The 72,089-nt window shown below is 34.3% G+C and overlaps 2 protein-coding genes across 2 annotated transcripts; both read right to left on the reverse strand.

The window, feature by feature from the left end:
* Nucleotides 1-2,533: 2,533 nt before the first annotated feature.
* On the reverse strand, nucleotides 2,534-13,609 carry LOC129800808 (ionotropic receptor 93a). Its single transcript, XM_055845476.1, has 9 exons — nucleotides 13,093-13,609; nucleotides 12,740-13,029; nucleotides 10,678-11,340; nucleotides 10,498-10,609; nucleotides 9,482-9,648; nucleotides 9,243-9,416; nucleotides 6,274-6,501; nucleotides 6,045-6,210; nucleotides 2,534-3,322 (listed from the first exon to the last, which is right to left on the reverse strand). Exons 1-9 carry the CDS (start codon nucleotides 13,199-13,201, stop codon nucleotides 2,586-2,588), a joined length of 2,646 nt encoding a protein of 881 aa, XP_055701451.1. The 5' UTR covers nucleotides 13,202-13,609; the 3' UTR covers nucleotides 2,534-2,585.
* An 18,505-nt stretch (nucleotides 13,610-32,114) lies between these two features.
* On the reverse strand, nucleotides 32,115-33,715 carry LOC129800810 (uncharacterized). Its single transcript, XM_055845478.1, has 3 exons — nucleotides 32,996-33,715; nucleotides 32,251-32,932; nucleotides 32,115-32,187 (listed from the first exon to the last, which is right to left on the reverse strand). The coding sequence occupies exons 1-3, from the start codon at nucleotides 33,397-33,399 to the stop codon at nucleotides 32,134-32,136; spliced, it is 1,140 nt and encodes a 379-aa protein (XP_055701453.1). The 5' UTR covers nucleotides 33,400-33,715; the 3' UTR covers nucleotides 32,115-32,133.
* Nucleotides 33,716-72,089: the final 38,374 nt, after the last annotated feature.

Consider the following 72,089-nt stretch of genomic DNA (forward strand, 5'->3'; position numbering starts at 1 on the left):
GAATAAGAAATTTAGGAAAGCAAAAGATGTTGCCGGAATAGGCAACACTACCTCATCGGAGAGACGCTCACAAAGTATATACTTTTTACGCGAAATACAGGATCCAGCTGGGAAATTTTAACCGAAATTTAAAGATTGATTCATTATTAACATAAACAGAAACAATCTTTAATGAAAACTAATCAATTTTCATGAAAAACACCGAAGGAAAACCTTCTGCACTTCACCAGAAATCACAAGACTGCTAGAAACACAATCGATCTTTCACATTTTTTGTAAGACTCTTTCCACACTGAGTTTTTATAACACAATTTAAATTCAAATTATACTCAAAATTTAACGGTCTTTGTGTTAATACATCCTAAAATGAATAAATATTTAAAAGCAAAATGAATTTATTGACTATTCGAAGATTACATAATTTTAATTAATTTATTTGCATGGCCGAAATTACACTCAAAGTGGCCGAAATTAGAAGCTGGCCGAAATTTGGCACACTTCCCCTAATGGCCTCTACACATTGGGAGCAATTTTTGTCAAAAATTGCTTTTTTGAAGGGAATTCCCTGCAGCGTTGTAGGGGGAAACGTCAAATTTCTGTCAAAAACGCAATTTTTGACAAAAATTGCTCCCAATGTGTAGACGCCTTAAAAGGACTTTCTTCACAACTTTTCTTAATGTGTCCAACAATTTTTTTTTAACATCTGGAGTAACCCAATATTTTCAATATTTACGCATTATGTACTTTAAAATTGAGATTCATGACACCGCATCGGAGTAATGCTATTTAATTTAAAGTTTTCAGCTATAACAAAAACCATTACATTGTATGTTTATCCCTTATCGCAACAGTGCATTTAAATTGAATTTGAATCAATTTAAAGTGAATAATTAGTTGCAAATTTTGCAATTATGTGCAACAAATATTCTGAAGTATGATAGCTTTTCACATTTGCAATTTTTTTTTGCAATTTTCAGCATTACTCTGTGGAATTATCCAGAAAAACGTTTGTCGTGCTCAATGAACAATGTTTTCAGGTTCTAAGAGCACTTCCATGGTTCAGAGATTTTGTGGAATCCTGCGAGTATCATTGGGAGGACATTAAATTTAGTTAATTGAGTGCTTGAAATTTCCTTTGGTAAGAAAGGGAAACATCCGGTAGACAAGCACGAATTTTGCAAACATTTTTCTGAAGATTCTTTCGGTGTTAACATCATTGGGTCACAACACTGAAAAATTTTTTTGAGACAGTGACAATTTATTTAAAGAGTGATAAATGTAATGTATCATGTACTGGAAGTAAATTAACAAAAAAAAATCTTTTCAATGTTAAATCGATAATATTTTCAATGAAATATCTTTAAAATTGTGTTACAAGTATGTTTATTCGATAAATAAATTATTTGTTTAAAGTGCAAGTCACTTAAATTTGCTTGGTCCCTACTATTATTTCTGTAAAAAAGAATTTCGGAGAAATAATTCTTCAGTGTTCAGAAAATATTAGTTGATTTAACTAAGAAGGTTCGTAAAATAGAACTTCCTAAAAAATCTTTTAGGAATCTAAAAAGACACACTTTTTATTAAAAAAATATGTATCTTATATTAATTAACTTAATTTTACAAATTTTTATTTGATTTAAATTTGAAAGAAATGGACACAAAATTAGCACTGTAAGAAATGGTCTGATGTAATTCTAAAATGGGTTGACTGGATTTAAAAGAAAAGTTGATTTTACTAAGACGACTAATAAGTTTAAAAAGATTTTTGTATTGTAAAATAGACAACTATGCATTTTTTTTATTCAAGATTCAAGAAGACAATAAAATACTTACTTTTTCTTCATTTTTGAATTTATTTTCTTTTATCATTATTTATTTATTTTTTCATTAATCGAATATTTTCATTACTTAATTTTTACAAATAAATGTAGGTGGCTTCCACTATTTTTTCCAATAATTTGTATTTACGTAGCATTTTTCACGAATTTTGGAAAAAACATTGAAAAAAATTGTTAAAATTCAGGAAAATAGTAAATTTTACAAAGATATTTGTAAAATTGTAATTTTAATATTATTTTATTAAACCCAATCACTTCCAATATTACTTCTTGGTAGATGATATAAATAGTAATTATGAATTCGTTAAATTTACTAAAGAAAATCAGTAAAATTTACTAATTTTTAGCAAAACATAAAGATAAAAAATTATAAAAGAAATATTAAAAAATTTATAAAAAAACTAAGGATTGAAGTGCCATGTGTAGAAAAATACCTTAACTATTCATTTGTTGTTCCTACAAATTTCATTTCCGGTTACCTTTTCGATCAGTGTTTGAGAAAAATTGCAGTTCCTGCTGCTTTTGAGGACAGACCATGAGACTCCAGTTTTTTTTCGCCCTGGGCTACAAAGGAAGTTATGCTGTATTTTCCGAGTGACTTGCATGAAAACTTTTTCTTGTTTTCCCAACCACCCTCGTAAGGAAGGAAAACACACGGGGGCTCTTTGAAAAGGAACGTGGGTGCGAGAAAAGTGTTTTTCGACATTTCCTTGTATTTAGCAACTAAGAGGGAATTTCCATTCTTTCTCACTTTACAAATGGCTTAATGATGACCTGCTCTTTGAGCTCACGCCTCTTGAACCACATGCACTCAAGGATGATGACACAGGCACCCAGAACACACCCTATGAATAGTACCAGGAACGATCCTTGCATGTCATCCAGATTCACCGTGTGATTGTTCACCTCAATGGCTTTGCCTACATTCCAGCAGCGATCCTTCTTGGGGAGATATTCCTTGAGCCAGCGTTGGATGAAACCCATCTGATGCAATCTGGTGATCTCTGAATTAATGAGATTGAGGTATGCACTATCCCTTGGCATAATAATAGCTATCTGTTCATCCAGGAAGTCCTCAACTCCCAAGGCGAAGTCACAGCGATCATTGACCAGAAACTCTTTCTTCATGATGTACTGCAAATTACTCTTCCAATCGATGTAGACATGCTTCCCCTGACGGACATTCTCAATGGTATCTGAGGAAGTTTCAGTGTTGAAAGCCATCCCATCCAGGAGCTTTTTGTACTTAGGCTCATCAGTTTCTGCCAGAAATTCCTCCAGAAACGTCCCTGACTTTGTACTCCACGACACAGCGCCACTTTTTCCCACCAACTGTCCCACCGTCGTGATGGGAATTTCGATTTTTGGGAAGGTCAGAAAAGCCACAAGATTACCACAGTATGTAGTAACTAGGACTATTACAACTAGCCACCACGTTCCAATAATTATTCTGCCACTGTCAGCTTGAGGTAAATACATTCCACCTGAAAAGAAATTCATCCGATAGAAGTCTAAGTAATGAACTAGCTGCCACTAGCTGCACTTAATAGAAATTCTCTAAAGGTCTTATAAGAGGCAGGGTACTTAAAGCGAAGGAGATATCTCTAATAAGTGTAAACATTTTGTGGAATGCCGGTATTTTAACTCAGTTAATGTGATGATCAGATAGATGGTGTTATCACAGGATAAGAAAAGACGTGGGGTAAGGCTTGGTAAGACTGGAGACAGAAGTTCTAGCTAAGACCATCAAAGGGTTGTAGTGACAATTAAATAAGATGGTATGGGAATTTAAAAAATAAACCACTATAATTCCCTTTTACACACTTGCAACTTGAGCCGTTTCTTGACTTAACCCATTCATTACCATGGTATTACACATTATACGCAAATTGAGTACGTAACATCCCGTCGAATTTGTTAAAATTGGCCTTTTCCTCTTTCCTAATTTGAATTCTTGTTGTCAATTGTTTTCTAGCATAGTTACTCTATCTAACTGCGTTATCACACTTGCACATTAAAATTTTAATATGATTCACATTAATTGTCGCTGGTGAGAGTCCAAATGTGTAATTTGTGTGTTTGAATCATTTTATATTCAAAATTTGATCTATTTGTTAATAAAAAGGTAGATTTGGCCCTCAAAATTTGATATAAATTGATTTATAGCATTAATGCGAAAAATTAATGCGATTTTCTCTTTAATTTTTTAATGTGAAAAATATTTATGCTTTAGGTAAATTTAAACTTATTTTTGCAGGCCAAGTCCACTTCTTTATCAATAAATAGAAAAAACCCCGAATATTAAGTGACTTAAAGACACAAACAACATATTTGGATGCTCACAAGCGACAATTAATGTGAATCACATTAAAATTTTAATGTGCAAGTGTGATAACGCCGTAAAGCAAGAGTTTGTAATGAATTAATGCACAGAATTTAAATTCAGTAACCGTTAAGACGAGTGTTTGATAGCGGCTCCCCGCACCCCATAATAGATAAAAATTCTTTCTTTTTAAAAAATCATCTATTAATCTGTTTGAAACTAATTCCATAATATGAGCAAACATTCCATCTCAAGTATTTCTAGTACCTAAATTGACTGAATGTGTTAGTCGTAAGTGTATCTAGGGCATAAGACCTTACATAAACCGCTAGAAGACCTTTTATATACACATTATTGATTCAAATGGCACTATGTTCGGTTTGAAGCTTGTGTCCTGGGTTTTTTTTTTATATTATCGTAGATGCGGGTTACTTTCCACTCTGAGAATGATTTTGCACCTCTGCTCTTCGTAGGCTTTGCTTTAGTTCTGGTCTGGTACTTAAGGATGATCTTTCCTGATAGGATATAATAGATAATGCCCTAGACACACTTACGACTTAAGCCGAGAGACGACTTAGTGGAAAATTATGGAAATGAAGTTTAACCATTATTTCATATATAATTATGCTAAGCCGTCTCTCGGCTAATCCTCAGGTCTGTCGAAGCCCTAATATAAGATCGACGAAGACCATCTTTCAGTACTAGAATTAAAGAAACCCTTACAAAAGCATTATTGCAAAGCCATTCACATCTACGGCAACAGAAATGTGGTGGGATTAACACTAAACCTACCTAGATCCGGTCAAATTGACCGGTTTAAAATTAACACATATTTAAGCGGTAAAATGTCACTATCAAACTTAATGAATTTCTTAAAATATGCATGTAATATAGGGGAAAGTGCTCTCCCTTTGAACGTTCATGCCTTTGAATAATGTGATTTTTTTTTTTATTTTTCCTAAGTGGCATACACATTTCTATTAAATATTAGTTAGCTTATTATCAATTATTGATAATTATTTAATAATTATGTGTAAGTTTCTTAGGAAAATAAAAGAAAATTCACATTATTCGAAGGCATGAACGTTCGAAGGGAGAGTACTTTCCCCTATTTTTCAGTGTTTAAATTTTAATTTTTTGCTCTTTTCCAAGACAAATTGGTTGAGTATACTACCCAGGGGCATGACATTTCCTATGTTTCCCATATGTTTCTAGCGCGCCGAAAAAACTTTTGATTTTATTAGCTATTTTCTGTCATTGTAAAATGAATTAGCAAAAAATATTAATACAAAATAAAAGCCAATTTAATAACGAAGAGGCAACCGAAAACCTCAAATTGGCAACCTACGTAGTTTTGGAGATATCTCGTAAAATGTGTACAAAAACAGGAAAAAATTTACACTAAAACTGGTCGCATTTTTCAAAGGTAATGTCACCCCCCTAATACTACCCTACCACGGTTTTGTTATTTGACCGAAAAACGACCAAAAACGGCCGGTAGGTTTAGTGTTAAAGGTGCTCGTACGTATACCATAAACCCCTATGCTTACCGTATTTGATTACAACCCGGCCTATCTCAGCATAACCTAAATTTCGTTTTCATTAAGGCTTTCATAAGACACTGTTCCACACTATAGTAATTATAAGACCTTTTGGAGATTTACTCCCTTCTTGGAAAGAGTACTCCTCCCTGAAAATCCTCTTGTACATAAAAACAAAACTGCACAGACATCTCATAAGCACCTTTTTGGCATCCTGAAGTCACATCCAACGTAGAAATTCATAAATTTGGGTGAAATTTGCAAATTACAAAGCAATTAAGTTTCGGGTGATATCTACGTTTTCACATCCACTATATGACTTCTTTATAACCCAAAAATTACCTTGTTGCAAAAGTGCTCCGTAGATGTACCAGAAACAGTTGTTGATGCGATTCAGGCCCAGCCTGGCGATGTCAAAACCTTTCTGTTCGTAGAATGGGCTGAATCTGTTGACTAAGTACAGGAGAGGACCCATAACAACTATGCAAGCAGCTAAACAGAGCCAAGTCTAGGGGCGAAATTTGAATATCTAAAAGATAACGGAAATTTAAGAGAATTGCATCATAAATACTTCTTTGGTGAAAGGTGCCATGAAGAGATACAATCTACTAAGTTCTCGGGGTCGTGAGACAATAAAATTATAGGGTTGAATGCTGATGGGGATGGTGTAGTTTATGAATCTCTTGTACTTTTCGTTGACAGTAGCACCAACAGCTGCCAGGAACACCTTGTCCTGACTCACGAGATTGAGAATTTCCATGGGGATTGTCGTTGTGGGTAGTTGTCCTTCCTCTGTTGACTAAAAGTAGCACAAGAGAAGAAAGAGTATTAATACTGCAGGATTTCCCAAACTCAAACTCTCAAAAGCATGTTTCTCATGTTTCTCCATCTTTGGCTATTACAGCCACTTTCTTTAGACCTTCTCAAGTGATGTCTATTAGTGGGAGTTTTTAAAAAGTGCCATTTGTTTTTCTTAATTACTTGACTGTCTAATCCTCTTTCAAAAGTTTGCAAAAAAAAAAACAGGGACAGGGTAGAAGTTTAATGCTTGTGAAATAGGAAACATCCTCTTGAACATTCTCAGACAAACTCATAACAATTTCAAGCATCAGAATAACTTTAATAGGAAAATATTGTTAAAGTTAAATATTCATGAACAGTTGAACAAACAGAATGAGTGAAGTGAAAACTCCCAAAAATAATAAAAGCTCACCACAGTATTTATATTAAAAGTTTTTTTGGATTTTAATTCAGCAATATTATGAATTTTCACTGGATGCAAAATAATTGAAGCACTCAGTCTGTATTGTTAATATTTTGTTTGTTCAGTTCCCCTGTTGTACAAAACATTCTAATTTAACTTTATTTTGCTGTTTTAAATTAAAATAGGAATAAAGTTTTTTATTGGAATTTTGCTCTGCAAAACAATGAAATAATGAAATTTCGAGCCGGGGTAATTGATATACTGGAAGTTTATTGTATTTTTTTGTGGTAGGGTTATATTTAAAAAGTTATAATTAATCCTATTAACCCTTCGGTGCTCCTATTAATACTCCAGCTATTTTTTAAATGTTTTGTTTAGGAGAAATCTTTTTAGTCTTTTACGAAAGGCAGAAAAGGATAACTGGAGACAGTCGGTCGAGTACTTTAGGACAAATTTTTGTCAAATTTTGTGCTGGTGTCTGATCAATGCGATCAAGCGATTATAAAGACTGACTGAAGCGTTCTGTCGATCATGTAGCCTGATAAACACCATCAACCGATTTTAAAGACTGATCGACGTGTTCATCTGATCATGGAGATTTATCAAAACGACCAGTTGATTATGAAAATTGACTGACGTATTCGGCCGATCATGGAGACTGATCGACACGTTCATCTGATCATGGAGTCTGATCAACACATTTTGGCGATAATGGAGACTGATCGACACGTTCATCTGATCATGGAGACGGATCGACACGTTCATATGATCATGGGGTGTGATCAACGCATTCTGGCGATAATGGAGACTGATCGACGCGTTCATCTGATCATGGAGTCTGATCAACGCGTTTTGCCGATCATGGAGACTGATCGACACGTTCATCTGATCATGGAGTCTGATCAACGCGTTTTGCCGATCATGGAGACTGATCGACACGTTCATCTGATCATGGAGTGTGATCAACGCATTCTGGCGATAATGGAGACTAATCGACGCGTTCATCTGATCATGGAGTCTGATCAACGCGGTTTGCCGATCATGGAGACTGATCGACACGTTCATCTGATCATGGAGTGTGATCAACGCATTCTGGCGATAATGGAGACTAATCGACGCGTTCATCTGATCATGGAGTCTGATCAACGCGGTTTGCCGGTCATGGAGACTGTTCGACACGTTCATCTGATCATGGAGTCTGATCAACGTATTTTGCCGGTCATGGAGACTGATCGACACGTTCATCTGATCATGGAGTCTGATCAACGTATTTTGCCGATCATGGAGACTGATCGACACGTTCGTCTGATAATGGATTCTGATCAACGCATTCTGGCGATAATGGAGACTGATCGACACGTTCGTCTGATCATGGAGTGTGATCAACGCATTCTGGAGATAATGGAGACTGATCGACACGTTCGTCTGATAATGGAATCTGATCAACGTATTTTGCCGATCATGGAGATTGAATGACACAATCAACCGATAATTATGGAGACTGATCGAAGCGGTCAGCCGATCATGGAAATTCATCAACGCGGTCAGCTGGTCATGAGAGATTGGCCAACGCGTTTAACTGATCATGGAGATTAATCGAAATGAGCAGCCGATCATGGAGACTGATAGTCGTCGCGTTCAACTAATAATGGAGACTGATCAAGACAATCAGCCGATCATGGCGATTGATCAATATGATCAACAGATTATAGAGATGAATTCAACCACCCATAGAGATTCATTGACGCGAATAGCTGATTATAGACCTTAATCAGCGACGATCTACCACTCACAGTTTAGCTGACAATACTTGTGCATCCCCTGAATGACTGTGAGGTCAATAATTTCGCTAGTTTAGACCCCTTGCTTACTTTATTTTCCAAAATAAATGAAAAAGATTTAAAAAAAAAATATCGTAGAAGCATTCTATGTATAAAGCCGGAACTTTTTCCCTCATTCGTAGGTTAATAAATTTGACCAAAGATTTTCATGCTGTCAATTAATTTTTGTAGCAGTGTTGTGCTCGTGAATTGTAGATGATAAAATCAAATATGATACCAGTGCATAATTAAGAGTAAACCCTGAAGTTTTCCTCAAGAATTTCCTCTCATGTTCTGAAAATGGAGTATCCGCACGGATGTGTGCATAACTAGAAGATCTTGTGTGAGTTTGTCAGCTAATAAAGCAACTCTTAATTAGCTGGAAGAGAGAGAGTCAGGAAGTGGATGGGACATAAAATTCAAACTATGCATGATACCATGAGTGTGGGTAAGCTATAAAGAGGTTGCACTTTCACCAATTACTTTGGGCGTGGATGCTGTAAACGAACCACTTACATTGTAACTCAATTCCTCAGTTTCATTAGCCTTGGGTATGGCCACCGGGATGACGTGCATGGTATAAGTGAAGTTCAATTTTTTGGCCATCTCATTGAGAATATCCATCACAACCCCTCGCATTACGCCCGGTACTCCTGATTCGTTGTACGCTATAATTTGCCATGGTGGATTCTGGGAATGAGGGATGTTTATGTGAAGGGGGGATATGTCGCAAAATCCAAAAACATGTAACTCACGTGATATGTGACTATGTGGAGATTTTTGCCCCGAAAACCATTCGACACGTGCGGAAAGAGAACATCGTTCAGTTGAACCCCATCGTTTGGCTTCCATGTGCCAACGTCGAGGAATTTTGAAGATCTTCGAGGAGTATTTACGATACTCCACTCCTCCTCAACATAATCTAGTCCGGAGAAAAAGACATTAATAAGCTTGACTGAGTTTATAGGAGCTGTGATTCTTTCAGTACAAGTTGAATATTTATTAAAAAAAATTAAAAGTTTTGGTAATTTTTAATTTTTATTTTTTTTTTTAATTTTTCAATTTTATATTTTTACTAATTCAAAAATATAAATTTGAATGGGTCCTTAGAAAATTAAAATTACTTGAAATTTCTGATATTTTAGTTTAATAGGGGAGACTGGGGTCAAATTAGCTACGCATAGAGTTACTGTTTTATCACACTTGCACATTAAAATTTTAATATGATTTACATTTTACATTAATTGTCACTGGTGAGAGTCCAAATGTGTAATTTGTGTGTTTGAATCATTTTATATTCAAAATTTGATCTATTTGTTGATAAAAAGGTAGACTTGGCCCGCAAAATTTAATATAAATTGATTTATAGCATTAATGCGAAAAATTAATGCGATTTTCTCTTTAATTTTTTAATGTGAAAAATATTTAGGCTTTAGGTAAATTTAAACTTATTTTTGCATGCCAAGTCCACATCTTTATCAATAAATAGAAAAACCCAAGCGAAAATAGAAGCGACAATTAATGTGAATCACATTAAAATTTTAATGTGCAAGTGTGATAACGCCGTTAGACAATGAGATGCAAGATGAAATTTTGTAGGGTGCCTTAGAAGGAATATTAAGGAAAACATCTGCCTTACAATTATAAGACCGATCAGAGGTACTTGACCAAATCACAGCATTACGAGCATTACAATAGCCGTGATTGTGAAAGAATCACAGCTGAAAGATAAGGAATCTTCCATGAGAATTTGGAATGGGATTTTGCTTACTCTGTGGAACTTTATTGTCGACATTCGTCTGATACTCCGTGCCCCAGTATTCACCTGCCTGAACTTTCCATGTTGTGCAATTGGAGCAGACTGAGGTACTTTTCAGATGAGTCTGCAAAGAAGCCATTCATCACAATCAATGGCACCTTCCGCTCGTCCTGCCACAATCTCAAGACTTACCACCATCGTCTCCAAGAGCATATCTCTCCGTTCCTTCTTCGTCGGTCTTATGGTTTCCCATTCCTCATCGGAAATCTGCCCATAAACTGCCTTCTCTTCACGAATCATCCTAGACAGTGCCAGGACGAAACTCCTCAGGAGCTCTGCACAGTGGCAGGTAATCCCAACCTTGCAAGCTGGATCCTTACTGGTCACATTATATGCAAAGGCCACATTTTCACCTTCCCCAATCAGCGGAAGCACTGAAGAGATATTATTCCTTTCGGAATTCGTGTCTGAGATCACATACATCCACTGACTAAAAGGTTCCACCATTCCCAGATCTTTGGCCACTTCCATGATATTCTCCATAATCACCGTTGTCACAATGGCCAGAAAATTTCTCCCTATATAGTTGGTTGGGAGGCTCAAAAGGGTTCTTCGGATGGATTTCCTGCGTTCCCATTCCTGAATGTGAGCCCGAATCTTGAACAGGGACACAGACATTGGCTTTACATAGCCATCGGGGGATTCTGAAGTCACAGCAATGGCTACACGGCTGATCATGTCGCGGGCAAAAGTATCATCATGGAGAACAATCGCTGACTTCCATTTCAGGGCTTGGGAGGATTTTAGGTCCAGAAGAACTTGAGGGAGTTCCTCACCACCGCTCGTTAGGGGTATCTAGGACCAAGAAAAAATGGTTATTGTTCTCCTTTTAAATAGAGAAAATGTAATGTCCTTGTAAATTAAAAAATATATTAATTAGGGTAAGTGTACCAAATTTCGGCCAGCTTGCAATTCCTGACAGTTTTTTTGTTCCTCGAATTTGCCATTAATTTTTAGTTTTTGCATACTCTAGAGATTATATAATGCAAAAAAAAATATTTTAAAAAATATCGCTTAGCTTAGACGAACAAGATGATCCGAAAAAAGGCATTAGAAGAATTTCGGAAGGGCACGGAACTATGAGAATGAGGGTAGCCTGAATAGGCCACCAAAGCTATGTCTACATTTTTATTCATTTTAAAATGTATTGAGAATAATTTTAGAGCAAATACAGACGATAAGTTGTTAACAAGGTTCTAAGCAAACACTCCTGAAGAAGAATTATTAAAAAAAATCAATTTATATTAAAAAATATTACATTTCAAACTTCAGACTTTGACGCTTGCATGAGTGGCCTTCAAAGTTGAAGTCAATTTCTTACTTTCACATACAAATGCGTATGGGAATTTTTCTGCACTCCTGATTGTTATGCTACATATTTAAAAAGTGAGAAGTTTTCCCGTATTATAAGATACCTTTCCGTATAGAGGGATAAATACACTAAATTTTTGTTTAAATAAATTTTTCCTTGGAGCACTGTGAGCTGAGTCCGAGATCAATTTAGGAATTGGCTTCAAATAGCTCCATATAAAAAGGCCAACTTGCCAGGCGCTTGCTTGCATGCAACTATGCCGAAATTTGGCACACTTACCCTAAATTAATTAAAATTTAATAAAAGAAAATTGATTTTAGCGATGAGCATTTAACATATTGAGTGTTTAAATCCCTTATCAATCAGATATCAATTAGATATGAACTTAAGATTTTTGCAAGCTATCCATTAGTGTATAACGTCCGTAAATGATGACTCTACCCTTCTATTTAGGTGAATTTTCATGATAATTGCACTGATTTTCGAGTTCTTAATATATTCTATTCCTAAATTAACTTTTCAAACTTTAAATTTAAATCACTCACTGAGAGAAATCCGAAAAAGTCAAAATAACATTCCGGAAATGTTAATTTTACCCTGCAGTATTGATCCGAAATCGGTGTAAATATTACCCTTTTTAGGTGTATTAGGGGTGAAAATTACCCTTTTTTCATGTTGATTTTACACTCAAAGGGTGTAAAATTAACATTAAAAAATGTTGATATATTTTTACACCCAAAAAGGGTTAAAGTTATGACGAAAAAATGTTAATCGCAGGCTCTTTTTTTTCTCAGTGATGTTTACTGAGTAAATTTAGTAAAATACTTATCATTTAGTCACAGGTACTACCGTACTACTATATAAATTTGAATAATCTCTCACCATGATAGCTTCACTTGGTGGCAATCTTGGACAATCTGGGTCAGTAAGAGCCAACAGAAGAAGAGTATCAGCCCTGGCTTCCCGGAAAACTCTCCAGGTGTTGTCACAATTGCTCACTACAAGTACTGCTGTGTAGTCCTTCTTGAGATTGACACTCGTCCAGGAGTAGTAGGTGACATAGAGGCCTCCATTCTTAAGATCCTCTCTCAGAACTCGTTCAATTATCACCTGAACTTCTGTGTAGACGGGATCATATTTCTGGTCTAGATATTCTTGGTCCAGTATTATAGCTATCAATTGCACAGAACACTTGAGAATGAGGATTCTCTAGACAAGGATAAAGAAGCACTTACCAATTGAAGCATTGGCTGTTATGAGAGATGGAAAATCATCTGCTTTCACGAGAAAATTCACTTGAACTGTTAGCACTAGCAGAAGAATCCTCAGGAACGTCCTCAGCATTTTGCCACGTTCACACTTTGGAACCGAATGAGATTGCTTATGTCATAAATCTTCAATTTTATACCCAACCATCGTGTCACGATCGCCTGAGATTAATTTTTCACCCCAAAATACTGAGTTCCCAGATTATTTTGTCCAGGTGTACAAATTCAATCAAGAGCAAAGGAAGAAAAATTTATTAATACTCGTAAGAACGTTGCTGGAGTGCCGAAGACGTGGAAATGCCATGTGAAAGTGTGTGGCACAGTTTGGCGGAAAATGAAATGGAAAGCTGCTTAGAAGCTTCCGTTAAAGGTCTGCTGAATCTTACTGATGAATTAACAATGATTTGTGTTCGATCAACCCATTTTTCCCTTCCTCAAAGTTCAACACTCGCACTGTCTTGCTCAATGAACTTTTTTGTGGGTCAAGTTCTCAGAGGATGCTTTTGGGGGAAAATTGAAAGCCCAATTTCACCAGAAAGACCATTTAAGTATTTTTAGTAGGATTTTATTGCTCGAAACATTACGGAATGCGCAATAGAATGGAAACCATATCAAATTATTCTCAACTGAAAATAGTTTTAATCTGAGAAATATGTTGCTCCTGCCACTAGCCTGTATTAATTACAAAAAGAAATTGTAGGTTATATTAGTTAACGATATAATTTATTAAATAATTACACTGGCAATTTGCAGACTTGCAATGGCTCTACTGAAATTAAGTACACTCAGAACAAAAACCGAGTAAAACTGACTCGAAGCGATGTAAAATTAATTCTTTTTTTCGGAGTGGTTTTCTATTTAGAGTAAAGTTTATTTCTTTCATGTTGTATTATTTAGAACAGTTGATTAAACATTTTTCAGAGTAATGTCCTAAGTAAGCATACAGCTTAAGCCGAAAGACGACTAATCTATTAAATAATGTCGGGTAATCATCCAAAAGAAAAGTTTTCGCATGGAAGGAACAAAAATTTTCTCAAAAAAAAACTACAACATCAATGCTTTATAAATTTTGCACTGAAAAGTATTTTATAAAATTGTTCGTAAGTGTGAAATTCCTGGCTCGTAAAGCGTATAACCCACAAACAAGTTAGTAAAAGTTTATGCTTTTTCTCACAAACTTTGTTGATGAGCATTTTTTGTTCTTTTACAAACACTTGGTCGCAAATCTTTGTTTATGTGACAAAACTCTACGAACAAATGACAAAATAACATTTTTTGAGTGTTTACAAACATATCCAAACAAATATTTGTAAAAGCAAAAAATGCTAGTCAAGAAATTATGTTATGAACAAGTTTTGTTAGAAATACAAATTTTTACAAACTTGTGTGTAAGTTATACGATTTACGAGCCTTTTGTAAGTCCCAGTAAGAATTCACAAATATTTGCGAACAATTTTACGAAATATTTTTATGTGTGGAGCGAAAAAAAAATACATTAGAATTGTTTTTTGACTGATTTCTTAATCGATTTTGACAGTTTCCATGGGTTTAGATAAATATACAAAAGCGTTCTTATGGATTTGAGTAGCTTTTTTTCACTCTGAAAAAAATGTTTTGTCAAATTAACAAGATCAGTTTGTAAAAAGGATGTTCTTCCATACAGAATATGGAAAAGTTTTGTCAAATCGGCGGCCAACTGGATCTTGTTAAAAGTTTGTCAAAAGGGTGTTTTTCTGTGTAAAATATAAGAAAGAGTTTTGTTAAATTGGTAAATAATATCTTTTTAACAAAATTTAACAAAATCCATTTGTTCGTTTAACAAGACATTTTTTCAGAGTAGGGGAAATCGCACTTTTACTTCAAAATAATGTCCGATAAGAAATGTTAGACGAAAGAGACTTTAGTGTTTACTTGAAAAAATCGGAATAAATGAGACTATTTACACCGCCGCATTAGTTTGGGATTGAACTATTCCAAAACCGGATTTAGAATAATTAAGTCTTAATCTAAGGCCGCAATCTAAACGATTTCATTGAGGTCATTTAGACTGTCGTATTAGATTCTCACTGAATTGTCCCAGAAACCGATTTTGGGACAATTCAATCTCAATCCAATGCTGCGGTGTATATGGCTTCAATGATTTTAGTCCGATTCTGAGGATTTTAATTTGTTCAGGAAGGTCATAGATTTGTTTTCTTCTTTTTTTTTTTAAAGAAAAGATATTAGCAATAGCTCCAATTCTTCTTTGATACTTCTTTCAATTCTTCTTCGGAAATTATCAATCCTTAAGTTTTTTTTAATTTAAAATTCATCTTTGATCCAATGCCACATCGGTTTTCGTATTCGGAAAATTATTAAGTAAAAATGAGAAATAAATCTTTAAATCCTGAAAAATGTCCAAATGCACTTTTCTATAAATACAAATTAAATTAAGGAAAATTTCAAATTTAATCTTAACCCTAAACCTACAAAGATCGGTTTATAAACTTTTTAAGATTAACACATATTTAAACGGGGCAATGTCGTTATCAAAATTTATGGATTTCTTAAAATATGCACGTGATATAGTTTTAAGTTTAAATTCTAATTTTTTTCTCTATTCCAAGAAATATTTGTTGAAATGCCGCGCGTACTAGCAAAAATGACCAAAAACGGTTGGTAGGTTTACTTTTTGATGGTTTTGATGGTTTCGTAAGGTGAAAGTTTACTAAAGAAACCAAGAAGGTATTTTTGGAAGAAAATACTCGAAAATTGAATGCAAAATGCTCTTTTCGAGCCTCAAAATCTTTTCAGTCGAAGTTTGTTGCACCAAAAATTCAATGCTGATCCGATTTTGATTATTTTGGGGGAGGGAGGGTAAAGTGGAACCGTTACGATCTTCGGTGACCCGCAAAAAAAAAGTATTTCCGAACGTTTTTTGCTTCTTCCCCGCCCACCCCTTTCGTCCCCTTCAAAACCAGTTTTTGTGGTTTATTTCAAAAACGGCTACTACGATTTCTTTTATTTCGTGACATATTTCAGTAATGGTCCAGGCGAACATTTCGTTCAAACACACCCATAACCTATAAGAATCGCCATCTTGAATTTTTGGAGATCGAAGTTTTTAGTACTTTAGAGAGCTTACTTTTCAACCGATTTGGTCAAATTCAGATTTGCTGGAAAGGTCTTGAAATGAGTAATGGTAATGAATCGGTTAAATAACTGTAAATGATTTATCTTTCTCGTGTTTAAATTTTTTATTTTTTTGTTTTTGCGTATTTATTTGCCAGTTTTGGATTTTGAAATAATCTAAGTGATTTTATCATTATGATATAATTCAATCGCTAGTAAACCCGTAAGCACCAAAAGACCATTCAAGAAAAATAATTCACGTACAGCTCTGTCTCGACTTATGACATTTTCAATATAAAAAATTATATGTATTTTTGTTGAGTTTAACGAACCTCTTGTAGTAATCTTACAAACTCAAAATATTTAAGGATAACTTAGACGAATACCTTTCCAAAAATGTCAAATTTGCCTAAAATGGTTAATTAGTTGAGTAGCAATGAAAAATTATGTACTAAAAAATACAACATTTTTCAAAAATTCGATTTCAGAAACTAGAACCGTTCAAGCAAAATATTACTTTTTATTAAGTGCTCTTTTTAAACCTACGCTGAGTGAGTGAAATTCGAAAAAGTTAAGATAACATTCCGGAAATGTTAATTTTACCCTGCAGTATTGATCTAAAATGTGTAAATATTACCCTTTTTAGGTGTATTAGGGGTTAAAGGTACCCCTTTTCATGTTAATTTTACCCTTAAAAAGGTGTAAAATTAACATTAAAAAATATTGATATATTTTTACACCGAAAAAGTGTTAAATTTCTGAGGAAAAAATGTTAATCGCATCCTATTTTTTCTCAGTGTAGAGGACTTATAGAAAATTTAATTTTCTTAAATTTTCCTCAGTGCATGGTCAATTGATGTGAGAGAAGTGGCATTTGAAGGCAAAATTGGACTGTGGCTAGTGTTGTATGGGAAAATTTAGGGATTACTTGTGCTCCGTGTTTGAATTTGATTTCCCATCCTGAAGATTTTCCCGGAAATCCTCAATAGAGATCCGGGCAAAGAGATACTTCAAATAAAATGAATAATTATAGGGGTTGGATTGGAGATTTTCCTTTTCGGAAATTTTCCCGCATCTCCAGTTTCCCCACAGATTTCTGTTAGCAAACCCTTGGAAGACGATTATGAATCTCATATTCATTGGACATTGCGGAGGACACACAATAATGGGTCATTGAATCGAAATAATAAGAAATATGCCTTTGAGTGCTGAGGAGGAAAAGCTCTTTTTGTGTATATCTGTTCCATGTGAAATTGGATTAAGCGGATTAGGAGGTTCCCTTTGGGGAGGGAAAATTTTTGAGATGAAAAAAAAACCCTTCTTTTTATCTATTTACTCAGAGATTTTTCTATATTCTTCCTATTCATTCTTTTTGCGATCTCAAACAGAAGTTTTTCCCCTTGAACTTATCTCATTTTCCTTTTCTTTTGTCGCTAGGGTGCAAAAATATGAGCCTGCCCGAGAAAGAATAAAAGCCAAATAAGAAATGTAAACGAGAAAGGAATTTTTTTTTGCAATTCCTTTGAAATATCTTTTAAAATTTTCTCATGGGATATTCTAAAGATAAAATTTTAATTTATTTGCCTGGTGATTCTGTGTGACTTTTCCCTGAATTTCGTGGAAGGTGATTCAATTGGGATAGAAAGTGAAAATTCATGAAAAATGCACAGAATGTATAAACTTTGCTATGTGGAGGAATGTATAAGAAATTAAAGAAATTTTTCCATCTAAGAATTCATACGTGAGACCTAAAAATGTTCCGGTTTTTCTTTTTTATTTGCCCTCCCTGACTTCCGGCTGAATTTTCATGTTTATCTTTTCCATTTATAGAAGCATCCGGGGAGTTGACAGGAAAATGCTGCAGCGGATTTTCAGGATCCTCAGCTACCCGGAAATTACCTCTCAAATGAAATTCATAAATCATATTTGAACTTATGCAGGATCGAGTCAAGTGGGAGGGGGATGTTGACCTGGGGAGAAAATTGGAAAGTTTAGAATGAAGCTCCCTTTCGACCAGAATTAATTGCTCGTTGGGGCTTTTGCGACAACATTCCCAAGAACTTTCTCCTGAATATCCCACGAGGACCTATGAGTGCTGCTAATGGGTTTGGGTTACTGCCCAAAAATCCCTTTTTGAAATCTAATTCACTGGATGAAACATTTTTAAGAGAGAGATACGGAAAAACTCTTAAAAAAAGTGGTGGAAAAGCGTTTCATGCTTCGCGAAATGCTCGAACTTGTAGCTTAGATGCTATACCTCAATAGCCTCAATAGTACTTTCTCATCAATTACCGATTCACAACCGATTTGAACCGATTCATAAATCGCTCATAAGATCGCCCAAAATATAGCTTAGGAGCAATACAGTTTATTTTCTGATAAAAATTAGTTATCGGTTATGAATCGGTTCATTACCGGTCTAGAACCGATTGGAAACGGTTCAGACTTATCAGAAACTTCAAGACCTTTCCAACAGGCAAACCATGACCCAATTCGGTTGAGAAATGTGGTCTCTAGAGCCTTTTTAACCTTTGGTTAAATTAAGTAAATTAGTAAATTTGGTAAATAAATCGATAAATTTAGCATGTAAAAAAATAAAATTAATAAGTTTATTAAATCTTAGTAATTAAAAGTCTATTTTGGTAACTAAAATTTGAAAATGGTGCATAATGACTCTAGCACACTTTTAAATCAAGAAAATTTCATGAAATCAAAATTCACATCCATTTTTCTCTAAAAACTTCACGTATGTCTGTCTTACTCCTTCGTACTCTTCTTCTTCTTCTTCTTTTGAACATCACACCAAATTAAATTTAGTTCAGTCCAATTTTGAGACCGAAAGAGTGGGATAGACTCATGCAAATCTTTTGAGAGAGAAAGAGACGATAATTTTGATTTCATGAAATTATACTGAGCTAAAAGTTGTGCCGAAGGCATGATGACTCCCTCATACCCTTTATAAGGGAAGAGCACCAGCGATCGGCAGTGTTCCTCGGATCGTCAAGTTATTGTCATATAATTGCATCAATTAAAATGAACTTTTAAAAATTATCAGTTACTTTTTATCATTTAATTCTCACAAGAATACAGTGCATTACTGGAAATTTAATTTATAAAACCAATTTTCCGTGAAAGACCTGATTAAATTCGTGACGATCCGAGGTACAGAGTACACAGTAGCAATTACATTTATTTTTTATTATTTTTTTATAAAATTTTAAAGTTCAAACGCACAGAGATAGTTAAATGGATCACTAATATACCGATTAGCATACACAAAAAATACCAAATAATATTTTGAGGCTTATATTTTCAACTAAATATCGAACATGTCTCCTAACATTCCGATCCAGGGTACTTTTACCTTATCAGGAAAATTTCATGAAGTTGAAAATGGAATCCTCTTCTTTTTCACACAGTTTGCATATGTCTGTCTTATTCTTTCGCACTCTTCTTCTTTTAAACATCTTAGCAAATTAAATTTAGGTCAACCGAATTTGCAGGGCGAAAGAATGAGATAAACATATCCAAAACGTGTGAGAAAGAAAGGGATGTGAATTTCGATAACTTGAAATTTTCCTGATCTAAAATATTTGCCGGAGACATTATTTACCATTAAAAAAACCTACCAATCTGGTCTAACCTTTTTTATTGACCGAAATTGATTTTTTCTCCAAGAAAAACTTTGGAATCAAGAACTTTGGATCATAGTTCGTTTATGCCACTCACACAATCGAGTAGTTTTATGAGTATAATTTTAATGCTAATTTTTTTAAACTTATAAGCATGCAGTCACAATCAATAATAATCCCAAGTAGCAAAGTAGGTAATATAAACGAAATAGGGCTAATACGGCTAATAGTAATTACTAAGCTTAAGTTTTACAAATGTAAATAGTACCCTTCGAAAAACTTTCAAACGATTGACGTTATTACTTCAGTTAATTCTGATTAATTTCTATCAGGTAAATATAACGTAATATTGAGGTAAAAAAGTGGAAAGATCTTAAAAATACACCAAGTCATTCCCGTCATTCCCTAATTTGTAAACTATACCAATTTTTTTCTAGCCAAGTTTAGCTGAATAAAACTGACATATTTCCTTGCATTATGTTCCTTTAGCAAAGCATTTTAATATTTAATTTTCAATAAACCCTTTTCCTCAATTAAGAGATTGAGAACAAAGAGCTCTTGCTTGTTTCAAAACAAGCATAAAATAATTGAAACAGCTTCTAGCATAAATTCAATGAGCATCTCATGGAAATAGAAAGGATTTTCAATGGATTCAACTATGCACGATGGAATTCATAAATGGTTGGTTGTTGACTGAATTGGAGCTTTTGTTGTGATTTGCCAATTCCATCAATTGAGAAATGTATACCATAACTCAATAAAATACACAAATCTCCCTTGTCCACCTCTTTGTGACGCGAAGTATGAGGTGGATATTCTCCAGTTAGCACAATAGGGATCATCCCTTGTTTGATGTACAACGCATTGTTTTGCCCAATGCGTAGAGGTGGAATCTATTAGACGAGATTTCCCTTCTCCGGCCAATTCAATTTGGGATTCTTCCCAGAACAAAGATGAGAATTAATGGATTTGTCTGGCTTCAGCACAGAATTGAAATTCCGGCCAGTTGGTTGGTGTTACACCCGCTGTTGCGTTCAAATATCCCATGCTTTGCAAATTATAAAAAAAACCAAACTCACTGACCATTTTAATGGTATCTCTTGTGTCTGAATTTTGCGCAAAATTGCATTCAAAACTCTATGTTGTCCGGAAGTGAACAAATATTTCATTCTCACATCGCCCATTGTTGGGGGTGGCAGAAAAAAATTCCATATAACCTCAGTGAACAGTATATAGTCAGATGAGTGGAAAAATTGCTACAAATTCACATAAACAGAACCAATGTTATATGTGCAATTTGGTGGTGTGAAAGAACCCCAGAAAGAGCACTGAAAATGCCCAAAAGGAATGGGTAACAAAAATTCGCGGTGTGCTCCTAACGAGATGTACTCAATGAATTTAGAATATTTTTATGAATAATACTTAGCTGACCAGGTCGGCAACCTTGTTCTTTTTTCACCAAAAACCAATAATAAAGACTAAATTTTTTAGTAAATTCTAAAAAAAATCCCAAGGAGCAAAATTTAGAAATCTTCGCACTCTCTTACCTGAATATTACCTTATTTTTACCTTATGTAATTAGGTCGCAACTGACTCTAGAGAGATAACGTTAATCTATCGAAGGTACCCAAGAAGCAAAATAGCTGCCTTTTAGAACCAAGTATTAGACAAGTCTTTTAGTGCACCTTTAAAAGGCTTAAAGTGAACATTTTCTGTTGAAATTCCCATAGCAGCTTTTAAGATCTGTAAGAGTGCGCCACTTTACTCGTAGTAATCTCAGTGATGGAAGCAAGAGCGTTATAAGTAAATAAATAGATTTTTGGTTCTATAGTGCCTTTCTTAGGGAATTCTACAAGACAATTTTAAGAAAAAATTGCTGCTTGGGTATGTCTTAGTGGGCTTGCGTAATTTTCTTGAGGTAGGATTAACGTCAGTAAAACGTATGTTTTTGCGATTTGCTGAAGTTGTTAGGCTACCCATTAGGTTATCCTCCTGAATCCTACCCATTAAGTTCTCCAAGTTGAGAATACTGACACTTTTTTCTAACAAAATCCTTACAATTAATAAAATCACTCGAAAGATTCCGATTGAATCTCCAAAGGAGAACAGAATTCTAAGAATCAAATGAAATTATCGCTACGACTGATCAGTCAGTCAGTCAGTTGGTTACCCTTTGGGGACTAGGGGAAACTGGGACAGTAGTAAACACGGGGTAGTTGTTAATACTGCGATGTTTTTAATTTAAGATATTGAATTTCAGAAGACGAGACCTATATGAATTTATAGATAGTAGAGCTATCCTTGTTCCTTGAACAAATAGTCGACTATAAGTCTAAGTAGTGTAAAGATCAGTGTTTACAACTACCTCATGTTTACTACTACTACTACAGTTTCCCCTACTATTTCATAGTTAATTTAATTTCATCAAAGAGACTAAGAAAAACACTCAAATGAGTTATTTGCACTTAAAGCTATAATTCATGCGAGTAACACATGCACCACCCGTGGGTTTGCTCACGCTATCATAGTTGGGGGGTTAGTAGGTGGTGAATCACTGAACGGTCCAAGCAGGATTCGTGTAAGACCTACCAGGATCAGCTGCGAATAAGCGATTCTTCGTAAATAAGCAGTCATGATCCAGGACACAGGAGTGCTAACCCTTCGTTGGGTTGCGTTTTCACTTCTCCCTTTCGCAATTAAAGTATTTTAAAGTATTTAGGAAGTACCATCTGGGCTAAAAAAAACAGCAAAATACCGGAAATACTTTAATCTACACAAAATAGACAAAGTATATTACGATAAGAAGTACTTGGAAGATTGAGAAACACTTAAAGCAATTGCTCTGTCTCTGAGTTCGAGCAAAAATTGTAACCATGCAAATTCTGCGCTGAATTGAAATACTGTGAGTACTTCTTTTTATGGCTTTGGGCAAGAAAATGCACAAAATTAAGCCACAAACTATAGTGGGAACAATCGGAAGTAGGAATAAAAAAAATTCTTTACACTTTTACATTTTTTACCGTGTGTGCTTATTTTAATATTTTTTGCCATTGATTTTAATGAGTTGAACCAAGAACCCTTAATCTTCAGTTTCGAGAGAATATTCCTCAAAGGTATGCCTCATCAGGGTCAGATATTGTGTTCAAAGTTTAAGGGCTCAGAAAAGCTTTCACGAGAATTTTTTTCCTGTGCCAAAGCCCCAATTTGCCTTCAACGGAGGATTAATAAGCCCTTGAGACTTCCAAAGGTAAAATCTGCCCATGGGAAAAGTCTCTGAAAAGCTCTTATCTCAGTGACGTCAAGAGTCATTAACCGACACACGGGTGGAGGTTGAAAGCCCAAAGTTGATTCTTTTCAACACTTGCTGGAGCTTCAAAAGTTTTCTGGCTGGAAAATCTCCCCTGTGTCTTTTCCCCTACCATCTTTCCATTTTGTTTGGGAATGAAAGCAAGAAAGTAGAAAAAAAAACTTTCTAATGAATGCTATTTGCGTACATTTGCCGATGGCATACATCAAATGATGTATCTCGTGCTTTGAATATCTCAGAAGTGATTTTTTCCCATCATCTTCCACCCGCATGATCGATTATTTCTCGGCGGATGGAGGCTCGATATGAATCTCACTCTTGAATGGATGTAGGCCTGTGTGTTTTCTGTAATGGCCCAGAGATGATTCTTGATGGCCAAACTCAGCCTCAGAGCTTCCCAGGAGGCTGAGGGGGATGTGGGTGGAGAAGCTGCGCCGCAGAGATGGGGCGACCATTCAAGACATGATGATGACGGACGCAAAACTTTATGGAGCACCATTCATATTTGTGAGATTCATTTTGTATTTCGAAATGAGGCCGCGACCCTCTTCTTTAAATCTGTAGCCGTCATCCTGTCGTCAAGGAGGATGAGTAGCATTAAGGAGAAAGGCACGGATTTACCAATTCATGATGCTTTTTCTGGCTTCACCATGAGGTTCTTCATCTTTAAGATTTTTTTTTTCAAGAAAGAAATATGTTTTTCAGCTATTTCTGTTATTCAGGAAAATTTTTGGTTATAATTTTCTTTTCAGTGAATGGGTTTTGGTATTTACAACCTGTGAAAAGGTTTTCCGCAGAATTTTTCTTAAGGTTGGATACCAACGCTAAGACGGCGATGGATGGATAGTATATTCCATTTATTTATTACAATTGTAATCTTATTCCACTGATAAAAAAGAGGCTACGGTTAACTTTTTTTCGTCATAACTTTAACACTTTTCGGGTGTAAAAATACATAAACATTTTTTAATGTTAATTTTACACCTTTTGAGGATAAAATCAACATGGAAAAGGGTAACTTTAACCCATAATACACCTAAAAAGGGTAATATTTACACCGATTTCGGATCAATACTGCAGGGTAAAATCAACATTTCCGGAATGTTATTTTGACTTTTTCGGATTTCTCTCAGTGATTTAAATTTATTAAATCACTGATTATAATAAATTTATTAAATCACTGATTATAATAAATTTAAATAAATAATAATAATCACTATTATTATTTATTTTGAATAATTTTCCAGTAGAAACATATTCAATGAATTCTTCTTTGAACAACTTTTCTCTGGAAAATCAACAATGTTGTATTGGTGAGAAATAATAAAAAGAAATACATTGAGTTGATGCTGATTCTAAAAATCAATCTGCAAAGTGATTTCAACATTTTGTGGTTCAATGAAAAGTCTGCATAGATGGAAAATATGCTGGAGGAAAAATGTCTCTGCAGAAAATATTGAATCTTGTGACATTTTCAGCATTTTTGTGGAAAATCCCTGGGAAATGGCATTAGAAATTGCATTGAATTCTCCTGCATTCGATGAATAAATTCCAAAAGTTTAAATATTATTCTGCAATCGTGTTCAAAATATGGAAAATCTTGCTACTTATTTATCACTTTACTGTTGAGTCTGATGAGACACGTATTTTGCATTTAAATTATCTCATCCCAAACTGAAAATGAAATGACATAATTGTACAAAGTACACTGCAAAGAAAAACCCCGTAACACAAATTTCAATCACGTCTCTTGTGAGACTTTTGGAGTTGTTCTTATCTCAAACTACAATGTCTTTAATACATTAGTTTTCCTCTGAGAGCACATATACTCTTTGAAGATTCCTCAATAACTTTCCCTCCACGTGGGTGAAATATAAATTTTGCACTTTTCACCCTCGAGCTCTCAAAAAATTTATTCATAATTAAAATCGTACATGAGGGTTTTTCCAATAAGCAGGAAAATCTCATTACATCCCCATCGATTTTCACAGAGAGATAGAGAAGGAGAGTTAAGAAGATGCCAAAGAGCAATAATATAATGTAATGAAAATCACTGAAAAGATTGTGGCATATTTTTTAATGAAATAAATTACGTGACAATGGTGCAAAAATTCTCTCCATTGACTTTGAGAATAGATGGGAAAATCTCATTTTACGCTTGTGAAGCATCAAGCTGAGACTTCAAGTGACTCCGTCTGATGGGCTTTTCTCGGCTTTTCTTCGTTACCGGAAGAATTGTCTGCCAGGATTTATGATTCGATTAGTGCTGTGTCCTCGTGCTGAGGCTCAAGACAATTTACGACATCAGAGGAAGATAGTCAATGTTGGTCAAATGTCCCATCCTGCAATCCTCTCCATTGACTGCATACAAAGGCGCAACCCGGGGAAAACCATGAAATTTCCTTCAAATACAAATTAGGTCGACCACCCCAGGATGGTCTGTCCCTCGAATGTGGCAGAAGAACAAATAATGTGGAAATCACTGGCATATAAATAAAATTAGATGGGACTCAGTCAGCATTTCCGCTGGACTGGGGACCGGATATAAAATATCAGTGTCGTGCCTCGTGGATGTCCTACGCCCAAGAAGCAATAAAGCACATTGAGGCGGTGGAAGAAGCGGAAACAGCATAGTTAGACAAATCCCTCGTCTCACACGATTGTCACTGATATTGTTGGTGAGATAGCATACGAAATTGGGACACTGAACCTCACCAGAAACAGAGTTGAAATGCAAGATTAAGAGCAGATTTTTATAAATGTTAAATAAATTACCCAACTAACACAAGTTAAGTTGTTACTTCCCCAATGCTATAACTTAAGGCACTGCTTCCATGTTCTCAAAAAAGAATTTTGTCTATTTGCATAAAACAAGCCCTTAATAAGTAAGTACGAACCCGAGAGCTCACAGTCATAGAGATACCACTATATCCATTGATCTATTGAGGCCCCTTCTATACAAACTACTTCATCCAGGACTATAACAAACAACTTAATTAAGTACTTAATGTTAAAACTGAGACATACTATATAATTTTTCCTCCTCGTCACAAAGCACAGACGTTCGTCTTAATTTTATATATATATATATTAAGATAGTTAAATTTACAACTCCTCAAACTTAAGTCATTGAATCAGGGACTTCTCTGGTGATTACCAGTGAAAAGGTGTCAACCCAAAAGGAAAAACACTGTGTGATTTTTATGTGATTTTCAGTTTTGCCCATGCAAAAAAAGTGTTTTGTAGTTTAGTCAGTTTAGTCCATAATGACTTTAAAGCAGAGGTGTGCAAGAACCGTTGAAACCGAATAAACGTCAAAATAAGTTTGTTCAAGTAGCGTTTTGACCATTGACGTATATGTTTCATTTGACATTTTTTCGGTTTCAAACGGTTCTTGTACACCTCTGCTTTAAAGGTATTTAAAATCTCTCTTTTAAAAAATATTAACGCATATCATTTTAATTTAAAAAATAAATTGGTCTAAAAAAGAATACGTGCTGTATTAAGAAAATCAATAATATGTGATTTGCTATTTTACCGCGATAATAAAAGAAATTTTTGCGCAAAAATGCTCTTCAGAAAATTTATAATCAAAAAATGTTTTATTAGACCAATACAGCATTAATCTAATAAAATTTTTTCTAATAGAATTTTCTTGTAGTATTTTTAAAAGCATCATTGAACTTACTGAGGGGAGCCACAATTTTTAAAACGATTTTCTTAATGCTTCTGCAACTTTATTTACCATAAATAAGTTAAAATTTACAAAAATCCTGTTACCTGTTTATAAAATTATTTAGCTATTACGAAGCTTAGGATCGTACGAGGCATGGACATTTCCCTCTACCCCTCATTTATGTTTTCGACGTTTTACTAACAAAAAAATTACATTCACGCTGTGTCGAAACTTATCTTCGATAATGATGGATACAGGGGCTTAATGGCCTAGGGGAAAACTCGCTACCTTCACTCGACTTAAGCTTCGGACAATTAATTTTTTTCTCCATGCACCTTATGGATTTCACCCATAAACCTTTTCTGAAAATGTGAGGCATTGGACTAGATATTAAAATATAATATTATAATGGGCCAAATCAAGGGGTAACTCATTTCGGGGAACTCGAGCCAATCTGACCAGGGAAGCCACGGGGAACCCGGGGAACTCATAGGGAACCCGGGGAACTCTCGGGGAACCCGGGGAACTCATGCATTTTTCTGGGGAACTCATGTATTTTTTCAGGGAACAGGGAACTCGAGACACTCTATTTGCTTATGAATAACCCCTTGGACCAAATGGGCTAAATGATTATCAAGACAAGATATAAATGGCTTCGTTTACTAATAACCTTTCGAAGAGACAGAGCCACTCCAAAGCCAAGCCAAACCTATTCGAAAATCTACCGCAAATCTAAAATGAAAGTTCATATACCCGCCGCTTTAGCGCTGATGTTCTGCCATTTCGAATTTCGATGCAGCAGACTCTCTCAAATTCGGGCATTTGGGACCGAAATGTCACCCGAATTAGAGAGAAATTTTTAGAAATGCAACGATTTTTTTTACCTTTCATACTCATATTAAGTTTACATGCTCATATTAACTGTAAATTTCATTAATATCCAAGAATCTAGTGATAAATCAGAATCAAAAGTGAGCTAGTAAACGAAAGTGTCACTGGAGGGGGAGGAATGTAAGATGATGATCTTATTAGACACCAGAAACAATCAAACAGGGTTAACCTCGACATAGACAACTACGGGTATAAGAAAGAGTGGACCTAGAGACAGTAGTTCCCACTACACTTTGATCTTAGCCGTTAGGCCGAGAAGCGACACAGACAGTAGTTCCCCGGAATGTAGAATATGGAAAAGGCCAGCAGCTTGATAACTTGATAAGTGAAGATACCTTAAAATCCTTTTATCTTCAAAAAAAGGCAGAGCTCGCATGAATTATAGGCTTAAGTGAAAATGGAGAATTTTCTGCCATTAAAGGTATTTTTAAATTATTTACAGACGGATTTTAAACACAATTTATCAGGCATCCTACCAAAAATCCAAATAAAATGGGAGGTGTCGTGACGTCATTCTAGAATTTCAAAAGTTTGTGAGGCGACCAATCCCTATATGTGAAGCTCAGAGGCAAAATGACACATATCCTATGGCTAAAGCATAGGATATGTGTCATTTTGCCTCTGAGCTCCACATATTGTTTATCGAAAAAAACAACATCTCATATCTAGAAAGTGAGCTATTTTGTTGAGTCTGCAAAAAGGAAATTGGACTTTGAATCCTCCTGGTGAGGTGACTTCAGAGAAAGGTTATTTTTCGGGGTAGAAATTTCCCCAAATCAGTCAACCGCTTCAATTGGTACCTCTTTGTCTCCCCCTGAAAAGCCAAAAACCCAACCCCTTTGGAGCCCCATTGGAGCATCTCATGATGAATTTAGGGGTATTGTGAGTCAGACAGACGAAAGAGGTAATTGGCATTGAGCTGAGTCCGTCGCCTCGATTCAGTTCCTCGAGGGTGTCTTATTTATTGAATCCCATTTATCTCACATGAAACAACTCGATTGTCCTGGAGCCACCTCTTTCACAATCTTCGACTCCTCTGAGCGCAAGATTGCTTTCGATTAAATTGAAATAAACGACATACCATCCACCGCACTTTTGCCAGCACCCGAGGAGTCAAGCCTGGGAAGCTCTTGGAGCGAAAATGGAGCAAAATTGAGTGCGTCTCAGTTGACAAGCGGGGGAGGATTGTGGATGATACAGCAATACCATAAATTTCCAGACGAACAATCTAAAATAAAAAAACGTGGAAGTTTATTGTCGTGAAAACAAAACCCTTTTTTTTGCTGGCACAACTTTTAATATTAAATTTCATGTGCAAAAAAAACAAATACAAAACTTTTAACACATGAGATGGAATTGAAACAACTTTATGTGTTACCACAGGACGATTTAATCATGAGTTTCTACTCTCTTGTGCTTCGTTAGTAGAAGTTTTCATCGATGTGACAATTTTCAAAATTGCTGCTTCACGAAAGGAATAAAGGATAATCAGGTATTGAGTTTAGAATACTTATTACTTACTTTTTCAAAAGAAATTTAATCCATTGTGGTTTAGTAACTAAAAACCTTTGGCAGTGCCACTCGCGTAGAAAAGCACTGCCCTCTTGCGGAGGAAAAGACTGCCAGTGTCAGTGAATTTCCTATGAATTACTTGCTATCATTTGCAGATATTTTTTTTCAAATCAAAGCTACTGATATCGCAAATCAAAATAAAAATAAATAAATCTCAGCTTTGGAAATTGAGAATTATTAATATTATATTTCATATTGTTACATTGCAAAAGTATCTCAAAATCACTGATGAATGCCCTTTAAATTACGCCATGGACAATTTTCCATGCAACGTTCAATTTGATGCTTCATCTCTTACTATTCACTTCCCCATTAGCAGTCATTAAATCATGCACTAGCAACAGAGAGCTTTTGAGAATGGTTTCGTTAGGTAGCTTTAAAGGTGAAACCTCAGGTGAAACATTCAATGCACTAAATGTAAAGTTAGGCAGAATTAAAAACAAAAAATAAAAAAAGACATGAAAAAAGACATAAAAATTGGCACTGTGCACTGTGAACAATTAAATTTAATCGAAATTCGCATCCCATTCTATCTAGAATGATTTGCGTGTTCATTGAGCAATCCGTGAACAAGTAAAATGGTTGTGACCCAAGGGAACGGTCATATCCAAGAACCATAAAAAAATTATGGTCAGTGACCATAATTTTTTATAGTATGGACATCCGAGATGTCAAATTATCGCTTTCTTTGGTACTTTTGGACTATGGGGTCAAAATGAATATCAATCTAAAAAATCGCTTATGGCCTCTACACTTTGGGAGCAATTTTTGTCAAAAATTGCTTTTTTGAAGGAAATTCTTTGCAGCGTTGTAGGGGGAAACGTCAAATTTCTGTCAAAAACGCAATTTTTGGAGAAAATTGCTCCCAATGTGTAGACGCCTTTAGAGATAGTGGAGATTCCAATAAGTCTAGGTAGGAACCTTTTCAGAAATTGCTCGTCAAAGAAGATTGACTAAAAAACAATATTTCGTTATTGATTTCGAGCGTTACGTTGGTCCCCAGGATCAGCGGATGCAAATTCTCTCGACTCCTCCAAAAGGGGCATTTTGTTGGTTAATGTTATGACTCAAAAATACCAGTGATAATCCGCAGAAGATAGCCCTTCGTCTTGAATGGGCTTACATGCCGGAGTATCATCTTCGCGCAGCGTGCGATGCGTTCATTGATTAACACAGGGCTATTATCTATTTCAAAGTTGGTTTCATTCAAAAGTTTAAATAGATTCTCACATATTGACTATTTTCTGACTTTTTCACGTTTACGTCAGTAAATTTAATTTTCAAATAAAAAAAATACAGTACTTTCAAAATTGGCAGAGCTATTGACTCACTCTGTATTGTAACTCATCGATAAGAGAGAATCCTCTCGTTCAGTAATAACCTTCCCGATTTGATTTCTCTCTCCGGTTGAGATTTTTCCTCTACCGATTCGAAGGTATATCAGAGAGAACTTACCTAAAAACCCGTTGGAATTTCGAACGTTTAAACCGACGAGTTACACAAAAGTGAGCAAGTTCATATGAAATGGACAATTATCTTAATAAAATTGCGTTTAAAACGTTCTGTCATCCTGAAATTCCACAAAACAAGACAAAAATTCACTTTTTGTAGCAAATTTTTGCACAATGTTGTTGACAATGCTGACGATTGAAGTGTCAAAAATATGGAAATTCGAAATTGCAGAACAATTAGCGCTAAAGCGGCGGGTATATGAACTTGCACTTTAGGTTTCCGGTAGATTTTCGAATAGGTTTGTCTTGGCTTTGGAGTGGCTTTGTCTCTTCGAAAGGTTATTACTGAACGGACCCAATAGTGGCTAAATTGAAAACAATTCACGGAATTCAAATATTTCATAAGAAACCCTAAACACAGGAGCGATTTTCCATGTTAAAATTTTAAGGATCGTCGACAAATGATACCTAACGTGAAAGGTATTCGAATACCCTGAGTCGATATCACCTACCGTTTGGTCTCTAAGCCGTTGATAAACGTTGCTTCCATCAGAATACGACGATAAATTGTTTAGATTTTTGTGCACAATTCTGGGTTTTTTTAACTCTTTTTTATGCAAGGTAATATTTAGTAAATCATTAGCTAGGTATTTGTATTTTAAAATAGCACATTCGTTCGCTTTTGACTAGAAAATTATTAAAAGTGATATAGAGTAAGTGTGCCAAATTTCGGTATAGTTGCATGCAAGCGTCAAAGTCTCAAGTTTGAAATGTAATATTTTAAATACAAATTGATTTTTTTTATTCTTTCTTCTAAAAGAGTGTTTCTTGGAACCTTAGAGTTTACCGTCTTTATTTACTCCAAAATCATTCTTAATACATTTAAAAATGAATAAAAATAGAGACATAGCTTTGGTACCCTATTTCGACCACCTTCATTCTCATAGTTCCTTGCCCTTTGGGAATTCTTCCAATATCTTTTTCACGTCATCTCGATTGCCAAAGCTACATTTTTTGTTATTCTTTTGCATTGTATAATTTCTAGAGTACATAAAATCTAAAAGTTCATGGAAATTCGAGGAACAAAAAAGGTGGCCGAAATTGCAAGCTGGCCGGAATTTAGCACACTTACCCTAGCTCTCTACGAGTTGATTTCATAAAAAAAAATCTCTTTGGTCAAAAATCCTTCTACCTGTAATTAATATTTTTAATTGAAAATTCATTAATCAATTTAATTACTTAAATGAAATATGTCAAAACCAGAATTTTGCTGAAAGCAATCGATTGGAAATTAAAATTGTCGTTGATAAATTAATTAATTTGACACTGTGGATAATTAAAGAATTATACCAGTTAATGAAATGACTTTTAATTGAGCACCGTGTACATAACCATGGCATAAGATCCGGCAGCTTTGCAAATCTGTGGAAAAGAAAAGGAGTTGATTCGTTAAAGTTTTTGAAAAATTTTCACTAAAGCTTTCACCTGAACAAAGGTATAGATGGAAATTTCTCCAAAGCCAAATGTATCAACTTTAATTGAGTTCTTGAAGATTATCATGAGCAAGAGGACATTTTTCTGTTCCTTGAGGTCCATGTCGTACCATTTAGTGAGATAGAGAGCCCGGAAGATGCTCTCGGAACTGTTTTCTAGCAATTGACTGAAGAAGCAGAGGATGAAGGCTTGAGTGATCATTGCGACTACGACAAATGTCCCTGCGACCATTGAGGAATTAAAGTCCTCAAAGACGAAGTACATACAGATGAGATAGAGGGTAATTGCGAGGAGTTTGTGAAAGTACAAATGCCAATAGGACGATATAAGTTGCCTAACTTTTAGAAGGAGAGTCCTGTGGTCTTTGTAAAGGTTTCTGATGAGGTCCTTTGTCGAAGGCTCATCGCCCAATTGGTTAATAAACTCACCCAGGGCACAGAATTCCCCACGAAAATACATAATCGTAACCATAATCAAGGCATCAGCAGTCATTATGTTCTCCAGCAATGAGATAAAGACTACATATTGATAGATAAGATTAACTGGATAGAAGAATATGCTGCTAGGGGGAATTCCAGGAATTTCAAAAAGCATAGGAGTATGGAATTCTGAGACTATCAGACAATAAGTGGTTAAGACAGAACCTCCGATTGCGATGAAAGTCAAAAAAATTCTGCATAGAAAGAATATTGAATGAAAGAAAATTCTCAATTTAAAATCATAACTTTTCACTTACTTTGTGGCATTGAGAGCAATTTTTGTGTTCTCCTGGAGATGTTTCCGTCTCACATTCATAATTTCCGTCTTCGAGGAATATATCAGAGTATCAAAGTACTCAAGAATATCAAAGATTTCCTCCTTGTTACCCAGAATGACGGTAAAATAAACAGCAAGAGCCTGATAGAAGGATATAACGAAGGCAATGCTAAAAGCAAGCTCCACGAGATTGCTGTAATCTTCCATTTGCACAAAGATATGCCACAGGATACAGAATAGTCCTGATACAAGGAGTGTCGGATGTACAAACAATTTGACATCATTAAGGACTTTCCATCTACAATCTGGCAAAAATTCACTTCTCCATACTTTGAAGACAAACACCACGAATTTCTTCAATTTTTCATGATTTTCTTCCAACATTTTGAAAAATATTTATATTCGTTTTTAAGACAATGCTTATTTTAGAGATTCTTATTGATAGAGCTCCTTCGATGAACTGAAGTCCTTCTTACAGATTAGAAGTGAATATGCCAAGGCAATTTTACGCAATCATCAAATTATTTAATAAATTACTAAATAGTGCTTTGAAATTTTAATTCAAATTGTTTCCAAGAAAAAGATTGAAAAGAGGTACTGGAAGAAATTGTTATACTAAGGAAAAATGTATGCGGTATCCTTAAAAGTCCAGCTATAAATTAAAAAAAAATATCAATGAAGACTTTTTTTTTAATTATTAAATTTAAATTCTAATTCAACTTTATTAATATAAAATTATTATTAAAACAACCCAAAATTGATTAGGAACAAAACAATTGATATTCTGATGTCAATTAGTTATCAGTTATGAATCGGTTTATTACCGATTCAGAACCGATTGGAACCGATTCAATCTTGTCTTAAATTCCAAGATCTTTCCTACGAGTCCAAATTTGAGACAATTCGGTTGAAAAATAACTCTCTCGAACCTTTGAAACTTTGGACTTTGAAGAAAATGTTAATAGGAATGATTTAATGGTAATTTCGTACAAGGAAGAAGGAGCAATGTCCGCCTTCCGCTTAGATAATCTCAAAAAAATATTCAGAAATGAAAAAAAAATCGCACAACACGTTTTCGAACAATCCCAAAAAACTGGTTTTGCAAAGAAATGGGAAGGAGTGGGGAAAAATGAGAGGCATATTAATGGTCCCAGGGCTCCCGAAGATCCCAATGCTCTATCTCTAACCGTTTGAACTCTAGGTTTTGTAGCGGCCGAACACATAGACAATAAATATTAAAAAAAGTAATGCAAATCAAATAAATGCGGCGTTATCACACTTGCACATTAAAATTTTAATGTTATTCACATTAATTGTCGCTTTTGAGCGTCCAAATTTGTGTCTTTGAGTCACTTAATATTTGGAGTTTTTCTATTTATTGATAAAGAAGTGGACTTGGCCTGCAAAAATAAGTTTAAATTTACCTAAAGCATAAATATTTTTCACATTAAAAAATTAAAGAGAAAGTCGGATCAATTTTTCGCATTAATGCTATAAATCAATTTATATCAAATTTTGCGGGTCAAGTCTACCTTTTTATCAACAAATAGATCAAATTTTGAATATAAAATTATTCAAACACACAAATTCCACATTTGGACTCTCACCAGCGACAATTAATGTGAATCATATTAAAATTTTAATGTGCAAGTGTGATAACACAGTAAAACGATATGTTCAGATTCAAACGTGAGCTTATTTACACGCTTTGAGAATTACAAACCATGAAAAAAATTTCTCCGTGTATAATCCATGTAAATCATCCTTCATTGTCAAACTTCTAAATTACTTTTCTTAAATAAGAATTTGAGAAAACTTCTTGTAAGTTGAATAATAACTATAACTACTAAGAAGTTAAAAATTCAGAAATATAAGAATCAAATGCGTTGATTCATTGCTCTAATCCCCTTTAGTAAGGAGAACACATAATCAACATGTTAACAACATAATGGTCATGTCAGTGAATACTGTAATTGTGTAATGATTGGGCTAATACAAAATATAATAGTCTCAATATAGTGACGTATCAAAGCGACGATTTGTGTTATGATTATTGTGATAACTAACATACAGTGGCGGTCAGAAAAGCTTTATACTTTTCAACTTTTATATTTGCTTCCCAATTTGTTGAAATCATTCTGATATTAGAAATCTCCAAATTAGTATAATTGTAGAATAAGCGTTGCCTTGGCCGCTAGAGGTCTCTATTTTGCACAGAATATGTTAAAAGTGAAATTTAGTTAATTAATAGTTTAATTTAATAGTTAATAGTTTAATTTGAAGTATTCCTAGGAGTGATACTGCAAGGGCTTAACTTGAATTTCACCATCACGTATTCTGCAAAGATTAGGGTGGAGTAACCACTTATCGCCAGTTTTAGAAAAAAGTAAAATTAACTGTATTATAACATTTGATAACTCAAACTTGACACAAAAGTTACTTAAATATATTGGCTGTAAATTCATCAATATAATAGTCCTACAATTTGAAGCCGGAGTACCTAAAAAAAACTAATTTTAATTAACAATGCAAAAATAACTACTTTTTCGCCACTTTTTACCACTTTTCGCCAGTTCTGTAACCACTTCCCGCCACCCACTTGGAAAGGTTCAATCTCGATTATTTTGAGCAATATTATGCAAAGAATACATTCAGCATTTCCTTTTCCTCATGATCACCTTATTATTACTCACATTAAATTATTTTTCTTCACTTTTATTTGACAAATCAAATTATTAGACTACTGCGGAAAGTAAACAAAGAAGATTTGACAACTGAGAATCTGCGAAGTGAAGTTAGCGTCGCCTATTGAAAAGCTATGGCGACAAGTGGTGAATCTATTTTAGAATATTACCACTTTCCGCCATGGCTCATTTTTACATAAAAATAATATAAAGTGAAACATTAACTAACTAAATACAAATTTTTTGTACTCGCCGAATGTAATTAAATGTTCAATAGACAAATTATTTATTCAAAATCGTGAATTTTGTTCGATAAAATTTTCATGACACTTACTATATTTGGTAAGAAATTTTCGATTCGATGCACTTGCTTAAAATATTCCTCTAAAAAATGCTCAAACATTTAAATTCAAAACAAAAAATTAGTGTTTTTTGACTCTATAAGTAACAGTAGTAGAGATGCAAAGAATTTTACGGCTAATTTATTTCACAAATAATAATGAAAAAATCACGATTTTAATATAAGTGGCGAAAAGTGGGGCACTGGCGAGAAGTGGTGATTCCACCCTAGTAACTTCTAGTGTCCAAAACAATACTTATTCGACGTAGGATAATTTTTTTGATAATTTGTACATAAAGAAATACTTTAAAACCATTCCTTTGGCTAAGTGCAAATAGGGAAAACTTACTGATTCAAAATCATCTAAATTTACATATAATATCCATTTAAGATTATTCCGTTTTTTCCAGAATCAATAAAGATTTATTAAATCTCTCTAAATGATTTGAGAAAAATGTGTTTAACAAATTTATCCATAACGTTCGAGTGCATTCTGCATACAGTTGATAAAATCCTCTATAAATGCTAATTTTGGGTCAATATTTCTGGCAGTTTAGTCATCGTAACTGCCAGAATTTACAAGGCTATTCCTATATGTTAAGACATCTTTAGACAGTTTTCCATGAATACTGAAACCCAAATTATTCAAAAAGACCTCGCTTCAGGCTGCAGGAGTGCCTTAATTTCGTTCATGTATCCCCTGTTGGGTGGAAATGGTATAATAAATTACCATGAAATACGGACACTAGTGAGTATAAACTATTTGATTTGGATCCTCAGAGATAGCATCATACTTTTGAGTTAATTTTGTGGGTAGCGTGATAGTTTAATTTCTTTATTTCTAGACTAAAGTCAGCTGGGTCAACATTAAAGTTTATCTGGTAGATAGTCTCTTTCCTTCTCTCATTTTCTTCCAATTAGTTGGTATTATATTAAGAGAATATTTAGAATTTTTGTACTCTTGAGACCTATCATCATCAAAATGCACTCAGAGAAAAATTCTCTCCTCTGTTACAGTGTTAATTGAAACCTTCTGCCCTTAGCATTTTTCCGGACATTTTATTCCATCTCTTTTTACCATGCTTCGCACTGATCACTTAACCTAGATACTGACCCGAAAAAAAATCCGTGAAAAATCAAGAAAAAGACCGGGGGATTTGACAGAGACCATGAGAGAAAAGGGGATTATGAAAATTTATGAATCCCAACCCAATTTTCATTCAAGTATGGCATTTCGTGGATGAAGAGAAAAAAGATGTGAAAATTTTATATCATGTGGAGAGTGAAAAAGTTCCCCTGAGAATATTTCCACCTCGAATCAGGGCTATTAATCATGCAGAACATGAAATATTCCTTTTTCTTAAGAGCTTTCTTGAGGCCATCTGTCGCTTGGACAATTTGAAGTTTCTTTTAAGCTTTTTATTAGCTTGTGAAATTGAAGTTTAGCCATCTAGTGTCAAGTAGATTGCTCTCAATGTTAAATATTTGTCATTTATCACTTTCAAACTAGGATCTAATTGAATTTAAATTGACTTCATTTTACTAAAGTTGTGTTGTATGTATACTTTCGGCCAGTTCTTTTGTTCCTCAAATTTCCATGAATTTTTAGTTTTTCTTTATGTGCCGCTTTTAGTGTCGCTTTGACGGATAAGATGATGTGGAAAAGATTTTGTAAGAATTGTAGAAGGGCAAGGAACTACGTGAATCAAGGTGTCCGAAATATTACCCAAAAGCTATGTCTATTATTTTCATTCATTTTAAAATGTATTTAGAATAATTTTTGAGAAAACAGAGCTAAAAACCTAAAAATTAATAGAAATTTGAGGAACAAAAGACGTGACCGAAATTGCAAGCTGGCCGAAATTTGGTACAGTTACCTTTACTATATATTTGGGATTACAGTGTGTCTATAATTAAATGAAGTTACGCCATCTATCGGTTATCTATTAATCTATGACTTTAAATATTGTAGGATCTGTTCAATTTCTTAAAAATGATGTGATATAAATAGAATAAAATACTAATAGGGTAAGTGTGCCAAATTCCGGCCAGCTTGCAATTTCGGCCACCTTTTTTTGTTCCTCGAATTTCCACGAACTTTTAGATTTTACGTACTCTAGAGATTATACAATGCAAAAGGATAACAAAAAATGTAGCTTCGACAAACGAGATGACGTGAAAAAGATATTGGAAGAATTCCCGAAAAGCAAGGAACTACGAGAATGAAGGTGGCCGAAATAGGGCACCAAAGCTATGTCAAAATTTTTATTCATTTTAAAATGTATTAAGAATAATTTAGAGTAAATAAAAACGATAAACTCTTTACAAGGTTCCAAGCAACACTCTTTAAGAAGAAAGAATTAAAAAAAAATCAATTTGAATTTAAAATATTACATTTCAAACTTGAGACTTTGACGCTTGCATGCAACTATGCCGAAATTTGGCACATTTACTGTATAGGTAGAAAGATAAAGTAATGCCATCTAGTGCCAGGTAGATTGGTCTGCTTGTTAAAAAAAAACTAACTATTGGTTTAAAAAAAAGACTGTTTGAATATTTGTGAAGCTTTTGATTTAATGTTTTCTTTAAAGCTTCTGTTACAGCTTTTAAAAAAGAATCCGTAATAGCACCTTAGTGGATAGCTTTCAGTGTTATACGAGCTTCAGACCCAAGGCTTAGTCATATGGCTTAACTGTTATAATTTCTTATCAGTCATGATTATTTTAGAAAATTTAACGTATGATCAGATTATTAAGGACAAATGACTAGATTCTGAAGGATCAACAAAATTCGTTTCCATTTAGGATTCTGAGATCTTCGTGAACTAGGCTAAACCTCTAGTCTGAAGACCACTTTAGGCAATGTAATTAATTTCTATAAAATTCAACATTACTTCTAACGGAGCTTTAAACATCTATCCATCGGAAGGGTAATTTTTTGCACGCTGTAAAATTATCAACAAGTTGCACAAAAAGCTTTCTCATAAAGTCCAATTTGCTGGTATAAATTTCAAATATAGTGCCAGTTGCTGTGCCAAAAATCCTTCTTCCAGCTTTATTTACATTGTTCGCTCTCCGGTATTTATATTTTTTTTCTAGATGATTTTCCACACCCTCAACCCTTATAAATGGCAATTTTCTCCAGGCGTGAGAAATTTAATTAAACTCGAAAAAGGGAACGTAAGTGGGAAAGGGTGAAAATTCCAAAAGTGACGCCAAGGGGGAAAAATACAACTGGTAGCCAAAGTCAATTAAAGTTATGGTAAATATAATTCTACACACTCTTTGGTAAATGCTCCAACAAGTGCAAAGTAAAGCCAGCAAATGCTGTGTAAATCGATTCTGACCTCTTTAATATCCACTCCAACGTTCCTAAGAACGTACCAATACAGAACGGTGATTTTTAATTGGATCAATTTTGGGGAGAAGAAGTGCATTAAATCATTGAAATTATTGAAAATACTTGTGATTCTGGTCCGGAAGCTTCCGATGAGCTTTTAAGCAAATGAATTTTATGTGAACGATGGAATGAATAATTTGTTCTTAATTTTAGATTCTTGCAAATAATATTTTACCCAAGATTTCAGCATTAATATTATATGGATTTGATCCCTGTAGAACTCGAATAACTTTTCGATTATTCAGGAATATTAATCTTCTTTGCAATTTAATAGCTTTCTCACAATAACTTTCTTGAATACTTTGGATAAATAAATTTTGTTAATTTTCGACTGTAATAGAAGATATTGATTTTAGCATATGCATATTCTAAATTAATTCCTGAAACAAAATTGATATTTTCATTAAATTTTTAGAGTGTGAATAAATTATACTCCAATTAATTATTTTTAATAATTAATTTAATTAATTTTATCTATCTATCTATTTTTTGTTTGTCTGGCAAAAATTTGCGAAAAAAATGGCAAAATTTTACGAACATTTTTTGTGTTCACGAACATTTACGAACAAATGTTCGTAAAAGTAGCAAGAAAAGCTAGACAAGTGCTCATGTTACGAGCAATGTTTGTGAAAAAAGTACAAAATTTTACGATTTGCGAGCATTTCGTAAATCCACAATAGGAATTTATAAACATTTACAAACAATTTTACGAAATATTTTCTTTCTGTGTGGTTAATTTTTCATAGCGTGCCCGAGCAGCACTTTGCCAATTTAAAAGAAAATAAAAAATTGGATGTATGAATGGTTTCGGTTCAAGGACATTTCGTTTTATCGTCGTTTTAAGATATCAAAAATATATAGCCAGCAAGAACCGATACATCGTAACAATATTGAATGCTCGAAATGGGGTCTAAATAGGAGGCTAATGCGACACCACATAGCCTATTCCCCTCAATTCCTATGTTCACCTTCAAGCGAGCTATGCCTGATAGGGCCTGGTACACTTAGGTGAGTGATGGAAGATTAGGTAATCAACCCCGGTGCGAAGTCACGAATCTGAGGCTAACGAATAAGGGATCTGGAGGGGAATTCTGTAACACTCTGGCAATGCCATATGACAAATTGAGCTGGAATTTTAGGAGAGCTTTTTCGAAAATGCGATTCTGTAGCCGTGATATTGCCATTTCAGCTCACGTGGCATTGTCAGAAGTATTTGAGATTTCTGGCAATTCAAATGACAATAAATTTAGTTAAACAAATCAACCAAGAGGTACTGTATTTTGTAATTGCATTTTCGAACTCATATGATATGACAAGAAAAGCTCGAATGGCATTGCCAGGTTTCGAACTCGTGCACAATGCCACGACAATTACAGAATTCCCCTACTGGTCATTGTAGAAAGGCTTGGGCAAGGGACTAACAACCCGTCCCCGTAAACGCTAAATTCAGGAAAATCATTTTTCAATAATAATAATAATGCTGGTACAACATTCCATGAAGGAACAAGGCCTTCCCGCAAGGGAATTTCTAGACATGCATTATTATTTTTTCTTGTATGGGATGAGGTTGTCAGTCCCATGCCCCGTGGAATCAAGTGCAGTGAAGCTCACTGGATGCAATCCGAACACCTTTAACGCCAGAAAAATTCCTGGTGACCTAAAGGGGATTCGAACCTGGGACACTTGCATCATAGAGCGAGTGCTCTACCACTTGACCTATTGAATTCCCAATCAATTTTTAGTGTATATAATATTGGTGATGTATGATCGTCAAAACGTGTAAATCCGAAATTTAGGCCCGATCTGTCGAGGTCGAATTTAAGGAAAAAAAATACAATACAATACAAATTTCACCTAGGACCACAAAATCTGCTATTGTAAAGAATCTCGCTAGCTCACAAGGATCCTCCGATAGGACGGACTTTCCGACAGCGACCTATGCTACGTTTTTGGAGCGAGCTCACGCCAGACCTGAAGGAGGCGGAGGAGCTTAGTGCGAGAGACCCGGTCCCTTAAAAGAACGTTGCACCCACATAAATTAGTAAGTAAGAACCGATATTTAAAATAAACTACCTTCTGTGTTTTTCTAAAGATTTTCCGTCTTTGATTAGCAAAAATTTATAAAAAGCTTAATACAGGACCAGTAGTTAGAAGTTCTGAATTTTAAAATGCATTTTCTGTCTGCAATCAATTTAAAATTGTTTCTTTCTTTTTGTACTTGAGGACCAAAGATCCATTTATATATTGAATCGATTTAATTCTCTCTAAAGAAAAAATTAAAGATCTTTGAATTTTTATTATTCTTTACGGCAGAATCACATTGACAGTAAAATGCTCACCGTCACTGTCAAAAGTCTCACCGTGTTTCGAAATTTTACGCATTTTCATTGCAATTCTTATGCAAATTTTCCATTACCGTATTACCTTATCTCCTACTCGGTGGCACTAGGTGAAAATAATATAAGAAAATTGAAGAAATGAAACGAAAATGCGATAAACGGTGAGCAAAAAACTGCACGAAAAACTGTAGCAAAAAAATCCTACAGTTTTTTTGCTCACCGTTTATCGCATTTTCGTTGTATTTAATTCAATTTTCTTATACTATTTTCACCTAGTGCCACCGATTCCGAGATAAGGTAATACGGTAATTGAAAATTTGCGTAATAATTGCAATGAAAATGCGTAAATCAACAAAATACGGTGAGCATAAATACTGCCAATGTGATTCTGCCCTTAAACCCAATGAAATTTCTAAAACAAGTGATAAAGGTCAATAAATAAATGACAAACATCCCTTAACAATCTTACACAATACACCATTGAAGGATTTTTCTCACAATGCGGAAAATAAAACGCATAAAATTTAGTAATTAATAGAACAGTTGGATGTTTTATGGTGGTTAATTTGCTAAAATCAACTGGAAAGGGTTTACAACCATTGTGAAAAAAAAAATTTTTCATAATTTCTCCCTAAAGCACCTTCGCACTCCAGTATAAAGTTTAGTAAGTTCACCAAACTCCTCGTATGGGAATTCATTAAACCCAAGCAAAAAAGCTCCAGCATACTGGATATGATTACCAGAAGCACCCTCGGCAATTATCGAGGAAATCTAACATAAATTTAATTAATAGGCACGTGATTGGATGGTAAAGTGAATGGTTTGAGGGAGAGAATTGGGGAGGGTGTATCATATGTGAAGTGGTTGTTCAATTAGGATCCTATCTTGGGCATCTTTTTCCCGATAATCGCACAATATCAAACTCGATAATTGCTTTGGAGGGGGGTGAAAGGGGATGTGAATGTGGCTCATTTTGGGGTTTTGCTTTCAGTTTCAAAATTAATCCAAAGCACCCAACCCGAAGGCCTATTAACAGGAATAGTGCCTGGGATCCCTCGTACAAGTAATTATCTCGATGGGAGATGAGGAGAGCTTGGAAAATTTACAGTCTCATCCCTTGGAAAATAATCTATTGGGCTCCAATGGTTCAATTATGAATGCGATTTTAGTTTTGTGCCCCCGAGATAGGGACTCAACCATTGAGATTAATTGCTTAATTACTATCTGGGTGAGTTAGTATAAAATTCTACCCCTCCTCTATATCACAGAAAGCTCTCACACGCAATATTTCAAGAGCTTTCGGGGAAAATATTGGGAGAAAATTGCCAACAATTTCAGACAGAAATTTCACAATAAATTTTGCAAAAGCGGAGGGAGTGCTTTTCAAAAGGGGTTGCAACCAATAATTCCTATCACGTATTGAAATGCATTTTCATCTCAATTCAAATGGGATGCTATTGCATTTGGCATAATGCAAAATGATGAATGGTTTTAAGCGTTTCAAGAGATCGTCACATCGTGTGCAACTATTTCTGATAATTATTGTACCTTTTACCCAATAACAATAGAAAATGGGAAAATTTACGCCACAATGGCCTCCTCTTAGCCAAATATTCCAATCGTATTTTTTTATTGATTTTGCCATTCGTTGAATAGAATTTTTTTCCCATTAAAATAGATCACACGAGTCCTCCACATATCATTCCTCCCTCCCTCTCCCAAAAAAACCTTTCCAGTTGAAATTGAAAATTCATACAAAGGTGATGGAGATAACATTCCACCCATTAATGAATTTTCAATGAAATTTCCAACGGTGTGTAGCCATGTTTATAGGAAAATAATGATGTTTTCTGGCTCTCTTGCATGGGAAAATCTGCTCCAAAATTGAACATTTATTTATATGTCATGCACAGGGGGCGGAATGGGGGCGTAAAAGCTTCATCACTGAAATTGCCTAGAATAGATGAGGAATTGCTTCACCTCCTAGCCCGAGGAATGAAGCCTGTTATTCTAATTAGGACGCCAAGGCAATGGAAACATTACATATTTAGGATTCTGTGAAGAGAGGAAAATAAGTCAAATGTTCTTTGCTCAAAAAGGTGTGTATTTTGATGAGGAAATCAATTCAATTTAATTTACATTTCAATTCAGCTTTCAAATTTACATTTTACTTTAAAGTTAACTTATTGCTCGAATTGCAGAGAGACAGCAATATCAACAATTGACTTTGAGTTATGTCGTACTTCACGCATTGCAGAGAGTTCCGGCTTAACTCATTCCTTACCATGGTATTATACATCATACGCAAATTGAGTGATTTTTGATGATTTATTTCTGGGCAATTTTTATCCGAATTGCTGTCGGGAATGGATTTTTAGTAACGTTAGTTATTCAATTACTTGAGAAAAATAGTCCGACAGAGATGGAAAACATTTTGTTGTTCATTTCTCGCTTCGCGGAAGTTCATGCAAAATTTTTGCTCAAAATAGCGAACGGAAAATTCTATATACTGACGAATTTGTTAAAATTGGCGTCTTTCCTCTTCCTTGATTTGAATTCTAGTTGCCAATTTATTTTCTTGGATAGTTACTCTATCTAAAGCAATAGAGTTTGTAATGAATTAATGCACAGAATTTAAATTCAGTGACCGTTAAGACGTGTGTTTGATAGATGCTCCCCGCGCCCCCATATGAGATAAATTTTTTTTCCTTTCAAAAAATTCATCTATTAATCTATAGGAAACTAATCCCAAAATATGAACATTCTATCTCAAGTATTTCTGGTACATTAACTGAATGGGTTAAGAGAAAACGGACTGTAAGTACTTGATATGAATTGCCTATTATTGGGAGCTAGTTTATAAAAATAATTTATAAAATACACCTAAATGTATGCAATTTTTTTTACGCGGTAAATTTCAAATGCATGTCTTATAAATTTGTAGTTGGTGTCAAAAAAACACTGCACATATCATGATCTTTTTGTAAATTATTGCATAGATATCTCCTGCAGGTATGCAATTTTATTGTGTCACTGAAGTGAATTTGTGGGTTTTTTTCGATCCCGAAAAATTCTTTAAAGGCGGAACTCTCTGTATATAACGTTAATCGAGATTCACTTCTCATATGGTTAGAGATCAAACGGTTTGAGAAATCGAGATCAGTTTTTTGAAGACCCTCCTCCTCCATTTCCTTCATAATTTTCTGAAGAAAGGTGACATCCATTCTGTGAAGTGGTACTTCAATAGATCAGTAGAACTTTAGAACGAAGCCCAGTGATTGGAAAAAATGTTTAATTGGTAACAATTGGTAATCGGTTCATCTGACCAAGCAATACCACTACCAACAATGAAACTAAGCAGAATGAGAACAAGAGAAGCAGTACTTTTAAAATGTAGTAATCTTGACTAGTCCACATTAGATTACAATTATCCCAATCGAAAAATAATCTATCGATACTCTTAGTAGTAACCGCAAAATTGAGTTAATATGATACAAATTATCCCTTTTGAGTGCCTAAACAGACTGAAAAGTTAAGAAAAAGTGCAAAATAAAGTAGTTTAACATAATGTTTTTCATGTCATTAAAAATTACTATGTACTCCCTCCGTTCCGAAATAAGTCGTACGTTTGGGAAAAATTTTTGTTCCGAAATAAGTCATACGTTTGGGAAAAAAATGGGATTAAGGGAAAGTTTGTTGGTAAAAGTTTTGTGTATCAACAATATCTCTTCCAAAGGACTATTGTTAATGTTCAGAACTAAAATTGGGATCCAATCTTCATGGTAAGTTGAGGAACGAATGTCTTAAAAATGTCTTATTTTTTGAGTTTTATTTTCAATCTAAAATAGGTGCAGAATGGTGAGAGATACAGACTTGGGACCTTCGGGGGACCCCCCATAAGTTGACCCTGGGAGCATTAATATGTCCTTTATTTTGACCCCACCCCTCCCCTTCCCCTCCAAAATCATGTTTTTTGGGATTGCTCGAAAACGCGTCGTGTGATTTTTTTCTTCAATTCTGTATATGTTTTAGAGAAACATATAAATGGTCCCAGGGTTAACTTATGAGGGGTCCTCTGAAGGTCCCAAGTCTGTATCTCTCACCATTCTGCACCCAGGTATTCGAACACATAAAAAAGGATGTTCTTTTTATTGCTCATTCTGCAAAATTTGAGATATAAAAAATGTCATATCAGTAATAACTGTTGAGTTCTACTTGTGCATACTAAAAATTTAGAACAAATTCTAGCCTGTAATGTTAATCACAGTCCATTTTTTAGTAATTAACTATCTACCGGAGCTCTTTGAAAAAAACGCGAAAAATGGACAACTTCAACATATGGATTCCTCAACTTACCATCGTGAAAGGATCCCCATATTATCCCTGAACATGGAGGATAGTTCATACATAAGATATTTGCAAATAACAAAAACATTCTCTGAAACCATTCCTTAATCCCTAATTTTTCCCCAAACGTACGACTTATTTCGGAACGGAGGGAGTAATACTCAAACAAAGGTAAGATTCCTTAAAGGAATATGGGAAAATATGATGCGTACGAAGCTAGAGTGTGTGTGAAGTCTGAAAGCTTTCCCCTACAATAATCATGCTAATCACATTACGCACGATGTGCACGATAACAGTAGTAATTTTTTTTAGAATGTAGCATAGAAAATATATTTAAAAAAATAGTGCATTTGTCGCAGAATAAATTCCCTGTTCTAATTTAGCATTGCGAAAACTTCCGATTTAAGTCTGATTCCGAATACAGTCAATCTATCCTCCTAACACTATTTTCGTACCATCCCATATGGGGCTCTTTCATTCATTTTTTACTTTTCTACGGAGATGTTGTTAACGTATTAACCCTATAAACCATTAAAAAACACTTAAGTGTATTTCAATTTTTTTTAGTACTAATTTATAAACAAAATATGCTCTTGCAGCAATTCATTATTGTTCTTATAACAAAAGAAAATATATAAATACCTGTCACTAGGTGCTTTTAGTACATATCTGTGCTAATTGTGTGTACTAATTTCATGCTTTTTTAACCACATAAAATGCGTTTTTTAATATAATATTTTCACGAAATATGAGGAATTAATACATGAGTTTGCTTTAACTAAATATTAAGTACATGAATGGTTTATTTCATGTTTAATTTGAATTTATAAAAGATACTAAACAGAGTTCTTATTCACTGTGCTAACACGTTAAGACATCTCTGTGCTAAGCAGTAGGTGTGTCAAACACCTTAGGGTCCAAATAGTAACAGGTTAATCCTCGAGAATATTTAGTCTGTAAAATTTAGTAATAGTGAATTTAGATAAAGTAGTTTTATGCAAAGGACCTTGTTACGGCGCAATCTTAATTTTTTAGCGCAATTGCAAAGATTGGCGCGTGAATCGATGAGAATGGACTGTAAGCCAGTGGCGCTCATTTCATGCAAGTGGAGCACTGGCTAATGCGGGTTTTTTACTCCTCCCAAAGATCCCGCTAATCCTGATGCGCAATCGAGTTCCCAAAAATTACCATTTTTTCCTTCTATTCAGTCTCAAATAATCCATTGGCACAAGAGCATTCGAGTGAATTCCAAAATCAATTTATGTGAGAAAATTATTGTAAATTATTTATTAAGTTAAAGAAAATAAGTGGAAAGGATTGTAAAAATCAGTGAATTTATTTGGTGAACATTAAAAATTATTGGTGGTGGAACAAAGTGTTTTTTCATCAAAGTTTTTCGCCAACACGTGGGACCACGTGGAGTCTTTTAGAAGACACACATTTTCTGGACATCAGACGGAAAATCTGCCCATCGCGGGAAAATTTCGTCCATTCGACCGGATGGTTCGGTGGACAGGCAGATATTAATTTTCCGTATTTTTCTACCGTTTTTCAGGTAATTGGGAAACTAAAGCACAGTCCGTGCAATCCATTCTAAAGTGGAATACTTATACTTTTTCTACTACATTTTCCCAAGGTAATTCAGTGGACTCCTTTCTGAGACTTTTGGGGCAATTTTTTTATCGTTCAATTATTTCATCTTCTTTAAGGTTTGTGTAACTGCACAGAATTTGAGAATTTAAAAATTCGCCATTTTTGAGCTTAAATATTCACTACATAGCAAAAAGCTAAAGACTTGCAAAAAATATTCTAGATTCGTTCAACCTTCTGCTTTCAGATTACATACAAACATAAGAAAAAATAATTTTAGGTAGTCAGGAAAAATTATTTTCTTTATGGGACACCGGTGTTCCAATCGTCCTTAAAGAGTTAATGGTGCTTATAAAATGGAAAATGAAAATGTTTTTTTAGCACTTTACTATTTTCAAGTGCTTCTGCATTATCGACTTTTCTTTCTGTTAGTTCCTGTCACGACTGTTTTTCGGTTTTAGAACAAAGCGAGGACTGAGGTAAACATTCGCGAGAGGAACAAATACAAAGAATGTCGATAGTGCAGAAGCATTTTAGAACAGTGAAGTTCTAAAAATAACATGTAATGTAAAATTATTTGTTATTTAGGATTTTCAGTAGATCAGGAACTGGGTTAAACCTCCAGTCCGGTGACCGCTTTAAGGGTACCAATAGTCTTTTTGAAAACAATACCACTAATAAATGTAATACCGTGTGACGGAAAAGAAAATTCCACTCTATTTTTTGACAGTGTTTGGGCAAAGAAAGATTTACCTCATGTTTTTGGTAATTTTAATTTTTAGTACTAAATTGTTAATTATTAATTAAAATTAACATTTGGTTTTGTATTAAAACACAAAAATGAATAATTTAATTTTTTTAAAAAACGTCAGGCTTGGCTGTGGACAGAATTGCACCAATATTGAGTTTATACTAAATTTGTTTGAATTTATACTGCGATCGCTGATTGGTCAAACCTTCCAAGCAAGCCTTGTTGCAATGAAACTATAATATTTTAATGGAGCAATATATCAAAACTCATGTTGATAATGTTTAATTAGAATTAAAAAGAAAAGCACATAAAATATTTTACAGTCGACAATAAAGCAACATTATATGTAGAATTCTTTTATAATTTATTTTCTGTATAATAGCCTGAGTTAATTAAATATTCCATAGTAATTTCGCTGCTGTTATTTTTTAAATTTTGTTTCAGAAGCTTTTTTGTTGTGTTTGATTCGATATAAGTTAGTATTGCATTACAAACTGAAGATAGACTAAGTTCTCAATGGTGCTAGGAGGGTTAACGGCCTCTTCCAAATTAAAATTAACAAAATTAAAACCACGTTTTCACAAATAGAGTTAATGGATTAATTTCATTTGCGAACTCCCTAACTCATTCACCAACTTCCGAAAATTCATTTGAGAGCAATTTTTTTTTACCTGGTAAAAGTCTCTTGAGCAAACATCATTTGGGGGATTGGTTTGAATAGAGATGAAAGAAAGTGCCAGCATGGGAAATATTATTAAAAATTCAAGAAAGTGGAGGCAAACACGACTAAGTACTTAGGCGACATTTGCAAGACTTGTTACAAAATTACAACGCAATCCATCATGAAGTGAATACCTTGGGACTTACTCAGACTTCTGGCACGGCAGAAGAAGATCGCATGTGATTCATCAAGCGCTGACACGATAATAAGTTTGTGCTATTTTTCTTGTCGTCCCGCGTCAGAATTCATCCAGGAAAAATGTCTGGGATTGTGTCACACATCCAATTTGCAGACAGATAGAATTTTCCCCAAGACATGCCCAATTTCCCAAAAAAAAAAACACCCAACATTTTTCCCTTCCCCCCCCCCAAGAAACTTAGCCAAGAGGAGGAGAAAATGTTTACGACCAACTTCAAAATTTCTGATATCACCTGCTGAATTTTATTCATCGCCGCCTATTCCAGCAAAACCAATTCCAATTTCCATAAAATTCAGCGCGCAACGGATCTCATTTTAATCTAATTCTCATTTCGAAGCTCATTTGGAAATTTATTGAAGCACTGAAACGACAATTCTGGACCATTTCATCCATTGCTTCATTATGCGGTAACCCTTTTCAGCGACCGATGCCATTCACAGGAATCTGCCAGGCAGGATGGATGAGTCTGTGGGTGAAAACAAGGGGATCATGTGGAAAATTGTGGAACATTTTCTCCTAACCACGCAAGGCGCTTTCCGAAGTAGATTTATCGAAAATATTAATCATCTTTCTCAGCGACATCCGCAACAATGAGCCAGTTTTGTCGGCATTCAATATTCTCTATGAATAAAATATGTCAAGGGAGAAAAGATTCTCAGAAACTTGTACAATGCTTTAAATGAGCTTTAAAACAAAACTCGATAAAAATTTAATAAACTTATTTCTAAATAATTAAAGAAGAATAGGTGTAGCGTGAAAATTCATTGTGCGATTTTTTTCAGCTCATAAACGGCTATGACCTTGAATAACTCTTACTAATGGTTTTTCAAGGTCATGGTAGAGAAAAACTCTAGAGAGTGTATTTATTAACGGACTAGCACAAGTTTTGATTCATTGGAAAGGTCTTTGATATACAAATAGATTGTAGGATCTAGGCTAATAGTGTGCTTCACGTAGGGAAGCATGATGTCAGAAGGTACTTTAATCATAAAAGTCCCTACGATGAAGAAGTATCTATGTAGTATTTTTTTCCGAAGTTTCTGATTTTTCCCATCTGTTTTGTTAAATTATTGCAAGTTTCTGGTAAAGCGTAAGTCGATCTCTTTGCGTAAACTTTACCTAGAGGCGTGGTCGATTTTGTATTTTCTTAGTATGACAGATTCTCTGCATCTTAGTCACAATAGACGTACTAGGTTTTCTTTCTGGCCTCTATATCTACACTGAGAAAAAAAGAGGGTGCGATTAACATTTTTTCCTCATAATTTTAACACTTTTTAGGTGTAAAAATATATCAACATTTTTTAATGTTAATTTCACACCTTTTTAAGGGTAAAACAACATGAAAAAGAGTACCTTTAACCCTAAATACACCTAAAAAGGGTAATATTTACACCGATTTTGTATCAATACTGCAGGGTAAAATTAACATTTGCGGAATGTTATTTTAACTTTTTTGGATTTCTCTCAGTGTAGCCACTATCCAAGATATAAATAAAATATTTCCAGACAAAGTGTTTTCTCACAGAATTTTTAAGATGGCAATGGACGTATAGACCAAAAATCTCTCAAATTACATTTTCCACTGTATTTCACTCTGTTATGCACTGCCAAATGAATAAACGAAGTGTTGCATATCGATTTCCTATTCATGAAAGCTGACTATAGGCAAGCATAATAGCCTTTTCATTGAACTTTCATGTATGGATGCTGGTGGGAAGCATAAAGCAACTTTTCCCACCTTGTCCACGGGAAAGTACGAGGCAATAAATTTTCCCACGTATCAAATATGACTTGACGTACGCGCTGAAGCTGCTCTGGTGCCGATAACACGATGAATATTTTGCCATAAGAACCACAGAGCATAAATAATTCATCGCATTCTTAAGCAAGCCCCCATGGGGAGGATGGGGTCTGGCCTCGGGAAATTTTATGGTTATCAAGAGTTTGATGTTACCCAAATAATATTTAGCATGGAAGATTCATTTTCGGGGATTAGATTGTTAATGTGACGAACTCAATCATGGTGAGACCTCCCTATTAATCTCAATCTATTTGAGCTTCCAGAGAGATTTCTCTGTCTTTGAGCAAATGTGTTGCTAGAGGTGAATTGGTTTTCCTCAAGGCTCGGAGATTTTCTTATCACAGGAGGCACACATATGCCTGATGGGATGTGGCTGGTGAGATCTGGAAACCACAAGAACCCCAGCTCTAATACAGCGTGTCCTCGAGTAAAGTCTTGGAGTATTTAGCAACCGCCTTAGTAAGAACTTGATGGAAGCACTACGACCGTCCTCATTTCATCCTGTCACACGCAATCTCCATCAGCCCGAAAGATGGTGAGTTAATCAATTGCAGCTGAAGCAGAAGTTGCAGATTAAATTATATCCCTCATCCTCAAGAAGGTGCGCACTTAATCGATTTCTCCCCTTTAATCCATTATTTCCCCAAGAGACTCACAAAATGTGATTCCTCCACTGAGGACTCCCACTTCTCTATGGAGATTTGTAACAGAAATATCCCCCATTCCATCTGGTATATTCACTTTCACCAAACCACATCTCAACATCATTACTTTAATGGACTTTTTTTTCGGATTTCCATACAAGTGTTGTGCCAAGGGCTTCATAGCAGTTATTCAAACAATTTTATTTTATTGTTATTTTTCTGAACTGAGAAAAAAGCTTCGACCTCTGATAAAGCATCACAGTGATTTTTCCGATTTTTACGTGAATTTAGAGGGTTGATGCTTCTTTTTTATGTATTTATCGATATCTTTTTACTGCTTGTGTTCGCAGAAACATTAAATTTTGGCACTTTTATATAGTATTCGCAATAAAATCTTCAGTCATTCACCTTTTTCTCATAGCAATTTCTATAAAATTATTGAAATTTTCTCTTTAAAATCAAACATCATGAGAGGAACATGAATATTAACACCGATAGATCAAGCTGGTTGTTTTTGAAGATTTTTAAAGTAAGTTTTAAAGTGAACGTAGCATATTTTTTAAGCAACTTACGCCAGAAAAAATCGGTTGTAAAATTTGTAATTTAAATTAGTAATTTAAAGTAAGGGCAGAATCACATTGACAATAAAATGCTCGCCGTAGCCTCACCGTATTTCGTTAATTTACACATTTTTATTGCAATTCTTATGCAATTTTCCATTACCGTATTACCTTATATCCTACTCGGTGGCAATAGGTGGAAATAATATAAGAAAATTGAAGAAATAAATCGAAAATGCGATAAACGACGAGCAAAAAACTGTACGATTAATTTCTCTTACAGTTTTTTTACTTACCGTTTATCGCATTTTCATTTTATTTCTTTAATTTTCTTACATCATTTTGACCTAGTGCCACCGAGTATGAGATAAGGTAATACGGTAATGGAAAATTTGCGTAAGACTTACAATGAAAATGCGTAAATTAATGAAACACGGTAGGGGAGACCGGGGTACCTATAGCCAGGGGTAGAATTAGTCAGTGGTATTTTTCTCGTTTTTCTTAAAATGTACATCGAGCAAAGTATTTTTTAATGAAAGTAGGAACACATCCCCATATTGCCAGAAATATTTATAAGTCTGATCCTGTTATCCTACAATTTAGAAGCATTTTTATAAAATGGGTATAAAATTGTAATTTTGATGTTACAGTTTTTGGACCAGAATTTGGTTTTCTGAGTTTGTAGTCAAGATTTCATAGTTTTACCTCGTTTCTAGTTTAATAAACCTAATTAAAAAATATTTTTCACTTGGATAATAATTATCCAATTTTTTATATAAGATGATAAACACTGAAACAGCCCTCGGGGCAGTTGTAGCCACTCTTCCGTGGCGGGATAAAACTATTGATGATTTTTCACTAATACAGTAGAGTCTCGCTATAGGCCATCGCTCTATAGTCCACAATTTATCGACCGTTGATTTCAAAACACTGATTTTAAGTTAGGTTATGTTTTTTAGTATGCGACATGCATAATTATTTTAATATTTTTGGCAAACTTTATTAAGTAGTTGTGATAATTGTGATCCACAATGAAGAGAGCAAGGACAAGTACCACAATCGCAAAGAAAGTGGAAGCCGTCGAGCAATTTTAATACTAAAAGTCGTTGATAATTTTAAAAAATTACATGGCCTATAGTGCGACCCAAGTGTCAAATTTGAAACCAAATATGGACTATAGCGAGACTCTACTGTACATGGATAATTGTTAGATGAAAAAGTACTCTTGATATTCCAAGCAATATTGCCATTCGGATGAAAAATTTGTGAAATAGATTTTTTCAGGATATTTTCTTTAGGTTCTTCTTTTTCTTTAGGTTTAAATGACATATTTAGCATCAGTGTGCTTCAGTGTATCAAGCGAAACAGTATTTGGTATCTCCAGTTTGAAATTTCGTCTGGAAAACTGGTGGCAATTAGTACCCCAAAAGTGGCTATATCTACCCAGGCCGGGGTAAGTGTAGCCAATGTGTCATACTTTTTTCATTATCCTCTCTAGAAAAAGTCAAGGATTTTACAGCTTTAAACTACACTATTTCATATAGTCAATATCCTAATGTTACTTATGAAACATAAAAATATTAGACAAACCTTATAATATTTTCAAAAATTATGCGCGACAAAAAAGCCTCATTTGCTGGCTAAAAGTACCCCGGTCTCCCCTAAGCATTTTACCCATTTTACTGTCAATGTGATTCTGCCCTAAATCGAAAAAACCCAAATAACACAATAAAGTCAGCATATAATTATTTTTATTGCAATTGCTTGATTTTTGTTTAAAAAAAATCCAGACTTTCGGAAACTTAGTTAAACCTCTAGGTGCAAGCACAATCATTGTCTTCAAGTTTTTTCAAGTTCAAAGGTTGAAACAGCTCTAGATAGCACATTTTTCAACCGAATGGTATCATGATAGGCTCGTTAGAAAGGTCTTGGAATTCTTGACAAGCTTGAGTCAATTTCAATCGGTTAAACGGTAATGAACCGATTCATAAGCAATAAGTAATTTTTATCAGAATATTAATTACTTTGCTCGTAAGCCTTTTGGGACGATTTTTTGAGTGTGTCAATGTGTGAAATAAATCGATTAAACATCTAAGCCGCGAGTTCGAGCACTTTGCAAAGCCTGGTATGCTTTGTCACGCCGATTTCTTAATAATAATTATTTAAGAAAAACACTTTTGGCCAGTAAATTATAAAATTGGATAAATAAAAATTTCAAATGGTAAAATAATGTTTTACTACTTATCAATTTTCATTTTTACTGACCATTATCGCTAAAATGCTGACTTATTAATTTATTTGTGTAATGATTCGTCGCTTAGTTGCTTATTTGAACTTAACAGCATTGTTTGAAACAAAGCCATTGTGAAATGAGAAAAGCTATAAAAGAAATGAATGAAAAAGAATATCTCTGTTTGTATCTATTTGTTCTCAATAAAATATTTAAGAAAAAGGGTTTTCTTTCCAACTCTTTTTATTGCTCTCTTAGCTTTCTTCCTTGCAAAGTCTGCTGACAATTGTCCAGAAAGCCTTTTACTTTCTTGCTTTGAGAAGAATGCTAAAAATAGAACATGCCTTCACTGGGAAGAGTAAACAGCCCTAGAGAACAATAAGACTTGGAATTCAGTCAATTTTGATATATTGCCTTATTTACTTTCCACGGGGAATTTTTTCATCAAGTGCGAGACCAATCTTCTGCCTCGATGGCTAACTTCAATAAACATTGGCATCTCTCAGTGAATTTCATTTAATTCAATCACGCCAGGAGAAAAAAATACAAACAGACAGGTAATATTGCAGATCTTCTCAACAAAATTGTCTCCATTGGGGAAAGAAAAAGCTCTAAGGCGATTTTGTGAAGCTTTTTTTTCTGAGAAAATTGGTTGAGAAACACTGAGATGGGGGGGAACAGTAGGTAAATAATAACTTTGTAAAGTGAATTGTTTGTTCCGGCAGGGAAAAAAAACTTTTTTAATAATTCCCACTCGTTTTGCCTTAATATTTCGCTTTTTCTTCAACGATCCTTAAAGTCCTCAAAAAAAAAAGCCGAGGAGTAGAAACAGGAGGTAACAATTTTCTCTCAAAAGGGAAACAAGAGGAATTAACATTCTACAGCAACGTAGAAACATATCCCAAAGCTATTGAAGACCTATTCTTGTTCAATACGGATGTTTTCCCATCGAGAACAATCACTGAAAGCCCCAAAAGCTCCCATTGAATTGAAAATCAATGTCTTAAGCTCGAAAATTCACCAGGGGTATTTTCTCTTTCCCATCAAAAACTTTCTTGTGGGCAGATTTTCCTTTTTACAGGGAAGCATGGGAAAAAAACCCACCCTAATGACATACTTTCAGCCAAACCCTCAGCCCTTGAATGATTTACACTTTCCTCCAAGGAAAGGTACGTTTTTGTGTAAAGGCACCATACTTGGCAACTTAAGTGTTCATTATTGTCATCACCGGATCATTACCGTTTGTTTTATGTCGTCATCTCTGGCGTCATCGCATCGTTGAAATTCTATGCGGGAAACTAAATATCTCAACCACAATTTTACCCTCTAATTCACTGACTTCTTCCAACCCTGCGGAAAAGTGATTGGGGGGGTGGAAGACGGTGGGAGGACGTTGAGTAATTGGTGATATTCACACCTCATTCTTCGTATAAATACTACCTGTCGTCCCCCTTTTTGCTATCGCTCGCAGGTGGAATGCAGAACATTTTACTCCTTTTATGTCAAATATTTGAGACAAGGATACACCCTTTCCTTCAACACACATACTTGAGATTTGTTATCCAAATTGATAATTTTTCCAGTTAAAAAAACCGTTACAATTTGAATTTGAATTTGACATTTAGGGCGCTCGGAGCAAAATGACTTTAACTGTGTTATCACACTTGCACATTAAAATTTTAATATGATTCACATTAATTGTCGCTGGTGAGAGTCCAAATGTGTAATTTGTGTGTTTGAATCATTTTATATTCAAAATTTGATCTATTTGTTGATAAAAAGATAGACTTGGCCCGCAAAATTTGATATAAATTGTTTTATAGCATTAATGCGAAAAATTAATGCGATTTTCTCTTTAATTTTTTAATGTGAAAAAATATGCTTTAGGTAAATTTAAACTTATTTTTGCAGGCCAAGTCCACTTCTTTATCAATAAATAGAAAAACCCCAAATATTAAGTGACTCAAAGACACAAATAACATATTTGGACGCTCACAAGCGACAGTTAATGTGAATCACATTAAAATTTTAATGTGCAAGTGTGATAACGCCGTAAGTCGTATGCATTGCCCTATTAAAATAGCGTTTTTTACTCTGAGCTCCTCATTTGGCAGATTAATTTAGATTTTGAAAAGGAAAATCATATTTAATCTTTTTATCTCTTATCGGTAATTTTTGAAGTGTTAAAAATTTTGACACAATTTATTCCGAGAAAATACACGTTTTGAAAAATATCAAATTGATAAGAAGGACAGATATCAATTTTTAAAGATTGACAGCTCTTTATTTATTATTAATCGTATCGAGGTATTGTATTACAAGGTAATGATTTTTACAATGTCATATCCCGTGTTGAAAGAACTTGCTAAGTCCATTGTAAACCGCGCGGGGGCACCTTCTCGTGGTGTGGATGCTTTTTCCATGCTCACAGATTTTTTTTTTTAATTTTGGGCAGAGGCGGTGCATCATTACATTTTATGATAGTGAAAATGTCTTTTTCTGACATTCAGTTGCTTGCACCGGACGGGACCCGAACTCACAACTTATTTCAGAGTTGAGTCAGAGATCTCATTCATTCAAGGGCCAACGATCTTGGCTATTGCGCCACTGAGATCCCCACTGACAGCTGTCAAAATTAACGGAATTCATTTAGACTTACCACTACTTTTAAATTACTTCAAATGTGGTTTAAGAAAAAGCATAATTAAAAAAAAGTTGAATTATTAAAGAACTGTCAAAATTACTTACACTCAATTTTATTTAAATTGTTGAAGAGCACGTCATAATTAACGGTAACCGTGATGTTAGCATTTCAACAATAAACATCTATCCATTTTAATAGTTGTCATGCCAGTAAAATTTATAAAATCTGACATGACATTGAAAACTTCTAAATGACGTCTGCATGACATGCTTCTTGCGGGATGAGACTAAATGTCAGAAAACTGATTGTGCGAAAGTTTTAACTGTCAATACTTAAATTTAACCCTTTAAGGACGATTGGAACACCAGTGTCCCATAAAGAAAATAATTTTTCCTGACCACTTCTAAAGTAATTTTCTGTAATGTTTGTACATAATTGTAAAGTACAAGGTTGAAGAAATCTAGAATATATTTTGCAAGTCTGTAGCTATTTGCTATATAGTAAATATTTAAGCTCAAAAATGGCGAATTTTTAAATTCTCAAATTTATAACTGATTTTATTTATTTTTTATACTTACAATTTTTTTTTTAAGCAAAACCCTTTTGGCAATAAAAACTACAATACTCATACGTAATATTTTTCATTGAAGCGAAAAATATTATTCCTTGGTATTGTCAGAAAAATTACTTAAATTTTTGGGCTATTTTTATACCTATCGTTCATAGAGGCACAAAATACACCGAATCAGATTCTGTTGGACTTTCCAAGGTTAGATGTAAGACTTATTATTGATTATGTTTCTCAGTTTAATTTTTATTGTTGATTTTCAGTCCGTAAAAAGTGTCTCGTCGTTAAAGGGTTAAATCCTCCCACCACTTTGAATTTTGAAACATCGGCCGTACGTTAAACACATCTGTCATATATCAAACATAAATCTATTGCATTAATTCAATGAAATTTTCCAATTTGTCTGACAGTTAGACTTTAGGGATGGAAAACTCAGAAAAGTGAATAAAATTTGAAACCTTTTCTAAACCCTAACCAGTTACCAACAAGTTACCTCAAAAAGAATTGATTTTTCTTCTTTTCTGAAGTCAGCCAGGTGGATGGTGAATTTTTTTTCCGATGAAACAGGGAATGGGTGGTAAAAGTTACAAATTTCGAATTCAACCACCCAAGAAGGGGCCGCAGTAGACACGAAAAGCTCGATAGGGGAAAGTATGAGTGGCATGTAAGGTTCCATCAATTCTGTTAGCAATTTCTCCGTCAATTTAGTACCATTTCACGTGTCATTCATGCCATTTATCTGATGTTGTGGTAATTTTTTTCCTTTCGCACCATCGAATGATTCCCAATTTGCCGTTGTTGAATGAACAGGGGTGGAAGTGCGTAAAAGTTTGTGCAATTCCATGAAAAAAAAACCAATTGAAATTCCCAGCTGTAGTGTACCTTTGTTGGTTTAGTGTCCCCAGCGTGTGCAGAAATTGCACGACTTGATGGAACTACAGCTACCCGCGATGTGCATAAATTTCTTACAATCTTAGCAATGATCAAATTTCGACAAAAAAAACCTTACAACCAATTACTTAAACATAAATTTATCTTATAGAAGTTCTAAGTTGTAGAAACACACTGCTCCCTGATAAATTTGCCGGGATAAATGTTGTGGTTGTTCTCATGGGGATTTGGTCTGGAAACCATATGTGTTGTTTATGCGGTTGCACGAATATGAAAATTAATGACTCCTTGGGATGTTTTTCTCGCAATTTCTCATATCGTCCCCAAAGCTTTTCCACCCCCGAATTACCCCCATTATTGCTAAATTACGCGTACAACATTCACATGCTTTGGGTTCTTTTTCTTTTGCTTTTCCCATTGAACGTTGACACTCACTATACAAATGGCAAAATTATATTTCATCCCCCACCTCCCCAAAAAAGTTTATCCAATGCTTTTTGCTCAAAAACTACCCCGGACACTACCCCATGAAGACCTTCCTGAAGAAGATGGATAATCTCTGGGATTGTGGCTGTTTGACCAAAAGCACTCGGTATGCATCAAATTGATTGAATTTCCAGCTAATTTATGAAGATAAATGTTCAGTATTTGAATTACAATTGAAAATATCTCTTATTCATGTTGAAGCAGACGGGATTCATTTACTATTCAAGACGAATTTTAAATTATACAAATACAAATCTCAAATGCAGTTTCAGCAATTAATTCAAACATAGACAAAGACGTGCTTCAGCATTTTGAGATATTTCTGCATCTTTAGCAAAGTTATTAATTTATGAACAATTTTTGGGGTATTTGACTCTGACAGATGTTAAACTTCTCTAGAATTTTGCAGATGCAGTAAATATCTTGAAAATCCATTAAAACTTTGAGCAGTATTTGTTATCATGAAGACGGTTTAGTAACTTCTTCCCAAATAGTTTTGACAGCTGTCAAAATAGATTTTAAAATGTATGACATCTTTAAAAATGTCAAAAGGTAAACGAATATTAATTTGTTGTTTAATTGTGATTCAGTGTTTTGGTTAGCACTCTTTGTCCGTGAACTGCTGAACGGTTAGCATATTTTTGCTGATCAATTCAGTAAAATATTCAAAAAGCTCTGTTTTATTTTCTAGCTAATTGTGCTTGCTGGCTTTGAACTCACAATTCAGCTTGATTTATTTATCATAATATTTATTTAATAATTATAATTGCACAGACAATTAGAGAATTATAATGGTTCTTTAGGTGCATTGAAACTGAAAAGTGATTTCGTTTATTTCTATTTTTCTTATCTATTTCAATTCGGTTTTTTAACGTCATGATTTTGACAGCTGTCAAACTTTTCTACTGTTACTTTTAAATTTGTTGAAATTACAAATGCATTATTACTCTTGAAATAACATGCTAAATTGCAGATCCTTCCACTGTCACACTTATTTTCTTAATAATTCAGTATCTCTTTTCTTGCTGTTATTCTGACAGTTGTTAAATTTCTTTGCAAGTTCAGTCAGAATCAGTGATATTGATAAAACAAGCAAACATTAAAACGTTCAATATTTCCCATCTAACTTTTTGTCTAGATGTGAATCTTTACTTTTTCCTTGTAGTAATTTTAACAGCTGTTAAATCTCCTAGTATTTGACGTTTGCTTGAAATAATCAACATTTTCACTGTCGTACAATACACTTAAAATTCAATATATCAAGGATATTATTGAAATGATCAAATAATAAATCAATGATTGCTTGTTCTATTAATTTACTGTGGTTTTCATATATTCCAAGAGTTTGACAGCTGTCAAACTCAAACTTTGAGATTGAAAATTAAATTTCGAGAAAATAAATATATAATAAATGTTTACAGATAAATGTATTTTATTTCATTTTTCCATTCGTATGGCTTCTTTTAATTACAGTAGACTCTCAAATTCGGGCATTTGGGACCGAAATGTCATCCGAAATGGAGAGAAATTCAGGCATTAAACTATTTGAAATGCAACGATTTTTTGTTCATTTGCGCACTCATATTAATAATGCAAAATCACATCAAAACTAAGACAAACCGTATAAAATTTTGGCATATTTGCTTCATTTGATAATCATAATCAAACTTGAAAAATGATAACAAACTTTTTTTCAAATTTAACTGCTGCTCGAATTAAAAAGTAGCCCGATCTTAAGAGAGCCGAATTAGCGAGAGTCTACTGTACTTCTCTGTATTTTGACAGCTGTCAATGTTAGTATTTGACTTTGACATTTTAACGAATTTGGTGATATTCGAAATATGTTCCAAAGCCCTGGATTACTTTATTAAAATCTAAAGAAAAGCTATTATGTGTTAAAGAATGATTGAAATTCTGTCTCAGATATTGAGACATAGACCCCATGTAGTTGCTCAGAATATCCTATTAATGGGGCGATCAATTTATCGACAACGTGAAAAGAATACTACTATAGCTCTCAAGAGTACAAAATATTTAAACTAAAGCCCAAAACTTATTTCTCGGCAGCTCCGAAAACTTTTCCTGAAAAACTTTTCTGAGAAGAAAGCTTGAGGAAAAATAAAAAAGTTGAAAGAAAATCCAATGATCCTCCATGGACCAAATTTATGAGAGTGTCTTGCAGACTTTTTTTTCGCATTCACCTCAAGGGAATTTTCCCAGGAATGGATATTAAGGTGAATGGCAATCAAAATGGTTACGATAATAAATTCCAATTTATTCCTAATTCCCATTTTCTCAGCGTCAATTCTCTTCGGCTTTTGCTCTGTGAGAACTTTCCTTTCTCTTTCTAGCTCCACAAAATTCAATTATAAATTAAGCATTCTCAAGTGGGGCATTGTATATCGGTCCAAGAATGTGGGACATGGTCCTCTTGGGAATATTCAGTGTGGTCTTTCCCTGTAAAAGGCAAAAAGTTAATTAAAAATTTCCCATTATGATGCGAGAAGTCGGGGGAGAACATGGTTTTGGCTTTTTTTCTGTGGGACTTGGGGCCTAGCATCTCCAGCAATAGAGGCCAACGATGCGTGATGCTCACGCCATCATTTCTTCCCCAATCGCTATATATATATATAGCTGAAGAGGTGGGTGGATGTATTTCTCACTGATTGGAATTGAGAAAAATCTCCATTCGATTTCCCCAGTGTTCGGTAACCACTAAAAATGTGCTCGATAATATCTCAGCTCATCTCTCTTTTAACACAGAAAAAATTCATTTCCATGGAAATTTATTTTTCCATCCCCTTCCCTTTGCCCACCACCCCAAGAATTATGAACATGGAATCTCACACCAAAAATCTCGAAAACCTCAAAATACACCATCGACAGATTTTCCAATTCTATCGACTTTTTACTTGTCAGTCTTTTACATTCACAGCTATTGTAATGAATGCGGTAATGCAACCATCTCAGATTAGCCTCAAATTTACCGGGTTTTGAAAATGACCAGCTACCAAAATCAATTAGCAGGCATTAGTTCTAGTCCCCGGCTTCAAAGTTGAAGCCAATTTCTTACTTTCACATACAAATACGTATGGGAATTTTTTTGCACTCGTGATCGTTATGCTATATATTTAAAAAAAGAGAAGTTTTTCCATATTATAAGATACCTTTCCCTATGGAGGGATAAATATACTAAATTTTTGTTTAAATAATTTTTTTTCTTGGAGCACTGTGAGCTGAGTCCGAGATCAATTTAAGAATTGGCTTCAAATAGCTCCATATAAAAAGGCCAACTTGCCAGGCGCTTGCATTAGTTGGCTAACTTTGCAATTTGGAAAAATATAGTTCTCGTGGTTAAGTGGATAAAGTGCTAGATCTATCGCGCAGAGATCTCTAGATCGAGCGACGGGCGAATAGTGCCCAGTGCTGAAAAAAATTTGATCAGCTAGACGCTGGACGCACAGTTTCAGGCGCCCTGTTCTGATATAGGTGATCACTTACATACAGCAATACAGCTAGCCAGTTATACGCTGTATGGAATGGAAAATGCAATTGAGAAAATAGAAAATAGGAAGGCTAAGGCACTTGATGTAGATGGAATCAGACCTATGGAAGAATCCAGATAAAACAGTTAGGGAAAAGTTGAGAAAATATGTCAGTGAAATCCCGAACAGTGCCAAAGTTCCCGATAAATGGACAAAAGCTATCATCTGACCGATCTGCCCTATTCTAAAAAAAAGACACCGAACTAGGGTTGAAAATTTTAGAGGAATATCACTACTCAAGTTACAAAATGTTTGCCATGATACTGACAGAAAGATTCAAGAATGAGGTTGATAGATTGTGCATTCTACCGGAGACACAATCAGGATTCAAACCAGGAAGACCAAAAAAATTATTAGATCACTCATATTTTCTTTCTTTTTAAATTTTTATTAGTGCTAAAGGTGACGCACCTTTAAATTTGGGCACTTTTAAAATTGGGCTTTTCCGTTCTATTTTTGAATGAAACTAAACCTTATTATTCAATTCAATTCAATTTATTTAATTTAAAATAGGACAAACTGTCCTCTGTACAAAAGTGGCCCTATACAAAAAGTAAGGTAAATTAGGAGCCTGCAGAGGCAACATGATTCAGGATAAGCTCTTTGGCTCTTATTATAATCCAATTTAGTTTCGCAATTGGCTTGCAAATATAAATTATGCCACACTTTGGTTTAATTCCATTTAAAAGTAGGAGAAAAAAATCCCAATGTCAAAAAATTCCCAATTTAAAGGTGCCCCACTTCCCCCTAGCAGAGAAACTAATCTAATCGATTTGTGAATTTGATTTATTTTTAATAAAATTCTTCTTGCTATTTTCCGGAAAATTCTTAATTTTAGCCTAGACACACTTGAGGGGATTATAACAGCCTATTCGGAAATTTTATCTCAGAAAGGAACCATTTAGAAGAATTTTGCAAGGCTCATCCTTGTATCAAGATATGCATTAGTTTTGAAGAGCTATAGGGGAAGGCTTTTTGGATTCGTATACACTCTGGTTTTGAACACTTCATATTTATTCCCACGCGTTTCCTGAAAAAATAGGTCAAGTCTTCGGAGACTGAGAGCCTTCCCCTAAATAAATTTCTATAAAACATGCAAAGAAACTGAATGTGGTGTAAAAGAATCACAACTCCCATAAGTCTATATGAGCTTAACACTGATTTTCCTTTTACGGAACAGATAGAAAATTTGTTTGATATTTCAAATGAATAATCCGTAATACTTAGTAATTCATTTGAAGAGAGTTGATGAGAAAATCTAGATGAATACTTAAATAATTTTTCATGAGGAATCACAGAGACACACAGAAAAATTTCCAACTTTTCTCGGCAAAAGCGTATCTTCCAAGCTTGCAAAAATTTGTACGCAATTCAAATAACTAAACCTAATTGCTTGCAAGTGTGGAATAAGTTTAAGCAGAAAAGGACTATTTTATTTAGCAAATTATGGAAGAGATTTTACAATGTTGCTATAAGAGAATTCACACTAAATTCTTCCTTTGTTTTTACATTGTACTACATTTGCTTTTAAAACATAAGCAATTAAAGCTAGTAGTTATTGAAACCTTCGTACTTTTTATGCATACCGCTAGTTGGCGTTGGAACTTATCATTTTAAATTTAACGAAAAATACTCAAAGTTTTTTTTAAAGTTAAATTTTAATATTTTAAACTAATTAAAAATCGAAATAAAGTTCTCGATTGAATTTTCCATTTTTGATTACTTTTTAACAAGTGCCTTTTAAATATTCTTTTATACTCTGACTATTTCTTCTAAATCCCTAATATACAATATCAGTATTAAGTATTTAGACATCAGTAGGAATGTCTCCAACCATAACCACAAAAAAAATATCACGGTATTCCTATTAATTGTTGGCCTAACCATTAGTCAATCGCTCTGGAATCTCTGCAGACGCATCCCAAATCCAGTAATCCCAATAATTGACACTTCCAATCTTGGCCAAAGTTCATCGATTCAGGACTGGAATTAATTGACGTTCAGAAGTGCTTGGGGGATTTCTCTAATGAATTTTTGGGTTTTTCGCCTTAGGGATTCCACCTCCCCAACTTCTTTGGCGGGAAATCAAGAAATCGACCACAATTATATGAAAACCCTCGGATACTGTGGGCCGATATTGATTTTCAGGCCTAAGAAGAAACAAAACACAGACATCTTGAGGTTCGGCAGGAGGGTGTCGTCCTTTTCTTTTTCGCATGGATGTCTGAACAAAGCAAGATTGATGGCCTTTCTGTCCCTGAATCCCCAAACTCTCCCTCACTCCATTGACGACCATTCCGGGAAAACAAACACCAGCTTCGGTGAAAAGTTTGTCCACAAAATTTGGCACATTTTCACCAATTTTTTTCTCCATTGAAACCGCAACGAAAAAATCACTGAAATATCCCCAAAATCGCCAGAGGACTCCCTAATATCAAAGCACTGGGTATAAAAGGTCAAATCCAGAGCAATTTCTAGTTTCATTGAGTCATCACTCTGCAATTAATTCATTCGATGGACCGTCGAAGCCGCACAATATAAATTAACACGAAATGAAAGCCTACCCACCGGTCAAACATGGTCCATGAAAAGCGCCTCAATGGAGCCATACTTTCGTTTATTTACGTCGACCATGTGGAAATTTAATTAGGCCCTTTGTACTGTTTCCTTTCGCATCATGATTTCAACAATTTATCCCATGCAGAATCACCGAAAAAAAATCTACATTGAAATTATCACGGCAGGAAGGGTGGAAACATCATGAGAGGAAAATATGGAATGGATTGGTGTTGGGGAAAAAAGGTCGAAAATGTGGTGGGCGATTTTTCCGCAAAATGGTAAGAAGTATTCAGAGGAACATAAGGAAAATTCGCACAAGATAAAGGTAGTACAAATTGAAAAAGATAGAGATAGGGAGATAGGAAGTTTTAAAAGGGATCATTTTATGCAATTCATGATGTACAAAACCGTTTAAGGTCTTACCAAATGTTTTATCTTCAATGTTAATCCGAAGAGATTTAAATACTTGTTATTTATACCAGTTTTAAGCTGATCGTTGATACATAACTGAAAATTTGGTTGTTTGCATGAAATAAAAAAAAATATCGATCACAGGAACAGTAAAATTCAACTGTTCCTAAAAGTTTTTACTGAACGTTTTAAAGTTCATAAGAACAGTAAAAAAATACCGTTCGCTGGAACAGTGAAATTTTAGTTTCGCAGGCTTTTACTAAAAAATTATACAGCGTGTAGGAATGGTGGAAATAGTAAATTTTTACTGTTCCTAAGAACACTTACTGAAAAAAGTTTACTGTACGTAGGAATAGAAAAATATTCCTATTCGTAGAATAGTAAAATTTTACTGTTCCTAAGAACAGCAGAGATATTCTCATTCGCGGAAATAGTCATATTTTACTGTTCCTAATGAGTCTTATATAAAAAATTTACTGTTCGTAGAAACAGAAAAATATTCCTATTCGTAAAATAGTAAAATTTTATTATTCGTAAGAACAGCAGATATATTATCATTCGGGAAAATAGTAGAATTTGCAGGGGCCCATCAAGCCTAACAAAAAGTGAAGATATTTTTCACTTTTCCTAGTAAAAATTTTGCAAATATTGCACCGCGACTTAAACAAATTTGCTCGTAGTTCTTGTATTATTTCGGCGAATATTATGAAATATGTATTTTCAGATAGCTTTTAATGCTCGATTTCGAAATATATCACACTGATAAGTCAATTCTCTTTAGGAAAAATTTGCCAATAGTCTTCAGTGCCTCTTTGTAAAAACGAATGGAAAAATGAAATGTCGAGAGGGCCCTGAAAATTTGACTTTTCTTAAGAACTTTTTTCTAAAAGATTTTACTTTCCGCGTTAACAGTGCAAAAAATACCGCTTATAGGAACAGTAAAATTTTAGTGTTCTCTCATGTTTTTAGTGAAGGTTGCACAGTTCGCAGAATAACCAAATTTTATTTTACCTAAGAACTTCAGCTGTTCCTAAAAATATTACCATTTGTAGCAACAGTTAAATTCTACCACTTATGCAAGATTTTTCTGGAAAACTTTACTGTTCTCAAGAACATTAACTAAAAATTTTTCCTTTGATTTCAACAGTAAAAAAGAATTAGAGTTAATGGGAACATTAAAATTTTAGTGTTCTCATGAGCTTTTTCTGAAAATTTCACAGTTCTTAGGAACCCATACAGAATTAACCCTCTTCAGGTTCCATCTTCGTCAAGACTACTGTTCTTAAAATCTGTAAATTTTGATTGTTTTTGAAGACAGTAAAGTTTCGTATGCAATAGAGCTCTTAAGAAAGCTTCATGCAAAAGCTCCATTCTTTACCAATAGAAACATTTAAAATTTTCTTAGTATTTCAATTTTCGGAATGAAACAAAAGACCGGATATAAGATAGGAAATGATGGATATTTTAATTAAAAAACACCACAAATGCTTTCCATCCTGATTATCTTTTGTAAATTAAAATTATCTTTTCGCTGAGATCTCCGTCTGATTCAACTCTGAAAATGCAGAAGAGGAAACCCAAAGCAGTTGATGGCTTTTATGCGAAACATTTCCATGGTACATGATATTTCTCTTTTGCCAGTGAAAGGGAGCTTTTTTTTCGTTCGCTGATACACTCAGATGATGTTCCATGCATAGTATGTGCATTTTCCAGAGACCACAGAAAAAAAAAGCGAGGGTTGGTTGAGAGTGTCTCTAATTAAGAGGATGTTCAGTTGTTCACTTGGCAAGACAACACGACGGTTCGTGCTTTCAGTTCAAATTGAGTAATTATTTCAGCCATGCTTCATACACAAAAGTGCATTGTTATTTGCTCTTGGTGACTCTTCTGTTACCTTCCATGGGATCCTTAATTGTTCCCCGTCGCTGAAGAACACGGAACACCAAGAACTTTATTTACTCTAAGAAATCTATAGAGTTAACAAATCACAGGAAAATGTCTAGGAAGTTTGATTTTTTTTCCTTATTAAATTGACGTAAAGCGAATTGTTGGGTGAATAAAGCTGAAATAACTGAAAAAGCGCTAAAAGTTCCTCAAGCTAATTAAATTCTTACAGTCTGAGCTCATGATTTTCTCACTCTGACACATCCAACTTAAAATTCATTCTAAGGGATTTAGTAACACAAGTTCTTGATATGGATTGTGCTAAAGCTTTTGAATAGCAAACGTATGAGCTTTCTTCTTCAGATGTTTCTCACTTTTCATCCACTAATGATACTTTCTTTAGAACAAATGTACATAATTTATTTCAGTGACTGCATACAAATAGAACAATTAAGAGAGAACTCTCGACTTATACAGTGCATTTGTTGGCACAAGAAATTGTTTGCAAACAACTCTTGCGACAGGTGACAGCTTTTTATTGATCAAAGTCCTGGGGAGTAAATTATTAAATAATCCATTGTTTAGGATAGTACATTTCAAATTCTTGTTCCCCTCAGGACCCATTTAAACGATCGATGATATTGTGATACAGTCTCTTCTTCGAGATGTAAATTTCCCATTTGCCATTACCACGGTGCATTTTTGGCTATTTTGTCGTACACTGAAAATACACCTTTGGCAAAGCTTCAGCTGAAAAAGTTTAAGAAACTTTGAAAATCAAATTCTGTTGTTAAGAAAACTCGTTCAAGTCTTTGGAGCGTTATGTGATAAAGATTTTATGTCTAACATGTAAGCCCTAATGGGGCACAAATAAATAAAATTAAAAACTTATAGATGCATACCGATTCAGAACTGCCTTGAACCAATTCATAAATTACTCAAAAGATCCTACAAAATAGTTTTAAGACTAATAAAACTGATTTTCGGACAAAATTTACTTATCAGTTCATTAACGGTAATTTGAATTTCGGATAAAAATTAGTTATCTCTAATGAACCGGCTCACAACCGATTGAGATCGGTTTTGGCTTGTCAAGAATTCCAAGACATTTCCAACGATTCCAAACAAGATACCATTCGATTGAGAAATACACTGTCTAGAGGGTTTTTAACATTTGATCTTAATAAGTCGTTGCGGTATCAACGATATTTTTATATATCGCCGGCTCCAAAGAAGACTATTGTAAGTCTACTTGCAATAGTATAAAAAGATGGTATTATTGGATGCAGAAACCTTAGATCTATATCACCACAAAATTTTATGTTAATTAAGATATTCCTGCAAATGTTACAAGAAAAAAAAACTGAAAATCAGCGTGCCAAATTATCGAGCTTTTTGCCCACAATTTTACTGCAAATAACTTAAAAGTTGCGTTAACCATAAGATATTGTATGCGTAAGTATGATAAAATAGTTTCGAAAACTGAAAATATACTAATTGCAGTGAAATTAATAAAAATAAATTTTTGGCAGGGGCCTCTCAACATTTCATTTTTCCAAAAGTTTTTGCATAGAGGCACTGAGGAGTCTTGGCAAGTTTTTCCCTGAAGAGAATTGACTTATCATTCTGCTATACTTCCAAATTGTGCATTAAAAGCTATCTAAAAATACATATTTCATAATGTTCGTCGAAATAATACAAGAACTACGAGCAAATTTGTTTAAGTCGCTGTGCAATATCTGCAAGATTTTTACAAAGAAAAGTGAAAAATAGCTTCACTTTTTATTAGGCTTGATGGGCCCCTGATTTTAGTTGTTAAACTTTAAACCTCTCCCTTGTAAAGTTTACATTTTAGACTTACAATAGTTTTCTTCAGAACCTACGATATTGACGAAATGTTCGCCAAGTTAACCTCTAAAACACACCCAAAAATGAAAAAATAGCATGACACCTTTTCGAGCAATCACAAAAAGACATGGTTCAGGATGGGAAGAGGAGAAGTTGGGGGAAAATAAGGAGCATTGTACACTGAGAGAAATCCGAAAAAGTTAAAATAACATTCCGGAAATGTTAATTTTATCCTGCATTATTGATCCGAAATCGGAGTAAATATTACCCTTTTTAGGTGTAGTAGGGGTTAAATTAACCCTTTTTCATGTTAATTTTATCCTCAAAAAGGTGTAAAATTAACATTAAAAAATGTTGATATATTTTTACACCTAAATAGTGTTAAAGTTATGAGGAAAAAAATTAATCGCACCCTCTTTTTTTCTCAGTTTAACGATCCTTGGGTCAACTTATGTGGGGGTCCCCCCAAGAGCCAAAGTTCTTACTGAAGGTAATTAAGAAGAAGATGCGAGAATTCGGCGAGAAGCCATTGGATTAAAAATAAAAAGCCAAAATCCCTGAAAAATCCCAATTGAATTACCCGAATAAAGGGGTAGGGGAAAGTGCCCATGCTTGATACTATTGGAAGCTTCGTAATGACTAAATTTTCTATGTTTCACAATATATATGTGAGTCATCGCAACCATATTTTAAAAACTATGGGAAAGTGTCCAGTTTTTAAAATATATTGCGGAGTCACTTTTATTGAGAAACATAGAAAGAAATCAGTCATTACAAAGCTTCCAATGGTATCAAGCATGGTCACTTTCCCCTAGACTTATGCACTACCGGAACAACATTTCGATTTCATGAAATTATACTGAGCTAAAAAGTGTGCCGAAGGCATAAAAATATTTAAATAGAACCACAATTAATTAGGATTAAGAGCGAAGTTGTTGGGGAAAGTGCCCATGCTTTAAACGGTCCCAATCTTTATAACGATTAAATTTTTCCTATGTTTCTGAATAAATGCGACTCTGCAATATGTTTTAAAAATGGATGAGATCAGCCACATTGAAAAACATACGAAAAATTTAGTCATTGTAAGGCTTGGGACCGTGTAAAGCATGGGCACTTTCCCCTACACACCAATTCGAGCACATTTCAAATCACCGTTCGAAATTGTTTCTTCTTACTGGATTATTCTAGAAGACGATGCATTTTTCCTATTTAGAAAGATTGGAATATCGCTATACTGAGAGAAATCCGAAAAAGTTAAAATAACATTCCGGAAATGTTAATTTCACCCTGCAGTATTGATCCGAAATCGGTGTAAATATTACCCTTTTTAGGTGTATTAGGGGGTAAAGTTACCCTTTTTCATGTTAATTTTACCCTTAAAAAAGTGTAAAATTAACATTAAAAATGTTGATATTTTTTACACCTAAAAAGTGTTAAAGTTACGAGGAAAAAAAGTTAATCGCACCCTCCTTTTTTTCTCAGTGTATATATCTTTTCATTAAAACTTATCCTGCACATTGGTTCTTTGCTGTGCAGAAGATGCCAATGAACAATTTTATGCACATCAAACTTGCAAGCCAGAAGACTTCTCAACAACTATTCCCTGTTTTGCTGTAATTTTGCCCAAAATACTCAACGTTACATTCCCAGGATGCTGTTATATGAATTTTAATTAGGCAACTATTGGAAGTTCATAAACAACAATCAGCTACTGCTGTTGCATTATTAAGCAACAGTGCAGCAGGGAAGTGTCTATGAGGAGCATGTTGATGGAATCGGGGCAAAACACCAAAGAATGTTTCTTGAACATTGTCCAAAATTTATCCAATATGTCATTTCTAAGGCTTCCATACGAGCTTCGTAAGTTATTCATTATGCTTCAAGGGATATGAAAAGGTGAAACTTTGAATGTCTTCCAAGATAAATTATGTAAAGGAAAGAGAATTACTGAAATGTCCATTGGATTGATATTCATTTATTTACTCTTAACATCCTTTGGTATATGGAGCAATTTTAATTCAATTAAAATTCATTAACTTGAAACAGGACCAATTGCTCAATTCCAACCAGTTTTTTCTTTCTCGAGACAAAATTAATTTATGCATTACTTCATGAATTTTCCTTCATTTTGGCAAATATTTCCCATCCATTTCCAAGATATTCTGCAGAGCTTATTAATTTTCTAAAGTGTCTGTACCATTGCTAAATGAAATATTCATTATCGATACAAGCTATTCATGGCCTATATTGCGACAATTGCACAGAATTTATGTTCCAGCAAGAGCACTTTGTTCCTATTTCAAATCAAACTAATTGAGATACAAGTAATTGAAATTAAACATAAATGACAATTCACAATTAGTCCATCTTCTGCTGAAACAATAATTGAAAACCACTCTGAGTAAGAACAATTTCCTGCTCAATTTATTTAATAATTCTCATCAAAAATAGAACTTGCTAACTCCACATATGTTTAGTCATGAAACTTAAGGAAATATCACTAGAGGATAGTCCTAAATTTGCGAAAATTCAATTTCCCCTTCCTCTCTGGAACCCATTTACCCTGGAGAAAATTATTGAGGTACAGGATATAAAGAATCTTGTCAAATAAATTCCCATTGCGAAAAACCAAA

This window comes from Phlebotomus papatasi, chromosome 2 (assembly GCF_024763615.1).
Source record: "Phlebotomus papatasi isolate M1 chromosome 2, Ppap_2.1, whole genome shotgun sequence".
Taxonomy (NCBI): Eukaryota; Metazoa; Arthropoda; class Insecta; order Diptera; family Psychodidae; genus Phlebotomus; species Phlebotomus papatasi.

Excerpts from the sequence above, each read along its gene's own strand:
- LOC129800810 (XM_055845478.1), bottom strand. The coding sequence starts at position 33,399 with ATGTTGGAAGAAAATCATGAAAAATTGAAGAAATTCGTGGTGTTTGTC. Across the intron at positions 32,933-32,995 it reads ATTGCTCTCAATGCCACAAA|AATTTTTTTGACTTTCATCG; the intron begins GTAAGTGAAAAG and ends CTTTCTATGCAG. Across the intron at positions 32,188-32,250 it reads CCATCTATACCTTTGTTCAG|ATTTGCAAAGCTGCCGGATC; the intron begins GTGAAAGCTTTA and ends TCTTTTCCACAG.
- LOC129800808 (XM_055845476.1), bottom strand. The coding sequence starts at position 13,201 with ATGCTGAGGACGTTCCTGAGGATTCTTCTGCTAGTGCTAACAGTTCAA. Across the intron at positions 9,649-10,497 it reads CGACAATAAAGTTCCACAGA|ATTATGTTGAGGAGGAGTGG; the intron begins GTAAGCAAAATC and ends TCTCCGGACTAG. Across the intron at positions 9,417-9,481 it reads TCCACATAGTCACATATCAC|AATCCACCATGGCAAATTAT; the intron begins GTGAGTTACATG and ends CCTCATTCCCAG.